The sequence below is a fragment of the Camellia sinensis genome, chromosome 9 (assembly GCF_055761805.1).
Source record: "Camellia sinensis isolate YWXY chromosome 9, ASM5576180v1, whole genome shotgun sequence".
In the NCBI taxonomy this organism is placed as follows: Eukaryota; Viridiplantae; Streptophyta; class Magnoliopsida; order Ericales; family Theaceae; genus Camellia; species Camellia sinensis.
The window spans coordinates 10,203,418-10,275,506 of NC_138969.1; the positions used below are offsets into that span (position 1 = coordinate 10,203,418).

Consider the following 72,089-nt stretch of genomic DNA (forward strand, 5'->3'; position numbering starts at 1 on the left):
ATTATATAATATTTCAAAACTATTGAATAATTACCTAATTTTATAGGTATATAGAAAATTAAGCATCTATGTTGGTGTAGTATTTTTTGTGCTATTTTAACACATCAAAATTTTGTATATATTTGCTACAAGTTGCTCCATTAATATGTAATATTTACTGTGTTAAAAGAGGACAGGTGCTCTAATAATGTAATATTTTTCTGTGGTATTTTTTTTTCCCCACTACAACCACCGTTCGCTAACTATTAACTTAAGTCAAAGCTAGAAAATAAATGAAAATTGTATTAAATTGTATTAATTTAATGTTATAAAGAGTAAGTTCAATTTTCTTTTCTTTGTGCTTCTTTTTATTCATCTCTTCTCCTACCGTTACTTTTCTTTCTTCCAGTCTAGCATTTCTATTTTGAGTATATCTTTTCTTGTTAAAATCCTCTATTAAATCACAAAAACAAAAGCTCGAATCATGTTCTATCTTGCTTTTTTTATACGATTTTTTTTCAACCTTTCTTCCATTAGGCATTATAATTGTTGCAGAATCAACACCAACTTCAACTAATCTGATTAGAGAGAGTCCAAAGAAATAATAAAAGTGTCGAAATGAGAGAGAGGATTGGGAGTTTTTGGAATCCCACCTGATATTGTTATTAATACGAAAAAAAAATTTGGTAAGAATTTCAATTATTATTAATAATTATTGAGGGTAGTTGAGGATTTAAATTTATCTATTGTTGGATTAATAATGACATAATAAATTAATGATTTTTTTTTTTTTGCCTAGAAATTAATATAAATAATTTTATTAAAAAAATCAATTGCTTAAAGATGTAGTATAAAATAGAACTGTATTACATCTTGTGTCCAATTTAATACAAAATTTACTACATTGTTAAAGTGATTATTATATATGTATATATATATATATATATATTTTTATAATTAATTGTTTGAACCAGTTTATACACACATATTGCAACCGTTGATTGGTTTGCATCTCATGCGCGCGGCACATATTATTTTATCCGTATGGTATAAATTTCATATTTAAGCCTATATCAATCAACAATTGAGATGCCATCAAACAAAGAAAGAAAAAGAAAAGGGAGCTTTTTTGATAAATCTATTTTTTAAGAGTTTTATTTCATCCAATTCATATTCTTTTTGACTATTCCATTAGGTCCTATTTGAGATAAGAAGACCAAAATACCCTTTTCATCTACTTATGTTTCATTTAGTTCACATTATTTTTTTATGTTTCAATAAGTCATATGGGTGACATAATTACCAAAATACCCTTAATGTGAATGTTCACACCGTCAATATAAACGTTTATATCGTCAATGTGTAGGGGCCCGGCTCATGTCGATCCTCGTGGGTGCCCGGAAAAATTCGAGTCGGGCCGGGCCGGTCCATAAGCAAAAAAATAGACCCGACCCGGCCCGTTGATAATATGAATATTCACATTGACAAGTTAACATTCACATTGATAAGTGTGTAAAATTGGCCTGCGGCCCGTGGGCGGCCCGAAACCAGCCCGTCGCCCGGAGCGAGCTCGGGCTGGCCCGTTCACAATATGAATATTCACATTGACATATTAACATTAACATTAACATTGACAAGAGTGTAAAATTGGCCCATGACCCGTGGGCAGCCCGAAGCCCGGGCCCGGGCCTGGGTCGCCCGTTGACAATGTGAATATTCACATTGACATGTTAACATTCACATTGATAGGAGTGTAAAATTAGCCCGCGGCCTGTGGCCGGCCCGAAACCCGCCTGCGGTTCGTGGGCTGCCCTGGGCAGGCCCGGCCCAACCCGTTGATAATGCAAATATTCACATTGACATGTTAACATTCACATTGATAAGAGTATAAAATTAGCCCGCGCCCCGTGGCTGCCCGAAACTAGCCCACGACCCGTGGGCGGCCCGAAGCGGGCCCGACCCAACCTGTTGACAATGTGAATATTCACATTGACATATTAACATTCACATTGATAAGAGTGTAAAATTGACTCGCGTCCCATGGGCGGGCCGGGGCGAGCCCGGTCCGGCCCGTTGACAATGTGAATATTCACATTGACATATTAACATTCACATTGATAGGAGTGTAAAATTGGCCCGTGGGCGGCCCGAAGCCCGCCCGCTACCCAGGGCGGGCCCGGCCTGGCTCGTTGATAATGTGAATATTCACATTGACATATTAACATTAACATTGATAAGAGTGTAAAATTAGCCCGTGACCCGTGGGCAGCCCGAAGCCCGGCCCCAGGCTGACGCGGGCCCGGTCCGTTGACAACGTGAATATTCACATTGACATGTTAACATTCACATTGATAAGAGTGTAACATTAGCCCGTGCCCCGTGGCTGCCCGAAACACGCCCACGGCCCGTGAGTGGCCCGAGACGGGCCCGGCCCGGCCTGTTGACAATGTGAATATTCACATTGACATGTTAACATTCACATTGATAAGAGTGTAAAATTGACTCGCATCCCATGGGCGGCCTGAAGCCCGTGGCGCGGCCCGGGGTGGCCCGGGCTTGGGTCCGGGCCTACCTCGGGCTGCGGGCGAGCTTCGGACAGCGGACAAGTTTTACACTCCTATCAATGTTAATGTTAACATGTCAATGTGAATATTCACATTGTCACGGGTCGGGCCAAGCCCGCCTCGGGCTGCGATCGGACTTCGGGCCGTCCACGGGCTGCGGGCCAATTTTACACTCCTATCAATGTGAATGTTAACATGTCAATGTGAATATTCACATTGCCAACGGGCCGGGCCCGCCCTGGCCCGAGGTCGGGCTTCAGGCTGCCTACGGGTCACGGGCCAATTGTACACTCTTATCAATGTGAATGTTAACATGTCAATATGAATATTCACATTGTCAACAGGCTGAGCTGGGCTCGCCCCGGGCCGCCAACAGGCTGTGGACGGGTTTCGGGCAGCCACGGGGCGGGGGCTAATTTTACACTCCTATCAATGTGCATGTTAACATGTCAATGTGAATATTCACATTGTCACGGGTCGGGCCAAGCTCGCCTCGGGCTGCGGTGGGGCTTCGGGCCGCCCACGAGCCAATTTACATTCCTACAAATGTGAATTTTAAAATATGAATGTTCACATCATTAAATTGCTAATCGTTGAAAAAATATTTATAAGGGTATCAAAATTAAATATAAGGGCATAAGTGTCCAAGAAAATAGTGTAAATTAAGAAAATGGACTTTATGGAATAAAACTATACATACATGAGACTAAATGAGTTAAAAAATTCCTTCATGGACTTCTTGGGTTAAAACACTTCTAAATTGGACTTATCAATAAAAATCCCTTTATAATTTCATAACAAATTACTCCTTTTATTAATAAATCATAAAATCAATTAGTCACAATTTTTAATGATGTCAAAAATTTATTTCAATTAATAATTTAAATAATTTTATTATTGCGTAAGAGAACAGTTAGAAATTTTATTTTTTTAATTAATACTCTTGAAAAAAAAATTCTAAGAAGAAACATTTATAATTTTTCAAATAACAGGGCACAAGCCTGAAGAAGTGTATTTGAGGCCAAAAATTAATTTTTTTCAGAACCGACTTTTGAAAAAAAAAAAAAAAAAAATCATCTATAGGAAACAAAAAATGCTCCATATATCTAAAAATCTCATAGGGTAGCCCAGCGATTAAGGGAACAAATTATAAATTTGAATTCATGCTTCAACTCTCATTACTGCCTTTCGAGTTTAATCGATACTTGTGCTTCTTCAACCATTACAAATATTCAGATTTTACTCGTAAACATGTTTTTCGTCATTAAAAAAAAGAAAAGAAAAGACACTAACCAAAAGTTTCCACTATCTTAATGGGACGGAATGCGGACATTTTGTGTTACATCTGTGTATTTTGTGTCGAGTACGGTCTTGGGGGTCGCGACGAACCTCGACGAGAAGGCGTAGAACTGGTAGTAATCTTGGTCATGATCATCCGAGGAGGCTCCGCAACCGGTGGTGTCGAAGTTGAGAGAGTAGCTCAAGGGATCGTACCGGCATTGGAACGAGGATTGCCGACTAGGCGGTGTTCGTAGCATTAATCGGCTGTGCTTCTTCAGCTTTTTCACTAGCTTCGATAGGCTGCAACAATGTGGTGGTGATGGTGGTGATGAACCATGGTTGATGGTGGTGGTGGTGGTGGTGGTGGTGGTGGTGGAGCCGTCGCAAGTGGTGGTGGTGGGAGTGGTTTTGGGCCACCTGAGAATACCCATTTGTGTCATGTTTATGAATAAAGATTGGAATGTGAGTTTGAAAGGGAAGTTTTGAGTGAAATGAAGTTTTTTCTTGATAGAGTGAGAGTGGTGGTGGTGGTGTATATGTGGGGGTGGCTACATCTCCCAAGCTTCTTGTTGATTATATATATAGGCCGGTGATGAGAGAGAAACTATGGGTCAAATTAAATATTGAGTATACCCCAAGCATAATGTGATATTGTTTATACAGAAAAGATGCACACAGAAAGTTTGTCATCAAATTTATTTAGATGTACGGTAGAAGTTGAACTTGATCGATTGTGGGTCATATTGACCAATAATTTTTGTATGCGGATAGGGTATATGTTATGTGATATATTTTATTATTGTGATTTACTTTTTACAGTAGGACCTATTACATTTATGTTGGATGTTTGGAGAATAATAAGAACATATATATTTATGATTGGTGGAAGATAGTGCCACATGATACTTTATTGACATATAAAAATTTCTCCGTATTAACCATGAATCTGATCCACAAAATTCCATGATAAATTTTTGGATTTTTTTTTTTTTTTTTTTTTGAAGTTTATAATATTGTTGTTGTTTATATAGTGTTCCAAAGAAATCAAGCAAAGAAATTTTTTTCAAGTGTGATATACTGAGTCGTCTTTGTTTGATGAATAATTATTTAATGGTTTTGTAGTATCACATTCCTTCTACTTAATATTGAGAAGATTTTACTTATGGCATTGTTTGATAAAATTAAAATATACAAATTAAGTATTGAAAACTAAAATTTTAATGTGACATATTTTTATGTCCAAGTATATGCATCACCACTACTATTCAGTTAGTCAAGTATTCAAAAATAATTTAAAATTTATATTCATTCTAAATATGAATTGTATCATATAAAAATTAAATTTAAGTATACATTGAATAAGGGTTAACAATGTAAATATACATATATATATATATACAAAAAAGACTTAGACCCCTTTTTGGAAATAACCCCCACGACCCCCTTTGCCTTTCATTGGTCAAAAAAAATTTTTTTTTTTTTTTTTTTTTCTTCTCCCCCACTCACCAACCCCCACATGTGTGTGGGGGTGGGAATCTGAGGGAGTCTATATCACCACTGATATATATATATATATATATATATATATATATATAGAGAGAGAGAGAGAGAGAGGTGTATAAAATACTATAAAGAAAAAAAAAGGCATGCATGTGCAATGTGGTATCATCTCAATAAAAATAAAAATAAAAATTTACATTAATTATTTAATGAACATATATACTCTATTTTATTTTTTTTTACCAAGTTTGGGAGACAAAAATCCGGAATTAATGGTGACAAATCGAATTTAAAAATAAAATTACTAATTTTGTAAACAATCAAATATGAATGAAAGCTTAAAAAAAAGGCTGAGAAATGCCTCTAAGAGCAACTCCAATCACACTCTCTACTTTTCACTAGTTAAAATACAAAAAAAGTATACTCTTTATTTTACCTAATTACTTTAGCTATTGTATTCTCCAACCACGCTCTTTATTTTAGCTAATTATTTAAACTAACTTAATTAATTTATAAATAAAAAAATACTAATTGTTGATATTTTTCTAATATAAATTTGCAATAATAATAAATTTGCCCATACAAACATACAAAACCTGTAGAATGAGGAGAAAAAAAAAATACAAAATACAAAATAAGTTATTCCGTAATTCATCAAACAGAATTGAAAGAATATATAAAAATTGCTACATGCCATTCAAAAAAAATATAAAATTGCTACATACACACATACACACACACATATATATAATATATAAAATCCCAAATCCAAGACATAAATATACAAAAATCTAAAATATATACATATATAATTGTTTGGAGAGCCTCTAGGGCTCTTCAATTGTAGCCACCAAAAAAATAGGATGGTAAAATAGCTAGCTCAATAGCTAGCCCATTGGATCTCAAAATTAGACTTACATTAGCTAAAATACCTAACAAGCCTTGTTTAACTATTCCCTTGGAGATGCTCTAAAATCTCAATCTCTCAAGTCCCCATGAATATTTTGGAGCTCACTAAATATTTAGCTTTAATTCTTTTATTAAAAATCAAAAGCAAAAAGTTGCATCCAAATGCAGTGTACACATGTTGCCAAACAAACTTTTAAGCCATATATAGTTTAGCCCGAAAATATGTTGCCAAACATGTGGGACTTATTTGGGCTTTTAAGGTCGAAAAATTACTTTTAATCCATTGTTGAACTACTTAATTCAAGGATCATTATGTTGATAATAATTATACAGAGACAAAACTAAACACAAAATCGACAACATAAAACAAAGCAACATTTGATTGTGTGACTACCAAAGAAAATTCTGAGTGAAGATTGTGACCTAATACAAGGGTAAAATTCACTATGTAGTAAGCAATGAGTAGTGATTAGAATTTATGTTTTTCTTCCCTGGGAGAGAGAAAAGGGGCAAACAAAACTGTTGATTCTGATGCATATTAATCAATTGGGAGCGATTTGACTTAAAAATAAGACTTGTCATTATTGTCAGCAACGGCACGAATTCGAAGTTAGGCTTGTCGTTAATGTTAGCAACAACACGAATTTGAGTCACATAAATAGCATATTTAAAAATTGAGATATGATTGCGTTGTGTATATCTTGTTCTCCCCAATTCTTGCTGCCCAATTCTTGCTCCCACTTTGGCAGGAGCTTCACATATGATTGCGTTGTGTACATCTTATTCTCCCCAACCAAACACAGCGTAAGTCCTTTTGTTTTTTGAGCCAACGGAAAAGAACAACATTGATTCAATACCAAAATAAATACAAGAAAGAGTTCAGAGCTTAGAACAGCTAAAGCAAAAACGACCCAAAAGAAGCAAAATAATAAAACAAGAAACATCTAAAGCAAAAACTACCCAAAAGAAGGGGAGAAAGAAAAAAAAAACAGAATAAACAAAGTCTAAGCTAAACAAAACAGAAAATAGAGGCAACCAAAACAACTTAAGTTGAAACATTAGAAAATCCAAAATCAAAGAGAATCAAAAACGTCAGAAACTTTTATTCCAGCTGAGTGAAGACAGGAATAGGCTGCAAAACCTGCAAGCGCAAAGGCTTTGGAGAGAGAATTCCAACTGCATAACGAAACTTCTACAGAAGTGAAACAATTGAGAAATTTAACATCAACATCAAACATCCTGAGGCTAACCATGCTTAAAACAATCTGCTTTATGCCTGAGATAGCTCTAAATTTCACATCATAACGCTAAAAACACTTCCATAGGTTAAGGAATGGCTCTGTGTAATCAATTACAGTAAACAACCTTATCAGTTGGGCATTTGTGTGCGTGTTAGAGAGAAGCAATGGTAATTTATATGTGCATATGCTCACATGTGCACGTTCATGCATACATGCACATTTTGTGTATAAGCGCACACGTGTGTATATATATATACACAGAGAGAGAGAGAGTGTGGGAGTAGCAGTGTCCACTCTTGGACCCTATATATTGTTTTCCTCCTCTTTGGGGCAAAAATCAAGAACTTCATTAAAATGGAGTACAACCTTCCTCTAAAAAGAGTACCGGTACAGCATAGCAAGTATCAGTACATATAATAACAAATCTCTAGCAACAAGAGCCAACTATACATTTCAAACATACTACCGAATTTTTTTCTTAGCATTTTCACTAGTTTCAGATAGAATTTATTCTCAAAAAGAGCTAGCTAACTAAACTAACATGAAAAACCAAAGGATAGGTATGTCTTTTGTCACATTTACATCTCTCCAAAAAGGCCAAGGAGCTGCACCACCCTTTCACTAGGGCTGGAACCTGCACTTTGTTAATGCACTTGATAAGCAAACCTTATTCTGCAAAAAAACCAGTTCATCACTATGTGGGAAAAAACAAAAAAAAAAGTTCACGGTTCTGGCCGAGATAACACAGTTAGCAGCAACGAATAGGTAATTTACAAAACATTCCTATATGTTCTAGTGTAAACACTCGCCTACAAAATTTCGAGCGCATTGGTAAAGGGGCCTGAAAGTTGAGTAGCTCGGGGGAAGAGCCATGTTGTACTTATCAATCCCATATTGAGTCTACTGCTCATGATCGCTCGCATGATGATCCGACACAGTTCCCTCCGATGATATTTCCTCTATGTCTGGTCGTTCAGGGCGAGCAGGATCGGATTGAGTTTTGCTAGAATCACCGCTTTCACTCTCAAGTGGAACCCATGGACCAACAAGTGAACTTGTCATACCAGATTTAGGAGATTTAGGAGGAGGAACCTTGCTTTCAAGGAAGCTTGAACTTGTTGGAGCTGGGGCAACACATGATGCTACCAATTGAAGCACATCGGGAGAGGGGGACAATCCAGCGCCTGTTTTCTTCGGGAGGTTTGGAAACACCGACGATGATGATGCATTCATCATATTCAGATTGAGAGGAGATACATTGAGGTTGGGTTTTTCAATCCAAGGAAGTCCGGACGGTCCCGCTGCCGATTGCGGGACAGGAAGAAAGGGTGGGGCCATCAGAATAGACGATGAAAGATCATTGTGCATATGTGACCTCTGCTTTTTCTTCTTCTTCTTCTTCTTCTTCAGACTCCTCCGTGGATCCCTAGGTTGGGAAGGAAGTGGGCCTGGGACTACAAATGGAGGAATTGTGGGGTTTTCTTCCCCGTAAAGCAAGCGAACTGATTGTGCTATTGCTGAGACCGTTGGTGGTAGGTCAGGATCTGGTGGTCTTGCAGGAGCACCTACAGCCTCCCGAAGCCAATGAGGCAGCTTGTTATTTGAGGAACTACTTCCTGTTACCACACCTTTTCCCTTCAAATCGGAGACATTTGGTTCTTTATTAAAATCAGGCAGCAAAGCAGAACTGGTAAATTCATCACCTCCCATGTTAGTTCGGGAATCGTGCAAAAAAATTAGGGATCTATCAAGATGACTTGGCAACTTCCCAAACTTACTTGCCCCATGCACGTCCTCCTTTTGCTGTAAATCAAAGCCGCTTGAGCAATTCAAACCAAGAGAACTGAAGCTACTGGTTCCAAATGAGTTGAGGAGAAATGGTTGCTCAATCTGCACATTTGAAGAAGTCCCAGGTCTATCAGAGGGTCCCGCAGACGAGCCTCCAGGGAAACTCTGAAACTTGTCAGGATTCCAAATTGGAATAGGCGCAAAATTTTCATTGCGTAAACTAAGTCGATCAGATGGTTCAAAATGTGTTGAGCCGGATGCCAGATCACCAAAACCCAACTTCATGTCTGTCAGGTGGGATTGAAATTTCATGGGACCACCAAATCTATTTCCGTGCAAAGCCCGTGCCATCATTTCATCAGAGAGTGAAGGAAATAGAGATGGTTTTGTAGATTTTGTAGGCTTAATTGGTTTTGGCATAGGAAAAGCTGGCCCATCCATGATCTTGAGTTGTTCCTCATCCCATCTTGCTGACAAATCGTCCACGGCTTTAAATTTCGAGAATTTTAACCTTGGGTCACGAAGCATAGCATCCCAATTGCCCCGCCCGTGTCTACGAACACCAATCCAGAGGGAATCAAGTTCATCTTCAGACCAGAAATCTAATTTTGATTTCTTTTTCAGAAGGCTGGTCGACCCAGATCCAGTTCTCATCATTATATTCTCAAGAACCTTCTGGTGGTTTTCGGGAAATGGCAAATATGTGTGCGGTGTTGGACCCAAACCCAACATGGGACCCACCTCTCTCTCTTGCTGACTATGTTTCGTTGCATCTTGTGGGAACTTCAAATTTGGAAACAACGGCATTGTGGGAAGGTCTTGAATCGATTCATTTGAATCTCCAACTCTTGTTCCCAATGATAGGCTTGGCATCAAGTCAGTGTGGGAATGGGACATGTTTCTCGATGAAAATGGAAATCTAGGCAGCAACTTCTCATCAAATGGTAATTTCGGCAAGGCCATCTTTTCTTGAAAATCAGAGAAAGTAGATCCTGGATTTTCCAAATGATCAGGAACTCTTCCTTGGGGGATACCCGGAGGATACTGCAAACAAAACAAGAATTATAATGAATAGCCTGTGGAGCTAATTATTTCAAAACCAACCACCATGCACATATATGTGCACACGTGCACGTTTCGTGCATATGCACACAGTGAGAATGCACATGTGTAGAGAGAGAGAGAGAGAGAGAGAGAGTACCAAGTTAAACGGGAGATAACTATCGCGGTTTCCATTTTTCAGCCGCTGCGGGAAAGCTTCTGCCGATGCATCTGGTAGTTCAAATTTGTCAGAGGTAGTCTTGTGACTTTTAACGTCCATCTCATTTGAAGTCCCAGAGCAAGGAGCTATTCGGAATGGGAACTCCGGTCTGACTACTTGCTTGCCTTGCCTGCTATATGACCTTGAAATATTCCTTTGGGATGACTCCATTTGATTAGCATTTGGAGCACACAATCCCAGAACCGGTAACAAGTTGCTGCTGGGCACAGAGTTCGTACAGCTGGGACCCGCTAAATGGTCACTTGGCAGAAAGATGTCAGGAGAAAGATGAGCAAGAGATTTAACTGGGATTTCTGAATGACCGCTTGGTCTATGCTTCGATGTCTTGCCCAGTCTTAAGGAAGACTCGGTTTTGCTCTTCAGTCCCTCCAATGTCTGCCCACATTTGTTATCATCCAAGTCGATTGTTGGACCCTTCTCTTCAACTGGTTGAACTAATTTAGCCACTTGGTCCCCATCTTTAGAGCTCGATGAAGGGAGTTGGGGGAGTGACCCAGGTCCAGAAACTCCAGCAGTGGGTGCAGACAGTTCTTTTAGGTTTCTCCGAGCCAGGCGTTCCTTTTGTCTAGTCCGAAGTTTAGCACTGTTAAACAAAAACAAAAAAGTAAATTGCAACATCCATAAACATGTTATGAATCCAAAATAATTCAATAAATTATTCATGGATAAAACAATGCCGATTGATATATTTGATTTTCATAATAATGCAAAATACTATTTCGCAATAGTATTTTGAAATCAAGTTTACTAGTGTTATCTAAGGGCGAGAGCTGGGCTTTCAAATTTCTAGGTGAGTCGTTGAGTAGATTTGATCACTTCCAGACTTGCTAGAAGTGGTTGTGGATGGAAATTTCATCCACGATTTAAGTAGTTTGCCAGGAGATATGATGTTAAGGCATATTCATGTAATTAGTGTTTAAGGATGTTTTAATACCTTTAGCTCAAACTTTTAAAACCCAAGTTTTGTTTCCCTTCCTAGGAACATGCGCTGTGCACAGGTTCTGAGCATCCATGTATATATGCATGCATGTGTATTTACTGAAATTGTTTACGGAATTTAAAGTTAGTAGGCATGCTCTTTATAACATATAAAGGGTAATAGTTAATATTTCACAAGGAAAGTTGTGGGATGACAGGCTTCCTAGCAAAAAAGAAAGAAAGAAAGACAAATGGATCAATTAGTTACCAGAGTTTTTCTTTAATGATCTAATGTACATATTCCATGTCTTTCTTTTTTTAAAATCAAACTCATATCCTTGGCCGAAGAAGTTTTTGTTAGTTAAGACTTGGAATTTTCTGACAGCATTTCCTTGTTTGATATGGTAAGGGTTAGGAAAGCAGCTACATCATCATCCTTTTAGTCCATGGAGCACCTTGATTGATATGTCATGTAAGAATTCATTTTTTATATTTAGATTTTTTTTTTTTTTTAGATGTAACGGGCTCAAATGAAGAGATATTGTTGAGTATTCTAGAAATGAGAAGAATGTAAAAGTCACGTTGCAGCGCTTAAGCTAGCTTGGACACCCGGTTATCAAAAAAATAAAAATAAAAGACACGTTGCATTAATTGTATCAAATGTGATGCTCCCTTCATTCTCTTACCCTACATATTCGTAATTTTTTTCTTCTCTCTGTCTCTCTCAACACATCGAAATCTCAAAAATCACTTCTTTTTTCTCTCTCATTTGTGTGGTGCCTATATACTAAATTTGGCGATTGTAATTCAATCATGGATGAAAATCAGTTGACTCCTGAGAAAAACAAGGTGCTTTAATTAACTAGCCTTTTCAATTTGAAGTCTCAATAATCCTCTTTTTTTTCTCCCCCATTTTTATTTTTTATTTTTATGCTTGATATGGTGCCCATATACTTACGCATAATCTTTTTAAAAAAAAAAAAACTTGAAAGAAAGATGAATAAAATATTAGTACATTAGTTTGAATCTGAATAGATTTGCAAATGGACTCAATTAGAGAAATTAATGGCTTCCACAACTCAAAATAAAACGAACACCCGGTTATCAAGAAAAATAAAATAAAAGACACGTTGCATTAATTGTATCAAATGTGATGCTCCCTTTATTCTATTACACTACATATTCGTACTTTCTTCTCTCTTTCTCTCTCAACACATCGAAATCTCAAAAATCACTTCTTTTTTCTCTCTCATTTGCGTGGTGTCAATATACTAAATTTGGTGATTGTACTTCAATCATGGATGAAAATCAATTGACTCCAGAGAAAAATAAAGTGATTTAATTAACTAGCATTTTCAATTTATAGTCTTAATAATCCTCTTTTTTTTCTCCTCCATTTTCATTTTTATTTTTATGCTTGATATGGTGCCCATATATTTTTACGCATAACCTAAAAACAAAACAAAAAAACTTAAAAGAAAGATGACTAAAATACTAGTACATTAGTTTGAATAAATGTACCCTTTATAAAAGAATTAAATGATGTATGTTTCATTTCATAAAGTTATGCACTGCTTTGAATGGATTTGCAAATGGACTCAATTAAAGAAATTAATGGCTTCCACAACTCAAAATAAAAATTTTGCCGAAATTATCACTAGAATCCGACTTGTTTCGTAAGTTCGGCCTTTGGTAGTCCATGAATACTGGCCGGTCACTACATTGTCCTATTTGGGACGGGATGGGGTCGTGACATGCACTACCCTTTCCCTCAAAATAGTTCTAAATTTTTACGCAGCTTACTAATGATATTTGTGACAATTATTTTGAATTACTTCTAAGTTCTCTGCAAAGCATGGACACAAAAACAGGACTAAGGACACATGAGAGTTTCTAAAATATTTGGCCACAAACACGTTAGGGAGAAAACCTAAGAAGCATGGACATGGACATGCAACACGGCACAAACATGCTGACATGGAAATTTTCAAAAAATGTAGGACATGACGTGTTGCACACATGCAACATATATATTTTTATATGTCATACTTATGAATATTTAAGTAAAGAAAATAATTTTTTCAAGTCTAAAGGAGAGGAATAAGTATAAATTTATATTATTTTTGTCTTATCATTGAGTTTCAAGTTATTTTATTCAAACTTGTAATGTGTTTCATATGCGTCCAAATGTTGGGAAGTGTCCGATGAGTGTCGTGTCGTGTTGGTGTCCAACACAGTTTCAGACACAACACAATACCTTCTTAGAAGTGTCCGTGCTTCTTAGGACACAACAAAAGATACATATATTAAAATAACAAGTTACTCATTTTTGTAAGTGAGAAATAAATATATATGTAGTTCATGAAAATAATAACAAACAATTCAAGATCCCATGCTAAAGAATAGTATACTTCATGAAAATAATAACTCATTTTTGTGTCAGCAGGTTTGTATCACGTCATGTCCGTGCCTATGCTAAAGAATAGAATCTTCAGGTCAAACCACTGTAAGAGGAGCCGTGCATCCTATTACTTCCCATATCCCAAATCACTACCAGCAATAAATTGATTAAGAATCTCAAATTTCTCAATTGGTGGCCATCTTAACCATAAACAAGAAGTTTGTTAGGAAATTGGAACTCACTATTTTGCTTTTAGAGCTCTTCCTGCTGGTGTGTATTCCCGCTCTGGCTCTGGTTCAGGCTCCGGCTCCTCTTCAGGACCACTCTGCTTTGACACAAACAAGAACAGCTACAAAGGTCAGGTGCAGTTTGCAACAGATACATTAAATTCAGTTACTAAAAACTTCAAAAGTGAATAAATTAACAAGCTAAATTTGGAAGCATTATGAACAACAATAAGAAATAATGGAAGTTGCTATATCCTCCAGGACTACAACAAATATTTGACACAAAATATCATATTCAAGAAACAACCTCAAGATATATGGTTACTTCAACAATCCAATTTGTGAGCAAAAACTAATTATGACATCCCAACCACATACTACATCTGTTTTCTCACAATTGTCAATTTAAACCCCATACTTTCAATTGCATTTCAATGTAGTTCCTCTGGGACAAAAAAAATGACACGTGCGAAACTAAACAGCAAAATCACTTCCTTAAGAATTATTGTATCAGATGCACCAAAATCTTTTTTGTTTTCATATATACGATTGTTTAACATCCTTTTTCATAGTTTATGCCAAATTTTACATTCTTGATTTAATTTGATTCACGATTAATAAAATTAAATTCTGATTCACGATACGATTCTCAATTTGACAACTATGGCTCAGGGCTTATGAACAATAAATTTGGTGTGGTTTTACCTTTTTTGCACCCAGGGTTGAATTTTGATGGCCAGAAGGATTGGGCTTCTTAACGTAGAATTAGTCAAAATTGAGGGAATGACTATTCTAGTCTTCATGCAGTTTATTACGACACAAAAGGGAATTGAGAGAAGAAGAAATACCTCCTATAATACCTTAGGCATCACACCTCGCTCGCATAAATAATTGAATTGCACAATCCAAATGAGGTTTAGAAATTTGACTAAACTAATCTCTATTTAATTTGGAGTACAAAGGTGTATGTATAGGCTTTAGGACAAGTCCTCCTACTTCAACTAGGACTATGGCGTCAGATAGTTATGACTTGAACTAAAAAAAAAAATCCATCTAAAGGTCTCGTGTCACCCCAACTAAGAGCACAGACCACAACTACATCTCATGAATAGTAAGTCTAAGAATTACCAAATTACCTTCAACTCCTACAAAAAAAAAAAAAAATTAAAGAGAGAGAGAGAGAGAGAGAGAGAGAGAGAGAGGTATTGCAACCAAAACAAAAACAAAATAAAATTCAACTAGCTTGAGAAGTCAAGAATGCAAGGTTCTAACTTGCAAGAAAAGCAAATGACAGTACCTCATTCAATGTTTCACCATGGTGTGGAGCATATGCCTCCCTGTAAGAAACAGCTTTTCTCTGGCGTTTTCCTCTACCAAGAGCTGCTTCCTCCTCATTCTGATATTTCTCCCACCTACAGGATCCAATAAAAAAACACAAGACAATGTAAGAGAAATTTTAACACATCACTTCACCAGTTACAGAATTCAAGTTTCCCTCCTATGAAGTATGCTTTGTGAATCCATGAGTGTCTGAAATTAATTATGTTTCCCAAGTAGCTGCCTTCGGTAAGTAATCAAGGGTATTCTTCCCACTCATTTATTGTACCATATAACCTTCAAAGGAAGATTGGATAGCCAAATTCTACCATTGTTGCTTTATGTATTCTTGCAGTTCCCATTCTTGAGAACAACTTTCTGAGATTCTTTCAGTATTTCTCATATAACGAAATAGAAGAGAAAATCCCTTGTACAAGCATGCAATACATCCACTTTAACAAGCCCAAGCTGCGTTAAAGATTATATCTTATTAAATGTAATGCTTGTCTCTCTAAATTCAATATAGAATATGGCTACCCAAGCAAATGCTGCAAAAGCTAAAACCAATGAAACGCAGTTAATGTTTAAAGTAGTTTTTCTGCTGCCATCAAGTTACCCACTAGCACACTCACAATAATCAATGCATCACAGTAATTCGCGGTATTATTTTTTTATGTTCCTCTAAAATGTCCAAAGGAGACTCTCCATTGGAAAATATAAGCACCACCTAATCTAGCATTCCTTTTGCACAGACTATCAGAAATCACAGGATTCTCATTCAGAAAAATGTCCCTTGATATGTTACAATTTATAAGCAATGACTTGCATAAACTGTCTTAAACTTTGTGGAAACCTCAAGCATTTGTCTTGAGCCAAACCACTTGAGGTTTCTTGAGGCAATTTTTGAACCCTCAATTTGAAGAAAGCTTCAATTAACATACCTCAATTATATATAATGAATTTTATACACGAAGTGAGACTTCCACTTCTTTATGCATTTGAATGAGAATTAGTTGTATTCAATATAATAAGCTATGCTAACATCGAAGACAGCAGAATCCCCAGACCAAGCCCCTTTTTCCTTTCCAAGATCCTTTCTGGGTATAGCTCAATAACGTCAGATTCTGAAGTAATACAACAGGTCATATAATGTATTCTAGAGCTATAAATTATAATACACAATGAGTCAATGAAACTATGAAGAAGTTAGTCCTTACCTCACTCGCAGAAGTTTGTCCCATTCATTTTCTTCAGTACCACCAACCAGATTATCCTCTTTCTTTTCGAAATTTTGTGCACACGAATCATCAGCAACAACGGGAGGTGATTCAGCTACCCCTTGTTCTTCTGTTGGTTCATCATTCCATTCCACAGCCTGGTTGGAAAGGATAATGTAGGAACATTGAAAGCAAGAAACAACAATTAACAAGTTACTATAGTTTTGTAATGCTCCTTGAGTTTAAACACTAGTGATGTAGTTCAGCCACAAATACAAACAAGATACAGCAGGGCTGATATGCAAGAGTCCATCTAGCAAAACAAAACATAATGTGGCATATGGAGAATTAACAGTTTTCCACATAAATATGAGAAACGATTATAATGAAAAACAGGGTGTCACCAGAGAGAGAGAGAGAGGCTGATATAATAAGCAGTCTAAAGTAATTTAATTTGAGAGAAAAAGGTATCCACATTGAGAATCCTCTAAAGTTTTAAAAAACAAACTAGAAGATCGAATCCTTCAATTGTAAGAGGGGGGGGAGCACATCAAGGAAGTGCTATGCAATGTGCAAGCAAGTATGCCAATTGGAGACCTACAAATTGACTAATTGGACCCACTATTCTACTGGGAATCAAAAAGATGATGGGACAGAATTCAAAAAAGGAGTCAAAATTTGCACACTGTCTCAGCTAAGTAATTCTCTAAAAAAGCATGCCTAAGCATCTGTCCAATTCACTTGATTCTACTTAGAAAAGTTTTAATGCTTCAATTAATTGGAAAATCTAAGAAAAATAATGATGCACTATGTCATCCAATTTCAGCAAAAAATGGTTTCAACGAATGCATCAAATCTCAGTTTTCTCAGTTACTAGGATTTCAGTAGCTATTGACAAAAAATTAATTTGATAGTGATGTGATTCACCTTTACTGAGCCAAGCATATCATTCTCAAAATCTCCTTCGCCATTATCAGGCGAACCAGACTGGAGATTTGAACGGTCAAGCAATTTCAGGATTGCATTTTCATCCCACATGATCTTGCCGCTGCCATCTGTACATTTATCTTTGTACACATCTCCCAGACCACCAGTTCTCCTCCTGTGTTTATGTTCTATATCTGCAACTGCTTCATCCTTGTTGCTGTGATTTTCACCATTATCTTTCCCACCGACACTAGAAGAATCATTAAAAAGTTCTTCAGTTCCCCACCGTAAGATATCTTCCACCTCCTTTTGTGATCCAGACTTGTTCACAAAAAGCTGATCAAGCATCAATTTCTTCTTTGCAAGCTGCAAGATGCGTTCTTCAACACTAGCACGAACTACGAGTCTGTACACCAAAAGTCTTTTTGATTGTCCAATTCGATGTGCCCGATTCATTGCCTGGATATCTGCATGTGGGTTGAAGTCAGAATCATAGATAATGACTGTGTCAGCAGTGGCCAAATTGATTCCCAGCCCACATGAGCGTGTTGATAACAGGAAGACAAACTTGCTTTTGTCTTGGTTAAAACGTGCAATTGCAGTTTGACGATCAGCCACAGAAACAGAACCATCCACTCTCTCAAACGTTTTGGGACCAAATTCAAAGTTCAAATAATCCTCAAGAATATCAAGAAGCTTTGTCATCTGTGAAAATATAAGGACTCTATGGCCTTCCTTATGTAGAAGCTTAAGCATCGAATGCAGCAGAGTCAGCTTAGCAGAAGCTTTTATCCGCATCTCATGAAGGAATTCTACTGACCCAGATTCAGGCTCGGTACCTGGTATGAGATAAGGATGATTGCAAACCTTCCTTAATTGCATCACAATGTTCAGCATTGACTGCTGTGCAACCCCTTTGCCTATGTTCCGTAAAATCTGATAGTTCTTAGTTAGCATTGCACGATAGTACTCTGCTTGGATGGATGACAAGTCAACAGGAACCATTCGTTCAGTTTTAGGGGGTATATTCTGCATAGCATCTTTTTTAAGCCTCCGAAGCATGTGTGGAGCAACAAGTTTCTTCAGTTCCTCCACTTTTTCCGCAGTGGTGAGATCATTAAATTTCTCCTCAAATGATGATAGAGAAGGGAATGAAGCAGGTTGCAAGAAATTTAGCAAATTATACATTTCGCCGATGTTGTTTTGAAGAGGAGTACCAGTCAACAATACACGATGTTGGAAAGAAAATGCATTGAGCATGCTGAAAAGTTTGCTACTTGAGTTCTTCAGGCGATGCCCCTCGTCAACCACAAGAACTTCCCAAGGAACAGCACGTAGATGACAGGAATCGGCGAGAACCATTTCATAAGTAGTTAAAAGAACATTGAATTTATAAGAAGTAGTTTTCTTATTCAACCCACTTGGATCACTGGCATGCCATTCATACTGGCGAATCATAGCTCTTGCTTTTGCACAGCCATGATACTCCACGACGTTGAGCTTAGGAGCCCATAATGCAAACTCCGCCATCCAGTTTGGCATTGTAGAAAGAGGGACCAAAACTAAACAAGGCAACGTGGCTTTGAACTCAAAATATAACGATGATATAAAAGCAGCAGCCGATATTGTCTTCCCAAGACCCATCTCATCAGCAAGTATTACGTTTTTGGATCTGTGCCAGCATTTCCGCAACCAATTCAGAGCTTCTAGCTGATGCGGAAACAATGCGCCTCCTTCAAGCTCCTTAGGTTGCTCAGTAAGAGTAACTATCTCACTTTGTTGACAATCACCCTTTCCCCTTTGTGTATCATCCTTCTTAGCATCATTTTCCAATGTCTTCTGTTCAAACCAATTGAACAAATCAATCAGATGGGACAATTTCGCAATCACAGGTTCATCTATTCTTTCCCAAGTGCATTCATCATAAGGAAGACCAGTCCATTTTATAAAAGCTTCGGATAAACCTTCTTTGGAGGTACGAAGAGCAATCACCCGCTGAGGCAGCTTCCACCGTTCCTCACAGATATTTATCACTGTTGTCCCATACTTTGCCTTGTAATTATCTAGTTTTCTCTTCGCCAGAAATTTCAGCTTAGATTCAGAAACCCAACTGTTGTGAATATGAGATTTCCCGACCCACTTGACCAAAAACTCGTATGAGATTGCTGCACTATGCGAGGATGCCGGTTCAGCCAAGATGGACACTTGAGTTATATTGTCAGGATGGTTATTTGTCCTCACTTCTATTTTTGACTCCTTTGTGTCCCTGATTACATGACAAACAGGCATTTGCAAATTTTTTGAAAGCTCGCTATCATCATGACTTCTTGAACAAACAGCATTTGAAATCTTCTCGGTTGTTTTCTCCAAGCCATCGCCACTGACAGCCGAGTCATCTTGACTTTTACTGTTTATGGCTGTAGAAGTAGAACCATTAGTGTCTCTCCTGGTTGAATCGGCAGACTTCCCTTCTCTAAATTCTTTACTCGATGATCTTCTATACACACGTATCGTTTCCACTCTTGTATCGTTTTTAATGTTTTTTCCCCCATCATGACTGATGACAATCTGAGAGGCCTCAGCAAAATTTTCAGCAGTTCCCCCATCCAAAATTGTATCACCATTGGTATTTTCCTCCGATGGTATATTTTGGCTGACGGGAAGTGATAGATCCTCTGAAGGCAAGTCACTTGCAACTGCCATAGATATTGGACATGAGTTCTTGTAATCACCTTGCACTCGGCAACCCAAGACCCGATCAACCTGTAATGCACATTAATATGAAGGCAAATAAAATAAGGATAAATTATATAAAAATATGGTTCGATTAAATCTACAAACCCTACTCCAAAAATTCATATTCTACCTGTTGAACTTCATCAGGAGCATGATCTAAAAATGTCACTGTTCCATCTAGAATTTTTTCTGCTTCATGCGACGGATCACCTGCTTCCTCAGCAACCTGCTGCGTTAAAGAAAAGACAATGTAAGCTAAAGCAAACAATAAAATTAATATAATTACTGTAACAGCTATAAAGATAATAACAGAACAATGAAAAAGAAATCTGTGACCACCAAATACCCAAAGAGAAACTAGTAACAGACTGACACACGAATTCAGGTTAAGCATGGAAGCAAACTCAGATGTAAATGCATTTATTGCATTGATTCAAAAAGGTATGACAAAACAAGTGTGTTGATTCTCGGATTTGGCAGGGGCGTCCTGGAGTGATTTGCAAATTGGATATTGAGAAGGCCTATGATAATATAAATTGGGAGTTTCTTCTTTATGCTATGGGTTAGCTAGGTTTTGGGTTGAAGTGATATCAATGGATGAAGCTTTGTGTATCTACTGTGCGGATGTTTGTCTTGGTGAATGCACACCGGTGCGGTTTTTTCCAACTTATCGGGGTCTTTGTCAGGGAGATCCTTTCTCGCCGTTGTTGTTTATTTTGGTTGTGGAGGCCTTTATCCGATTGCTAGCTAGGGCAGTGTGTGAGGGTTCGTCGGAGGGATTTTCTGTGGGCCCTTTGTCTAGAGCTACTATTAGGGTGTCTCATTCACTGTATGCGGATGATGCTTTGGTCTTTTGTGATGCAACAGTGGAGCAATTGGGATATCTACGCTGTGTATAGCTTTGCTTTGAGGCAGTGTTTAGGTTTACAAATCAATTTGAGTAAGTCGGAGTTAATTCCGATGGGGGAGGTTGGTAGGTTGCCGATGTTAGCAGTGGCCAGTGGCTCTAGGATGCAAGGTGGCCGATTTGCCGATGTCTTACCTGGGTTTGCCGATGGGTGCTACTTTCAAGGCGAAAGGGGTGTGGGAAGCGCTCATGGAATGGGTGCAGTAGCGTTTGGCAGGGTGGAAAAAGCAGTATTTGTCGAAGGGGGAAAGGTTGATACTGATTATGAGTGTATTAAGCAGCATTCCGACCTACTTTATGTCATTGCTTGTTATTCATGTTTCAGTGGCGTAATGTTAGGAGAAGCTTAAGACGGATTTCTTGTGGGGGAAGTGGAGGGGAAGAGTTTAGGTATCATCTGGTAGATTGGAGATGGATTTGTCGTTCTAAAGAGGGGCATGGGTTGGGGTGCAAAGTTTACTGACTTTTAATAGGGCAATGTTGGGTAAGTGATTTTAACAGTTTGCTTAGGAGCGAGATCGTTTGTGGCGTAGGGTGGTTGCTATCAAGTACGGGGTGGGAAGGTGTGATTGGCAATCAAGGGATGTGAATGGGTCTCATGGTTAGGGTTTGTAGAAAGGGATTTGGTTGGGGTGGGGGGAGTTTTGGGATAAGGTGAAGTTTTAGGTGGAGTCAGGAAAGAAGATATGTTTTTGGAGGCATCAGTGGTGTGGGGTGGATGTGATGGCGGTGCATTTCCCTTTGATTTTTAATCTTTATATGGATCGGGAGGCCACAGTTGCATCTTGTTTGGAGGTTGGAGGTGCGGTAGTTTAGGATATTTAGTTGCATCGCCAAATTTAGGATTGGAAGGTGACCTAGCTGGGGGAGTTGTTCAGTTTTTTGCATAGATTGGGGGTTACGGGTAAGGCGGAAGATGTGTTGTTTTGGGATGTTTCGGGGCTCCAAATGACAGTTTTCTGTCTCGTCATTTTATTTGAGTATGGCGGGGATTTTCCCTTGGAAGAGTATTTGGGTACTGAGAGTTCCTTCTAAGGTGGTTTTCCTTTTATAGATGGCTGCCTTGGGACAAAATCTTACTATTGATAATCTTGTTCGTCATGGTCATGTGTTGGTGAATCAGTGTTGTGCAGATGCGGAGTCAGTGAATTATTTGTTTCTCCATTGTTCAGTGGTTTCGCGGTTGTGGGGCCTTGTTTGTTCTATCTTTAATATTGCTTGGGTACAGTTGAGGGTGGTTTTGGAGGAGTTGCGAAGTTGGCAAGGGGTTCAGGTTGGGTGCCATCGGCGACAATTTTGATTGTTGGTGCCATTTTGTGTGATGTGGCTAGTTTGGTTAGAACGGAATCGGTGTACTTTTCTAGAGATACATCATTGTTTGTCGTAGCTTGAAAACCGTTTATTAGTTACTTTGTACAATTGGTTGGAGAGAAAGGTAGATCTGGATTTGTTTGTGTTCTTAGACTTTTAGATGATATTATTGGTTAGGAGTTGTTAGTGTCTTCCCAATTTTGGGTCTTCTTGTATTCTTTTGCATCATCTTGATACTTTCTCAATAAAGTTTCATTATTTATCCCAAAAAAAAACAAAAACAAACAGACAACAACTAACATGGTAAAAACTCTGGCAATATTGTCATATGTTACACAGGGTTGTAAACTAAGTCACTTAATCCATCGCGTACTTGCCACGGATTGGCAGATTAGGTACAAAAATGCATCAAATCCGTGGATCGCTGCAGTCAAACTAGTGTGTTACGGACGAATTCAACATTAACCAACATATAATTGCCACATGCATCCTTGTATAGAGTTGAGGCAAAATGAATCAAAGCCTCAACAAATGGAATGAGACACTCTAGTCACACAAAAGGCGTAACAAAGGCTTGAACCACAGACCAACAGGCTACAAGTGCCACACAATACCACCAGTCCACCGGTGTCCCTTGTGCAATATTAAGTCAAGTATTAATATATATAGAAATAATCTATATTTTTGTTTGGCAGCAACATCATTATTATTTTTACAATGTACTAGTCTGTACAAAGTAAAAAAATTATTTTAAAATAAATACATATACATCAAAATACACATATATACGCTCTAAAGGCAAGCCCCTCAAAACATGAAGCTCATTAAACATTGAAAAACAATCATAGATCTGGTATATGAAAGCTTCCAAATTTTCGTTTGAAAATCAAGCACCACATGAACAAAACAAAGAAGAAAATGATACCTCATTTTTTAGTTGAATATCCAAATTCTTGGTATGAAAATCTTCCTTTGACCCAGATGCAGAAGCCCCATGGTCAGCACTATTATGTTTTTTTCGGTGTGATTTAGTAGTTCTTGGACCTGCAGAATTTGCTTTGGAACCACGTTTATGAGATTTATCCATGGTGCCTTTACCTTCATCAGTCCTAGGCTTCTTTTGACTGTCACTGATACGAATCTTACGCTTTCTTTTACGGTCTTTTTGAGTTGCTGAGCCTGAAACAGAAACAACTTTTTTTCCTGGAGATTCATTGTCATCAAACAAGACAGGTTTCCCGTCGTCAAGCAAGACAGATTTCTTCTCAGGAGCTGAACCCGAAACAGAAACAACTTTGTTTCCTGAAGATCCATCATCATCAAACAATACAGATTTCCTCTCAGGAGATTTATCATTGGGCTTTGAATCCATAGCCCTCGATAAAGAACTGTCACCAATACGAGTCTTACGCTTTCTTTTCCTGTCTTTTTTAGTGCCTGTGCCCGAAACAGGAACAACTTTTTTTCCTGAAGATTCATCATCGTCAAGCAAGACAGGCTTCCTCTCAGGAGCTGCGCCCAAAACAGGAACAGCTTCTTGTTTTGGAGATCCATTGTCGTCAACCAATATAGGTTTACTCTCAGGAGCTTCATCATTTGGCTTCAAATCCATAGTCCTTGATATAGACAAAACTTCCACTGCAGGAGATATTGACTTCTTTTCTCCTTGTTCATCTATTGGAGATGACTCGGGTTTTCTATCATTATCAATACTCACAAATGGTAAGTTATTCTCAGTGGATAGATGACTAGGCTCAGCAGATGCATTGATACGCTTCTCAAAAGACTGTACTCCTTGAGATAAGGAAGATTTTCTTTTGCTCTTTGATCTTTTCTTTCCAAGAATGGAGCTTCCAAAAATCGGGGATACCTTGTCAGTACCAGTTTCCTTGTCAGTGGCAGACAGTTTCATTGTAGTTTTAGATTTTCCAATGATATTTTTTGTTGCTGTCCGCTTAGAGATAGCATCCAGATCGTTCATGGGCCCATTTGAATCACTTTTCTGACAGCAGGTTGGGCATTGCCACTTTCCAGTTGGAATACGCTTGGGTCATGAATTAAAAGATATTAATAATAAAAAAAACAATAATTAGCATTAAATATGACACATTAACCAAAAGCAGAAACAAATCAGCTGTTATGTTACAAATAAACATACCTTAAGAGGAGGATTAAGGCACTGAAGGTGATAGGTTCTTGGACAGCTATCACAACAAAGCAAGTTTCCACCAAGATCACAAATCACACATTCATAATAGTACTGGACAACAAAACAAAAGAGCAGACGAGGAATCATAAGCAGTTTGTAAATGCTTACAACTTTGTCAATACTCAAAATAGGCTAAAATATGATCAAACTGTCGCATGCACCTGCCATCCTAGGTTAGAATAACTTTACAACTAAGATTGCTCAGAAGATGAGAAAGAACGGTCCTAAATTAATAAATATACAAACCAAAAAAGCAACCACAGCAATAAGGCTATGTTTGGTACGTAGGAACGGAGTGAAGTGTGAATGGAATGAGAGTGAAAATGAAAAGGTTGAATTGAATGGAATGGAAGGTTGCCAACATAGAATGATATAGGAATGGAATGACAATATGGCAGCACTAGTGGGGGTTGTAGTGTGGTGTGGTGTGGCGGTAATAGGCGGTGGTGGTGGTGCCATTGGTGGTGGTCGTAGAGTGGTGTGGTGGTGGTGGTGGTGGTAACAGTGGTAGTAAGATGGCAATAATGGTAGTAGTGATAGTGGTAGTGACAATGGTTGTGGTAGGGTGGTTGTGGCAATGGTAGAGGATGGTGGTGGTAGTGGTAGGGTGGTGACCGTGGCGCTGGTAAAGGTGGAAGTAGGATGGTGGGGGCGGTAGTGGTAGTAAGGTGGCAGTGCTTGTAGGCAGTGCTAGTATTTGGGGGGGAGGGGGTTGATCGGGGGTATGGTGGCAACGGTTGTGGTGGTAGGCGGCGATGGTGGTTGTGGTTGGGGTTGTGGTTATGGTTGTGACAGTGATAGGCAGCAGCGGTGGCAGTGGTAACAGTGCTAGTAGGGTCGTGGAAGGCGGGTGTTTGAAGGGAATGGTGGTGGTAGTCAACGGAGGGAAAACCAACTGACACTGTTTCCATGATGGAAAGGAATGTCTATTCCTTAGGTTGGAAGGCAGAATAGGTATTCCCACTTACATAATGCGTACCAAGCAACGGAAAAGGAATACAAAGTTGGAATGTGCATTCCATTCCAGCCCATTCCCTCTTACCAAACGTGCTCTAATGACCAAAATAGTTGGTAAAAAAAGGGAACTATTTCAACGATTACCATGGCGGTACAACCATTGGTTTAATGGTTAAGACTTGGCCTAATAACCTTGAGGTTATGGGTTCAAGTCTTTGGACCACCACTTTACGCTTTATGCTAAAGGTTAGGTGTGTACTGAATCTTTTCCCTCCCAAACACACATTAATGTGTATTTATTGGGCGTTGTTTTTTTTTACCATGGCGGTACGACATGCCTTTGCAATTTCCTTAGTTGAATCTATTTTTAGTTATTCCTTTCAAGGAGACCTCTCACTTCTGTACGTCTCCTTTCTTGTTGATAATATAGCATTTCTCATGTAAGAGAAAAATAAGAAAATGAAAGAATAACACAAAGAAAGAAAAGAAAATAATTTACCCCATCATTTCCTTTCTTCTTGCTGGAAGAATGACCAGAACTAGTTTCATTCCTCAACCTGAGTTTAGATGAACTAGTACTTGTGGCAGATTCCGAGGCTACAGAATTGCCTTCCTTAGCATTGGATATATCTGCACCACATGGAAGCTTTCTCCGTTTGCGCTTCGAGACCCAGTTTCGGTTAATCATTTTACTTGTTGTTGAACTGTTTTGCTTCATCTTTCGATCTGGATCTTAGATTTACTATTAACCCTGACAGGAGGAATGTCACAAGTCAATGGAAAAGTTCAGGCATCAAATCCTCCACATTCTATTCTTACACTTCACAATTTACAGAGGACATAAATAACTCGGACAGAATAGAAATACTAGCCTCAAAACACAACAATGCCAATTAACAGCACATTAAAATCTGATGTGATCATGACATATATTTGCTAAAGAAATTTAAGAAAAGAATAATAAAAAGAAAATGGTGCACCAAACCCTTCCTCATTTAATTCCAGATGTGTGTTTGTGCATCAAGATCATACAGCAAACAGGTTGCATACGGTTAGCCAATACAAGATTTGAAAGTAATAAACAGTATTACATAAGGTGAAAGAAGTACCAAGGTGCTACGGTCTCTTGGGGCCAAGGCACGAGGTGCGATGTGAAGTGAGGTGCACATTGTCAATAAAAAACACATAATCTACCATAGGCAAATAATTCAACGCAAAATAAAGTTTAAACAAGCATCTAACAAGAAACCAATATTTTAAGTTTAAACATTTTACAACTGCAAAGGAAAATTAAAGCAACTAAACATCTAATGATTCTAGTCTATGCTTCCATTAAGAAGCTTCAACTCATAAAAGCATAGCAAATAAGACCATAGTTGCACATAAAAACCAAAAAAGAACAAAAAAATGGGAGAACACATCAATATCCAACATTGAAACAAAAGCACTAGACTTTATAGTAAAGCCAGGTGCCAACAAAGTAAAAGTAGGAACAATATTAATGCAAGTTTTCCACAAACGGCAATAAACGAGGTTTGGGAGATGCATGAGAAAACAACTGACTAATAGTACACATTTTGTAATAAAAATAAGGGAGGGAGGCATTTATAGAACAACTTTCACACTTTTTATTCATTTATTCTCAATGTGGAATTACACAAGTTTTTATAAAACCCTACAAAACCTCATGTGAATTCCTCCTCTACACTAAACTAACAAAATTGAACCGTAGCATGCAATTTGTTTCAATTCCTTAACCAACAAAACCGAAATGTCAGTTTGGTGCAAAACTTTTCCTCAACCCTGACCAAACCAAACTTCTTACATCCCTAGTAAGCTTAGTGGCCGAAGTAAGTAAATGCAATATAAGCTAACAGAGTAAATTGCTCTATTGGTCCATCATGTATCAAAGTTACATTCACCGCCTTTGCATTAAAAGATATACCTGATCCTCCGAAGCAAATATATGCTCCTGATGTCGGAAGACTCAAAACATACCAACCAATAGTTTGCTTTCTCAAAACAAGTAAGTTCATAGCATGAGTGAGGTTACTGATAACCATCATTAAAAACCTCTAAGTTAATGAAGTGTAATACACAAGATCCCCAACCTAATAAAAGCTAAACATAAGGGAATTATCTAAAACAATAAGATGACACCTCTCATGGATCGCGAAAATCATCCAGTTTATTATTGCACGGAGTAAGACTCATTTATGTTTCCATGCAAGGAAAATTCAAAGCTTCGCACAAGAAATGTGGCTCAAAGATTAACTCATATTGTAGGATACCATGAAAAAATGACACAAGTTCATTATAGACACAAGAAGGAGACCATCCACAAACTGAACCATAAAGTATTTCCACAAGATGGAACAGTAAGATTGCCACGAAGTAGGTAGCACACACAATAGTAATCTGACAAAAGTATTTGCAAAACCATTCAACTTTTTGTATCAGTTTCATTTTTGACATTATCGACAATGAAAAGTTTGGAAACAACCATCATTTTCATATTGCTATCATTTTTGTACGAAAACAGTTTTTGAAAGTTCAGAAAATAACTAAGGCCTCGTTTGGCAAGAGGCTATTTTAGCCAATTAGCCAAAAAGTTACTAAATTAGCCAAAAAGCCAACAACCCATACCAAAAAGTCAAAGATTCTCTTTTCTCTCTACTTTTTGCACATCTTTTCGTAATTAGCCAAAAAGTCATCCCAAACATACAAGTTTTTTTCACCTACCTTTTTAGCCAAATAGTCAAAAAGTTACTAAATTAGCCTGTTCCCAAACGAGGCCTAAGTGTTCCCTTCAGGAAAAAAAATATTCTGAGAATGGTTTTCGAAAACAGAAAACAAAAAATGAAAACAATACCAGACAACTCGAACTCAAAAGGAGGGCCACACGCAAATTAGAAGTCTATTGAAGCACATAAGGCATTGCTTCTACAGAAAGAAGGCATTCATGAAAGTAGGGATAATCAGGTTGTTATGGGAACTAGAAACATTTTGTTGACAGCCAGCTAGAAATTTAACCGAAACAATATAATCATTGAAGCATAGGAAACATATCAAGAAATTGGATGAAAATTCACTAAACGAAATGTTTAAAAAAATGCCAATCACCAAAAACAAGAACATGCAGTTCATTTTAGCTTTCTACACTGTCTGTTCAACCTACAACAGGCTATCCAAACCTTGCCACACATTCGAAAAGCATAATTTGCAGTTTAAACAATGTTTCATTCCATAGTTTACTTGCTTCAAGCAGAACATAATTTGTAGCAACCACATCTATAACTACCTCCATGCAATCAGTCAAACCCACAAAGTTTCCAAATCAATGACCAACACCCAAGGTAAATTTGAAGGAGTCTGATATCACATTGGCAGTCATTTACAAAATTCCTAAATTCCCAGTTCAAATTTACAATTGAAAGCAAATTTGAAACATGCAAAGGCCAAAGACTAACTAACAAGCCAAAACATCATCACAGGAATCAAAAAATCATGAAGCCCTTTTAGTTTTTACAAATCAATCAGTCAATGAACGTCCAGAAACATCATCAAACAAAATTCATCAATCCAATCAACAAAACTAGAGCAACCTAGCACATTCAACTCCCACTGAACCCAAAACCCCATTTCAACAACATCTCATCACAAAACAAGCTCCAAAACCCAATTCCCACACTAGCCCAAGAAAATAAAAGATCAAATTTTTACAAAAATTCAAACTGATAGCACAACATTCACAGCAATCAAGCAACAGTTGCATCAAAAACAAAACCAAAGCAAACAATAAACAGCTGGAATTGCATGGAAAACTGAAAACCCACCAAGAATCCACCAACAGATGAGTTAAAAGAAAATAAAAAACAGTACCCAGATGAAGATTGAAGCATACCAATCAGTTTATGGGATCAAAACACAAGAAGTGAATAGAACGATTCAATACACACCCCCAATCAGATTGAGGGAAAGAGTGTAGAGAAAAGGGTATAGATAGATTAGGGCATAGAAAGCACATAGATGAGAGAGATTACGAGAAGAGAGAGAGAGCGAAAGGAGAGGAGACAAAAAATGAAATAAATAGAGGGGGAGAGAGAGAGATGTAGAGAGAGAAAGTTTTAGAGAGAGGGTATACAAATACGGATTCGCCGGGGTCATAGGACGGGGTTAACACTGACACGGCAGCAGGAGTTGTGTTGTTGTGGGAGCCCCGGAGCGAAAAGCACACAGCCAGTTGCGTCTCGCCACGTGGCGCCTCCAGGACGCTTGTCCCCATCCTCCTCTCTCTCCTCTCTGTCTCTCTCTCTCCCTCCAAACCCCACTTTCCCAAAATTTTTCTTTTCTTTTCTTTTCTTTTCTCTTCTCTCGAACTTCTCATCATCATCTTACCACTTCCACAATCAATTGCATACTGGGTTTTGATGAGAGTGTCTTTTCTCTTTCGAAATTTGCAGCCTTTCTGCTTTTCTTTATTTTCTTTTTTTCTCTTTTCATTTTACCTATTGCTATTTATATCATTATTGTTGTGCAAATATATTTGCTATTTATATCATTATTGTTGTGCAAATATATAGGTAATTCATTCATTTATATAGTAATCTAATCTCAAACCAATTTGAATCTTTTGCTTTTTATGTGTTGATTCATGCTACAGTAGCTATTTTGGTAAAAGATTTAATACAAATAGACTATTGCTGAGAGAAATCTTTTAGTTATTTGTGTTTGGTTTGAAAACGATACTAGTGATTCAGGTGTTTGAATAAAATTAATAAAATTATTGTAATTATAAATTTAATTTTTATTTTGTGAAGTTTATTGTATTTATAGATTGCGGGAAAAAAATACAAAATTGTTTTTGAAAACTAATCTAAATTTTTAATTCATTGCTTGAAACTAAAGAAGTAGATTTCATATATAGCAACAATGTAGTATTTATTTCATATAATACTATACTTCATGTTGTTTTGTCTGTGCCTGGATAAAATTTGGATTGTTCCCTAGCTTGATTATTTATTTTCCTACCATTCCGGGATACTATGAAGGCTTTGCAACCTTTAGAGAGTCAGTTGATCCAACGACCACATGTGAAAAATGCAAGCAAAGTTACAACTTTTGTATTGTTTTATTTCATCAAGACAAAATAACCACACTAATCCCTTCCCATTTTGCAGGATCGAATGGAAAAGCTTAGATTTTCCAAATAAACTTAGTCTAGTTAAATTGATTATCTCTTTACCTTCTCGTAGAAATGTCATCTTTCACTGTTAAAAAAATGATTCATCTTACTTAATCAAAAACTAATTGCTTTAAAAATAAATCGACTTTTAATTTTGTCCAAATATATTGTGAGAATAAATAATAGTTGATTTAAAACAACGAGATACTAATTTTTTTTTTTTACTAGTTTAGAAATACTAGCACATTAACGTACCTTATTTGTAAGTAATCAGAGTCATTTTAATTAGGATAGATTGCATGTAGCACCTTGTGCATGATGCATGTTTTATTCATTATGAACATCATCAACATATAATTATAATAGTCAATATTCAATATATTACACAAACCTTTTAAAAGGATTAGTGTTTGCAAATTATAATAGTCAGAACACATAATTACATCTTTCTTGTATAACTTTATATTCATTTGGCTTTTACTCTTTTGTTGTAATTTTCATTCCTTGTATTTTTATTTCCCAAATTTTGAAATTAATTATATGATTTTGCATAAAATAATACAAAATTTTAAAATTGCTATTATATATATATATATACACATGTATATAATATTTGAATTTAAAAAAGAATTATCCATGATATAAACAAAATTTTATATTTGAAAAAAAAAAATTGAATTGGCTAATTTAACTTATGTTTTTTGTGATATGAATGCAAGTAAATGGAACTTTACATTTTACTTGGGTTATTAGTATGATTGAGATGTTAACATTAAACTAACTATAGAAGGCAATGTCGAAAAACTCGTATGTAAATTTCCATTTCTCTTTTCTTCTAAACTTAAAATTATGAATTTACAAATTATGTAATCAATATTGTCTTTTAAATTTTGAATATATGTCGTACCCATAATTGTTTAGGTAAAAGGTTTTATGCTACAAATTTGATGGATACACTATGAAGTTTAAACTTTGAATGTTTAACCAAATTATAGTACCAATAAGTTGGGCTAGCCTAACACTCCGACAAGAGTTAATGCAACTAATATAGAAACACTGTATAGGAATGAACTCAATCAAATAGGATCATCATAGATAAAGAAAATTCATTCAAAATTTTGTTTTATTTGTTTTTATTTTTTGTTCTTTAAAAACCAAAATAATATTTTTTTTTTAAATCCATAATTTTTTTATACTGTCTTATTTATTTATTTTTTAATGTGAAATATGTTTACGAAAAAAAAAAATCAATGTTTCCTAAACTATAGGTTTTTCTAAGAAAAAAATTGTTGAAAAATTAATTTCGAAAAAAAAAACCACTAAAAAATTTCCTACGTCGTATAAAAAAAAAATAATAAAAAAAAAGAGATAATTGTTAAAAAGTCCAAAGTAAAAATGGTCTAAAGTATTAAGTCCAGTGAATATTTTTTTGTTGAAGTCCACCATTTATGAAAATAGTTTGGTGAGAAGTCATTTTGTTGTTTTGAAAGAGCATTTTATTTTCAATTTTATCCCCTTAATTTATCTGTTGACTTTTTTTTATCTGTTTGAGTTTTCGTTGATTATCTGTTCAAATTTATATTTATCTGTTTAATTTTTTTTCTCTATATGTTAAAATTTTTTGTCTATCTATTCAAATATTTTTTTATCTGTTAAATTTGTATAACCTATTTTTTCTTTCTGTTCAAATTCATATCATTTTCAAACTTTTCTCTTTTTATCTGTTCCTCTCTCCATTTTTTTTTTTCTCACTATTTGTTAAATTTTCACACCTTTCGATCTAGCCAAACCAACACCTATATGTTGCAATTAAGATTCTGAAAATCGGTTGTGGTCACTGTAACGGTGGCAGTGGTGTGGTTGCTGTTGCAGGATGTAAAGACTGTAGCATAACCATTGTAGTAACCGGAACCGTAAATTTTTATTTTTCGCACAATTTGAAAAAAAAAACTTACCAATACGCATATTATTATTATTTTTCATAATCATATTTATTGGTTTTAAAATAAATACTGATCAATTTTTAAGTAGGATCCAATATATTTCATATTTTTAAATTACTATAAACTGAGTTTTTTATATTTTATTTTAATAATTAATGACTTTATATGTCATAAATCCATATTACGCTTGTGGAAAAAATATATATATTGGACTTAGATGTATAAAATTATTTTTTTAATTATTATACTTGTGGAAGTATACGCAAATTTTAACTTGAATAGTTTTAAAAATTAAATTATACATGCTAATGTAATTGTACAAAAATTTAAAAATAAATTATATATGTATATATTTTTTTTTAGATTTGGATCATTTGAATATTCATTTTCTTTTTGGATAACCTGTAAATAAAAGTAAAATAAACTAATAAAAAAAATATTAACATGTATAAAATATGTATTAATGTATAATTATAGGTGTTATATTTTCTAGATATTTTACAAAAAAATCAATCACTAACTATTATATATAAGATAAACAATAACAAAAGTAAGAGAATAAATAAAAGCCTAGATAACAAAAGTAATATTTTAACCAAGCTAAATAGATAATGACCACACTTATTATTATTATTATTTTCAAACAATATATAGATAGACACACACAAACAAAACGGTTGAGTGATAGCAGCTGAATACGATAGCATAGGTTTTACAATTTCAACAAATGAATAACATGTTCTTCATCTTCCCTCTTATTTCTCTCTATCTCTTACTCCTCCATCTTTTCTTTTCTCCTCTATCCATCTTCCCCCATTTTCAGTTTTTTTTTCCTTCTTCTTCTTTTGGAAAGAAGCAGTTCAGGACTACTACGTAACGGTGCGTAACAGACCGTTATGGCACCGTTACGACCGCCATGACAACTGCTACGGCCGATACACCTGTGAATTTTAATCACACCGCAAAAGCAGGGGTAACATGCGGTGCCTACCGCTGCAACCGTTATGTAACGCCATATTTTGAAATATTGGGTGTAACGACGTTTAACGAACTATTACGGCTATTACAGTATCGCTACGGCCGTTATATAACATTAAAATGGCCGTTATACATGTGAATTTCCGTCACACCGTTATAGCGGCCATAACAGGTGGCAATAACCACCACAACCGTTACATAACGGTTGCGATTACTTTTTAAAACTTTGGTTGCAATCCAAACCAAACCCCATATGTTCCAATTTTTTTTTGTTTCTCTATTCAAATCTTTATTCTCTATCGTTCTTACTTGCTTAACAAAAACATAAACATAAACATAAATCTCAACCAAAAATAAAAAATAAAAAACTACGGTATCATCATACAATTAATCATTATCATCGTCATTATCTTCACACATAGAGAGAGTTAGAGATCGAAGCTACGGTGGTGTCAGATCAGCTAGGGTTTCTTTGATCTAACACCACAAAAAAAGGGGGTCAAGAGAGAGCGAAAGAGTTATGAGAGATCTCTCCCACCTCATTCTCCGCCAGTGGCAACTTGTTCACATCAAACCCCTTGGGTGCGGCTTGCTTGCCTATCCTCCATGAATTGATGACATGAAGTACAAAAGCCGTCGAAGCGTGTATTCTTACAACCTCACGCGCCACTGCCTCGGTGTACTTCATTTCTCTCAATAATCAGTGGAGATCGGTGTGTTTAATTCTGACGACCAGATCACCATTGTCTCATGGCGAACCTTAGCAAGAACCTCTGGATGAGTATCGAGGAATGCCATTGCCTACAGCAGCGATAGGATCTCAGTTAGGTGGTCGGCGAGAAAAATAGTGATGAAAAGATAGAGGGTGAGTGGTGGTGGAGCGACGACGAGGGAGAGAGATTGAGAGAGACAGGCACTAGTTTTGAAAGACTAGGGCTTTGATTTTTAAACAACATTTATATATGTATGAGTATTTTTGGTCATTGCGCAAAAACATGTCCTTATAGACAAATTTAGACTATAGAAATCCAAAATTGGATTCATTGCTGAAGCACCCAAACAAAAATGATACTAAAACATTCCATCCAAGAGTCATATTTTTGAAAAATAAAAAAAAGGAGTTCTATTTTTGTATGGTAGCAAACCTAAAACCTGATTGACGAAAAAATTAAACAATCAAATAATATGCCCATATCCACAACAGGCAGGCCTACGGCCCAAACCTGGGTTCACACCCTCAACCCACCGGGCCAAGGCCCATTGATGCACCAGATCTTTCCCTCACGGTCCAATCACACAATATCCGTAGGACCACATTGCCACGTGTATCCTGATGATTGGTTGCTTTATATAGTCAAAATCAAATATGAGTGTGTTAAACATTTCCATTCAATGAGAATGAGAGAGAGAGAGAGAATGTTGAGTGGAAAGTTGATCCCTTTTAGCTTGTAGAGACAGAAACGAGAGTTTTTAGAGAGAGAAAGAGAGAGAGAGAGAGAGAGTCTTGGGATTTTAGGGATTGTTTCAGGTACTAATCCAATCTTTCAATTTTACTTTCATCAATTATTGATCAATACTGTTGAATTTTCACTTTGTTGTGTTGATCAGCTGTTGAATTTCACTAAAGTTCTTAATTTTGATCGGAATCGCAAGTTTTTTTGGGTGAATTCGATCTGTTTGATTGTATACATGGGTAAAATAACTCTCTGGAAGCTCTGAGGACTTTGTTTATTTGATGAGCTGATCATTTCTGTGTTTGCAATTTAGGGTTTTAGTAGTTAGAGGCTAAAGTTTAATTGATTCTGATGATGGGTGTTATTGTTTCGGTCTTTTCTTGGTTCACATGTAAGGTGCGTGCTTAGATTTGTGTTAATAAATATATTATAGTCGATTTCGATTCTCATGCATATGTATTTACTAGGTTATTTTTGTGCCTGTTGTGTGCTAAGTCTCTCTCTATATAAAGTATATATGTATACATATTTTACATATGAAGAGTATACTTTCCACTATATCTTGGTAGTCGATCTTCGAAAACTCAATTTATTAGGATGGCAAACATTTTCAATGCATTCACATTCAATTATAAAAGCCCTGTTTGTATGCCGTGATGGGATTAGGGGGGATGAAGGGGCCCATTACTAAGACTCTTTCAAGTATTGCACTGCTCACCTTTTGGAGTTTTGCGTTACTATCCCGGGAAAAAAAAAAATTTTGTTTGGAGTTTTGCATATGGAAGGTTTCAACTTCCATGCACTTTCATTTTATCTTGTGTGCTAAGTCACCCTTGGATTTTTTAATGCATTCACATTCAACTATATGGGTCCTGTTTGTATGCCGGGTTGGGATTAAGGGGGATGAAGTTCAGGGGATAAGTAATACACGGGGCCCATTACTAATACTTTCAAGCATTCCACTGCTCACCTTTTGGAGTTTTGCATTGCTTACCCAAAAATAAAAAATTCGTTTGGAGTTTTGCATATGGAAGGTTTCATCTTCCATACACTTTTATTTTCCCTTGAGAGATATTGAGTCACCCTTGGATTTTATAATCCCTTACAATGGTAAAGGGCATGGGGATTACTGTGTTTCCCATCTTGAACTTGATATCCTCCTGTTAAGTACTCCATTCTTGGAAAATATTTTTCTAATATCATAACCTTGAGGCACCAAGCTATGCATGCTAAATGGTGCTTGTATAATATCATTGACGTTTCACTGGGACTAATTTTGGTGGAGAAATTCACCCTGAGAAGAGCTACCAATTGCACATCCAGTGGTAACTGAATTGTTGCTTTCTTCTGCATACTCCTGCAGCATCCTTTAGTCAGTTTCTGTGAAACATTCTAAAGTCTGATATTTCGTTGTGTGGTGATTTATTGTTTTCTCTGTCCTGGTTTCTTGTGCTTTGCAGTTTCCTATCTTCTTCGGGGAAGATAATTGATTGCCTAAAAGTTAAGCTAGAGGAGTTCCCTGCAGGCTAACCGACTTAAGAAATAAGCAAAAGGTCATTTCTTATTTCAGAATCCCTGGTTGAGAATTATAATTCTGTATTTTGGGAAAGATTTATCTTTGCTAACGAAGTTTGTGATCGGCGATGTACTGGAACGAGCACAGAGTTTTTGATGATAATGCATCGCTATGACATTTATGGTATTTCTTTTAGGGTGTTTGTACAGTGCAGTTGGGCTAAATGGAGAGAAATACAGGAAGAGGTATGATGGAGCAGCATAAAACCTATGAGCAAGTTCGATACGGTTCTGTGGAACCTAGAAATGAGGGACTTGGTTCTACAAATCAAAGATTTTTTCAGGATCCATCTAGTTCCATTAATACTAATATGAGACCTCCAGAGTTCAATATACCAGTTGGTGCTAGACCTGTGCTCAATTATTCTATTCAGACTGGTGAGGAGTTTGAATTCATGCGTGAAAGGGTGAATTCAAGGCAACACTTAATTCCAAATCCTTCTGGTGATTCTAACAGTGCAACTAGTTATACAGATCTGAAGGGAGCGTTGGGAATCAGTCATGCAGGTTCTGAAAACAGATCAGATATCTCTATGATCTCCTCAATGGATAAAAGCCGTGCCCATGAATATGAAAGGAGGGGCTCTTCTGCACATGAAGACAAAGGGTACTGTGAGTCCACACAATCAGTACCTCGGACCTCATCAAGAAATGACAGTAGTCGGGGAGCTCATGCTTATACCTCGTCAGAAGTTTCTGATAACTCATCAACAAAGGTCAAGTTTCTCTGCAGTTTTGGTGGTAAAATTTTGCCCCGTCCGAGTGATGGAAAGCTTAGATACGTTGGAGGTGAAACACGTATCATTCGGGTAAGCAAGGGCATTTCCTGGCAGGAGCTGATGCAGAAAACGTTGACAATTTGCAGTCAAGCTCATACAATTAAATATCAGCTTCCTGGTGAGGATCTTGATGCATTGGTATCTGTGTCTTGTGATGAGGACCTTCAAAATATGATGGAGGAATGTAATGTGGTTGAAGATGGAGGATCAAAGAAACTCAGGATGTTTCTCTTTTCTAGCAGTGATTTGGATGATTCTCAGCTGGGTCTGGGTAGTATGGAGGGTGATTCTGAAATTCAATATGTAGTTGCAGTGAATGGCATGGACCTAGGATCAAGAAAGAACTCAATTGGGTTGGGAAGCACTTTAGAAAACAATTTGGATGAGCTATTGAAATTAAATGTTGAAAGGGAGACAGGGCGAGTTGCAGATGAATTAGGTGTGGCTATACCTGCACCTTTGGCAGCTGGAATGCCTGTATCAACAAATCGATCTTCTAAGCCAGTGGCACCAAGTTCTGCTAATGCTTATGAATCCATCCCACAGGCTTACCAGGGTCAGATGGTGGATCATGGAGGAGAAGTGCCAATGGTGCCTACTCTTCCTCCTAGAGAGAACCTTCGTCATGTAGATAGCAAAACTACTGTTCCATCATCTGGTCCATTGCAATATGATTATGTTTCTCATTGCTCTTCATATGCACCGGTTGTTGAAAACACAGTTCCGATACCTTTGCACGGGCATATAACTAGACAGGAAGGATCAGCTCAGCAGCAGACATACAGTGGCTCTCATATTCAGGACCCAGAAGTGTCAAAAAAGGACGAGAAAACGAAAAGAGAGAGCATAGTTCAGACAATGAGGGAACTTGGAAAAAATCGCTCTCTAGAGAAGGAAGTTCTTGTAAAGGAGGCAAAAATGAAGAGAGATAGCTCAGTCCAGAAAATGAGTGAACTGGGAAAAAATGTAAATCTAGAAAAGGAATGCATTGTTTCTTCACATCCAACTGAAAGCTCTGTTCCCAGTTATGTTCCTAGGGAAGCTTCAGATGTCAAATTTGTAGCCGACACAGGAGCATCTTTGTTGCCTACAGAAAAGCATAAGAAGCATGAGGAACCTGTACATGATGCAATTCCCCCTGGAGCTTTAAATGAAAAGAACTCGGATAAATTTAATGAAAACGACCACTTCAATGCGTCTGTCACACCATTTGCTCCCAGATATGATGAATTCAAGGTTGATTCTGCTGAATTTACCTATCTTGAACCACCAGTGGTTCCTCAGCGGGTTTTTCATTCTGAGCGAATTCCCAGGGAGCAAGCAGAACTGAATCGTTTATCAAAATCTGATGATTCTTTTGATCCTCAGTTTCTTATAAGTCATGTGCATTCTGATCGGTCACATCAAATGGTAGAATCAGTTGATATGATGCATGATCGGAATGTGGCTTTCCAGACAGAGCAGTCTGTCTCATCTGTAAAACCATTGTATATGAATCCTCAAGTTGTGGAAGATGGACCAGCACAATCTCACAAGTATAATGAGGCAGCTGGTTATGTCGACAAAATGAATTCCAAGATTTCTGAGGAGGCTTTTGAGTCAAAGTTTCAGAATTCCGTGTTAAAGCCTGTAGCGCTTGCACCTGTGGATGGCCATGAAATGGCCCGGGTTGTGAATAATCACAGAGATCACTCAGACATTGACAAAGAAACATCTGCAATGAATCATCCAGCACTAAGCCGAGGACCTTCTGGTAAGCGACAGGAGGATTCTGCTTCTAAGGTCACAGAGTCTCATCGGGCTGAAGTAACTGTTAAAAAGAACAATGGGAATAATACCGAGGGGCATGCACAATCACTTGCTAAGGTTGAGAACCCAGTTATAGCTCCTTCTCAAGGGGAGTCTACTCGTGGTGGCACTCCTGAGCAGGGGGACATACTTATCGATATTAATGATCGTTTCCCTCCTGATTTCTTAACTGATATTTTCTCCGAGGCTGGAAATTTTGAGGACCTGACTAGAATTGGTCCGTTGCATGGTGATGGATCTGGCTTGAGCTTGAACATGGAGAACCACGAGCCTAAGCGTTGGTCATTCTTCCAGAAGCTGGTCCAAGGTGATTTTGTTAGAAAAGACATTTCTCTTATGGATCAAGATCACCTTGGTTTCTCAAACCCGCTTACCAATACCAAAGGAGCACCAATAGATTATAGTTTTCCGCCCTTGAAAACTGAAGGAGTTGCCATGAGTTATATGGATTCACATATCGATTATGAGTCTAGTTTCCAGCCACAGTCATCTGGTGCAGTTGGACCTAACACTATGGATCTGCATCCAGAGAACAGTCAGATTAATGGCAATGAAAGCACGCAGTTTGATGGTTTGGTGAACCCAAGAATACTAGAATCTGATATTGAGGTACTTATATATTAATAATACATACCGTTAACTGAATTGGTGCGCTTGATGACTGTCCTATTTCTAATGAAATTTTCTCATTCGAAGGATGGGAAGTTAGAAGCTCAGAATGCTGGGGCTCCCTTTGTGGATCCTTCTGTGGAAGAGTTGGATTTTAGCACCTTGCAGGTATGTACTCGTTATAAAAAATAAAAAAAACAATAAAAGAGTATCTTGCTGGTATTGATAGCATTTACTATGGCAATTATGTGCTGTGGGTTTTCCTTTTGGGGCTGATCCTGGAAGAAAAAAAAGATGTAAACCTGTTATTTTAAAACTATCTTTTATACTTCATATTCCTACAAATAATATTAAAGTGCTGTGCGGATAGCGTTATGGAGTATATTGTTTTGCTCTAGGAAGGGGAAAAACAAGAAAAGTTTGGATAAAAAATGTCGTGTTTGGTTTGAACATCGAAAGCTCTTTCGTGTAAGCAAAGTAGCATAAAAAAAAGGAAGAAAAAGAAAGAATTTTGTTGTACCTTAAATTCACTGCTTAGGAAACCATTGCCTTTTACCAACCAACATGCAACCACCATCTCTATTGCTGAAAAATACCACCTTCACCATTGATGGCAGTTTGACGCTGCCACCAGCAGAGTCTTCATCTACGGTGTCATTACCACTGCTAACACAGAAAATGTTACCAATGCTTTGCACCTAAATCACAAGTTGAATTGCCCGAGTAGCACATTCGCCTCCACTATTGCTTACTGGTGCATCTTTTCTGCTACTTGTGCTTCCTCCACATCAATGCCTGTGTGTAAAATAACTGTAGACTCCTTGGTTGTTGAACAGATTATGTTGTGTTTTCTAACAAACTATTAGTGTGCCCTTGGTTGGTTAGTTCATTAGGCAAGTATTTTTCTCCCCTCTCTTTCTGATTAGCTCTTCTTGATGAGTACTTCTATCTGGAATTTTCCAAGGTTGGTAGAAAAGCCACTTGTTCACTCAAGCCTTTGGCTTTTTATTATCTGCCTTCACAAATGAGGAAACCTGAATACAATTTAGATTATTTTTTCTGGTGACAGTTTTAATGTTCCTCTCCTCATCATGCTGTTCCTAAAATACAAAGAGAAAGAAACATTCTTCACGGTAACACGTTCTTCACCGTAACATGCCATGTTTTGTTTGTTGCAAATGGGAGATTCATCAACGTGTTGGTTGGTTGGCAGAAGAAATATTAGGCATAATGAAAAATATTTTAAAACGATAATTAATTTTATTTGTTTTTGTGACTGCTCAATTAATTTGAGTCACTAGCGGTTGATTGTCAAATATGGTTGCTGAAGCAGATCATCAAGAACGAAGATCTTGAAGAGTTGAAGGAATTGGGTTCTGGAACTTTCGGGACTGTTTATCATGGAAAATGGAGGGGAACAGATGTTGCCATTAAACGAATAAAGAAAAGCTGTTTCACAGGGCGGTCATCCGAACAAGAGAGACTGGTGAGCTTCTATGCATTTATCTTATCAAATATTTTTTGTCCTGTTTGCTTGATGGATGAAACAGAGAGTTACATAAACCAAAAAAAAGTTTCAGGTGTGCTACTCAAGCCTAAGGTAACCATTTGCATTTTTATTGCAAGATGAATCTGACTACAAACTGGAAGGACCCGTATAGTTGAGATCAGGCATTTTGAATAGTTCATTGCAAGTTCTTATTTTCTAGAACCTTGTCTCACTGAGGAGGATTGAGATTTTCTATTTAAGTTCTTCTGATTCTGCATTAGATAACTAGCAATCATTCTTGCAGACGGTGGAGTTCTGGCGCGAAGCTGATATTCTTTCAAAGCTTCACCATCCCAATGTGGTGGCATTTTATGGTGTGGTGCAGGATGGACCAGGAGGAACACTTGCCACTGTGACAGAATACATGGTGAATGGTTCTCTTAGACATGTTTTACTTTGCAAGGATAGGTAATATCTTAATTCTTAAAAACCTTACACTTACTGTACTTTGCACTCTTTTTTTTTATCCTCTTTGTCCTTAATGTATTAAATATTCAGGCAGCTTGATCGTCGCAAGCGGCTCATAATTGCAATGGATGCGGCATTTGGAATGGAGTATCTACATTCAAAGAATATTGTGCATTTCGATTTAAAATGTGATAACCTGCTGGTGAACTTAAAAGATCCTTTACGGCCCATTTGCAAGGTAACAACGTAGTGGTATTGCAATTCATTTTTGTTTTTACTGTAGCAGGAACAAGATTCTTTCAAATGGTTTGGAACATATGATTAATGTTGGTGGCATAATAGGGCCAAGATGTTTTCGTGGTTTCTGGCTCCAAACCAAGCCAACCTCTAATATATTCTTTGTCCAGGTGGGTGATTTTGGTTTGTCAAAAATTAAAAGGAATACATTGGTTACTGGTGGTGTTAGGGGAACCCTTCCATGGATGGCTCCAGAGCTTTTAAATGGTAGCAGCAGTAAGGTTTCTGAAAAGGTGAGTTCTTACCCAGTCGTATCTTATTTATACTAGTGTAAAAGGAAGGTCTAAAAGTAGTTTCTACTGATCTGTCTCAAAACATGGCAGAATAGGAATGCATGACTCTGGTCATTAGTTCAAAATTCTTATCGGTTCATACCAATGAATTTCTACCTTGAACAAAGCTTCAATCAAGAGAAGAATTTGATTGAGGATGGCTCTAAACGTTATAGTTTCCCAGTGCTAAATTTGTTAATGACTTCAAAGTTGGGTGCTCTAATGGTTCTCATTTCTCATTTTGTCATCCATAATTTTCCTTTAGTTAATTAATTAATAATTATGAAGAAAGAAGGAATTGTATGAAAAGCTATGAAGCACAGGTACGGGTACGGGTACGGGTACGGGTACGGGTACGAGTACAGTACGGGTACGAGTGCGGGTATGTCGATACGTCAAAATTCAAAAAAGTATGATACGGGTACGGCTGCGGTACGCCAATAAATATATATATTTTTATTATATATGATAAAAATTATAATTTATAAAATTTATTATATATATTATATATGATCAATTATATTATATATTATACATGATCAATTACATTATATATAAAAATTTGTTATATTATTATATATTATATGTATCACCAATTATATTATATATCTTATATTATATATATTATATTATATATCTTATATTATTTATATATTATATATATTATATTATATATCTGAGAAGAGTCAAAGACGAAGAGGAGCAGAGGCGAGAGAGCAAAGGCAATCGAGAGACGAAGAGAGAGAACAAGAGAACAGAGGCGATCGAGAGACGGAGAGAGAGAGAAAGAGAAAGGAGAGAGACGAAGACGATCGATCAACAGTGAGTAGAAGATCGGTCAAAGAGAGAGACAATTGATCGATCGATCGAAGAGAAAACCCTAGAATCCTTCATTGCCCTAGCACATAGGCGACGCCTCTCTACACTATCAGGTTCGATCTCTTCCATCTCCTCTGTCTCTCTCTCGATTCCCTCTATAGATGTGTTTATGGTGTGTTTAAAGCACGAGGTTATCTCTCTCTCTCTCTCTATGTATGTATACATGTAGTTTTTGAGTATTTTTTGCCCGGAACGTACCCATGGCGTACCCCCTCCGCACCCATGCCGTACCCAAATGTACCAGACGTACCAGACCCCTTTTGGCCGTACCCGATATGCGTGCAGCCGTACCGGTACGCGTACCCGTACCAAGTACGTACCCGGTACTTGTACGGCAACATTTTAGGAGTACCGGTGCTTCATAGATGAAAAGAAAGATAAAGGATCAGAGTTCTTAAATGAAATCAAATAGGAAAAAAGGGCTAGAGATGCATGCTCCTTGGAAGTATTTGTGACCAACTTTTTGTTTATGGCAGGTTGATGTGTTCTCCTTTGGGATTGTCCTTTGGGAGATACTCACTGGTGAGGAGCCTTATGCAAATATGCATTATGGAGCTATCATAGGTTTGTTCATAACTTCCCTCCCCTTCTTTCTCTCCTTTTTGATAAGTCTACTTAATTAGAAGTGCATACATGCTTGAGTCCATGTTCAGTTGATTATATTTACTTGCCTAAACTTTTCAACATCTTTTAATGTATTTTTGTTTTACATACTGAAGATGAGGAGAATTGGTACCTTGTAATGATGAATATAGGGATTATAATGGCTGATTTTTTCTTAGGACAAAATAACTACTAAGCAGAAAACATTGTGACATGGGTTAACAAAAAGACCAATTAAAGTATAAAAGTGAATAGCCTGTGTTGCCAATCAACAAGTATCAGAGCAAGCTGTAAAAAAATTGAATTTTTATGAACCGAATATCAACCATAGGAAACAAAAAGCGAATTACTTGTCATTTGGTAAGACTATCTTCTAAAAAAAGAAAAACAACGCCTAATTAGTACACGTTAATGTGTGTTTGGGAGGGGAAAAATTGGGTATACACCTAACCTTTGGCATAATACACAAAGTGGTAAGACTATCTTCTATCATCCTTATAATTTACAGTACAAAAATAACTTGCGTTGATCTATGCTTTTCAATAAATAATGTACCTTGAATCCATTGGCGGATTGGATCTACTTAAGCCTGAGGAGGGGAGGAGGGGAACATTTGGAAAATTATATGTTTGTCTATAAGTTTAGAAAAGTTCTTCAATGTGCCCCTCTTGAAAATTTATATATGCTCCTTTATCTTTCATAGACCCTCCCTTTTCTTTTTCCATTTTTATAGGTTTTTTCCAACTAGAATCCCCTTCATTAATCCCATAAAATACTTTTTAAGATTATTGAATCTATGATTTGGGATTGTGTGATTATGTGAACTATATTGATTATGAGATTACTTAAACTGGTAACTATTATTATAGATAGGTTATACATAGAGAAAGACATTTTTTATTGCATTGATATTGATATTATCAAGCAAAGTTTTTAAAAGATAAATCTTGTCTAGATAAAATTTAAAAGTAGACATTTGAAACTTATTAATGAATTTTTACAATTTTATGTTTATTATCAGCTTGAGCATTTTATATCATTTTATTATGAATAAAACTATTCGCACCCATTGGTATACCAATTGGTCTACTAATAAATGATATGTCATAATTTTAGAGGTTTTAGGTCTTGTAGTTTGTATAATGGGCGGGGTCCATAATTTTGAAATGACAATGTCATAGCATATGTTGGTACATTAATTAGTATACCAATTAGTGCATGTAGCACCACTCTTTCATTATTGTTGATTACAATTTTTTTTCGCCAAAGTTATGATTAGTGGTTGCCCCTCCTGGATAAATTTTCTGGCTCTACCATTGTTGAATCACAGTGAAGTTTTTAGCCTGTAATCTCACATCACATTGGCAAAAATGCCAATCTTCTGCTTTTCCCGTAACGTTACTGTTGCAGTTTGACAACCTCTCTCCTTGGTTGCAGGAGGTATTGTCAATAACACACTGAGGCCAACTGTGCCAAGCTACTGTGACCCTGAATGGAAATTGTTAATGGAGCAGTGTTGGGCCCCTGATCCCATTGTACGCCCATCATTCACAGAAATTACCAGGCGCCTACGTGTGATGTATAAACCACCAGGTCATCACCAGGTAACCAAGTAGTGCCGTTGGATGTTTGAGCAATAATTACCAGTTGTTTGTTCCAATATATATATATATATGTGTGTGTGTGTATTTGTGAAAGGTATTGTGTAACATATGAGTTGGGTGAATGGGCTCCCCATTGAGAGTAAGTGTGAAGAATATAGGTTTGTTGGTTTCAGATTTGTCATTGGAGAAAAGTACATACTGTTTAGTGTAAAACCTGAACTTACCTGTATCTATGGAAAATACAAACTTGGGTCTTGGCTTTTTGTGTTCATGGCTTTTTTTTTTTTTTTTTTTTTGGCTCTATATATATGTATACATCAAAATGAATGGATCAACAACCATGAAGAATCGTAGAAATTGTTCAAAATTAGGATTCTGCTACAGTTAGTGAAATTTATCATCATACTTGTAGCAGTAGCAATGTGTTGGATCTCTTTTGCAAATTGGATAATGCCACTGTACTTTGAAATGTTTACACGCCCACACCTAAAGCTGTGTTTTGATCTTGAGTTTGTTAAGGGATTTGTGGAAGAAGAGAAAAGGGAGATGAAAAGTGAATGAAATTTATAAATAAATAAAAAATTGATCTTTTTCTTTTTTACCTTTCTTTTTTGTAAATAACCAAGACTGAAAGAAGGAAAAAACAACATGAAAAGTACAAATTATCTTCAAAATTTCATGATATTTTGTGCATTTGATTGATTTGTTAAGCAAAAGGAGGAGGAGAAGGAGAAAAAGAAGAAGAAGAAAATGTTGAATTTGTTTATGCAAAGAAGGGTGCTTTGGATGAGTCATTGCTGAAGGATTAAAGCATTTATAGAACAAAACCAGTTTAAGCAACATGGACCACAACCACAATGTACATAATATAATCACAATGCTTCGTACTAAATACCATAATATTTATGACATTTTTCATCATAAAGTATGGTTTGCATCACGTTTATATCATATCAACATTCATAACATAATCATAATGGTTTACGGATGCATATCATAAACTCATCCATTGGAAATTTTAAAACAAAATGGCATAACTAACATGTAACATTTCATATGAAGGGGTTCATATTTTATTTTCTTGCAAAGTAAGAGGTATTAATAAATAAAAAAATCAAAAGTTAAAAAACACACATTCCAACTTTTCAATAATCAATTTTTTCAACTTATTGAAGATATTTTTGTCTCATAAATAAATAAAAATTGCACCAAACACTTGACTATGAATGGCAATTTTGCTGAGTCATAGATATTAGAAGTTGTCTGTGAAACAGTTATTAGACTGTCTATTCAATATTCTGTCAAAAGAAGTTTTTGAATATTTTCCAATCGCTCCCTCTAGCGATCTTCATCTAAATTATCATCTGCAAATTCAAAATCTTCAATTTTTTTGAGATACCAAATTGTTATGGTTAGAAAAAATGTTCTCGTTGTTGCCAACCAATTGAGCTAGAGATCTAGAAAGTAAAATATTTACTCCATCGGAAGTCTTTTACTATCCATGAGAGCATTGTTTTTATGATCATTGGATATTCTATCCACTGGATTGGATCTAAAATTTGGAAAATAACTTGATTAGTTATATATGTATTCAAAAAATCGCATGTCATGGTTTGCCACCATAGTTATTTTGAGAATTCCATTTTTTAAATTTAATTTATCATAAGGTCGTTCTAAGATTTGTCTAATCTTATCACGATGATCCTCAACTCGATTTTTGATTAATAGAAAATTTTCTTTTGAAAGTAAAGTTCTTGCATTTTCAAAAAGATAAATTCTTTTTATTTGTTTAAAAATTGGATCAGAAAACTCATCTGATATGAGGTCTAATAGCTGAAGAAAATTGTTTATTTTTTCGAAATTAAAATCTTCATTCCAATTCATTTGTTTAAGGATATTGAAACAAAAATTTTGCAAATCTTTTAATTTAGCTATTTGCTCAGCTAATTTATTGGCTAGAACTCCCATGTGTTTTCGAAATTTCACTTTGTTGTCTATAATGTGAATTTTCCAAACTCTATTGAGTTCTGTATAAATTTCTTTTCATATACCAGGGTTGAAAAAATCTTTTATTTCAGATTCATTTGGTTTAGATATCTGAATATTAGTTGGAACTGGTTAGTTCTCATTTGACAAAAAATATTTTGATAAACAGGCATAGTTGGTGCACTGTAAAAAGCTTTTTTGGCTTTAGTCATGCTATCATAGGATTTAAAACTTGCTCTCGGAAATCCGCAAACTTGCTTATTGCACTCATTCCATTCTGTGTAAATTTCAGGTTGTCTTCCTGCAAACACAACATAAACTTTTTCTTGTCTAGGGATTGCCTTTTTAGCAATCGTCATCCCATCTCCTTGAGCGGGTTGTTTACCCTTGTCTATTTTTTTCTCTTAGTCTAGTGGTCTTCTGCAAAAATTAAAATTATTTGTTTTAGTAATTTAATTTTCTGAAACAATTCCAACTAAGAAAATTTGCGAGAAAATTGTTAGTACCTCTAAGATGTTCTACCTCAAAAGTATATTTTGAAATTTTATTATACCAGGTTAATTTTCTTCCTTACTCAATAAGTTTTTTATTGATTAATAAATCTCTTACTGCTTTATTATCAGTCTGTACAATAAAATTTTCTAGGGGCTAAATAAATATGAAAACTTTTTATTGCCAATTTTATTGCAAGTAATTCTTTTTCAAAAATAATATATTTCTTTTCATTTAGTTTAAATGTTCCAGAATTATATCCACAAATTAGTTCTTCTTTTTGTAATTTTATGGGTATTGAATTTTTTTCTCGGTTTAATCTCATTTTCTAATAAAGGTATCTCTTTATAAGTTACTTGGTATTGTTTTAAGAACACATCCCTAACATGTTTTTGAGGCATCTGTTTCTAAAATTAATTTATCACCTGCTTTAGGAAGATAAACATCTGGTAAAGTTTTAACATTTTCTTTAATTTTTTTAATTAAAGCAACTTCCTCTGTTGTCCATTTGAAAAATAACATTTTTTCTTAATTTGGTTAACCAAGGAATTTCTATTTTTGAAAAATTTTTGATAAAATTTCGTCCATAATTTAAAATACCTAATAAATTCTGTAATTGTGTTATATTTTCAAGAGTATCCGAAAAATCTCGTAATTTGGACAAAATATGCTCTTGTAATTTTAAACCTTTCTGATTTAAAATTATTTTCAAAAATTCAATTGATTCTTTTTCTGGTTCAATCTTTTTTGGTGATAAAATAATTCCATGTTTTTGGAAATTTTCACAAAGTAATTTTAAATGTTTCTTATGTTCCTCCCTGGTTTTAGAGAGGATAAGTATATCATCAATATAAACTACACAACAATCCTTAAGATCTTTAAAAATTGTATCCATCTACCGTTGAAATACATGTGGTGCTATATTTAAACCAAAAGCCATAACATTCCAGTGGTAATGTTCTCTAGGTGTATTGAAAGCTGTCAATTTTGTTGACTCTTCAGTCAATTGAATTTGCCAAAATCTACTCTTACAATCAAATTTACTAAAGATTTTTGATCCTTTGGTTAAGTTAATGAAAACATCTTTTCTTGGAATAAAATATCCATCAAATTCTAAATTTTCATTTAGCCGTTTATAGTTGATGGTAATTCGGGTTTTTCTTCTTTTAATTTCAGTATGGTTTATTACCATAAAAGCTGGATTAGAGTGAGAATTTTTAGTTTCTTCGATTAACTTTTTGTCCAAAAGTTCCTAAAGTTGAATATCAAATTCATCTATATCTAGTATAGATCATTGGTCTTACTCTAATGATAACATTAAGGTCTTTTAATTTCAAACTACAATAACGTGGACTACGTTGCCATAGTTTCAATGGATTTTCACTAAAATTTTATTCCAGAATTTTATAAATCCAATGTGATTCATCTATAATTTTGATGATGGGAGTTAAATCACCTCGCGGAACGGACGCAAACTCTTTATCACAAATATATTTATATTGATAAGGGAATATGAATTAAGACATGACATTATTTATGCTTAATGAAATGGCTTTTTCCTCGATTTGCATTGGAAGGTATTTATATATAAAATTATTTTCAATAAAGAAATATCCATGCATACAAGGAAAACATAGAATTATTGGTATAATGAACTTGCTATCATTTAACCAAATAGCTATATTTTTAGCCTTGAATTGTATGAAAATATGGTTGCCATCAATTCCAGTAACCAAAATTGGATGTTTCATTAATATCCATTTTTCTTTTGGTATGGCATTCCATTTACATGAGCTGATTGTAATTCCTATATTTATGAGAATACTGAGACTATAGGGTTTATAACTTGCAAAATTAAATGTTCCCAACACATATGTGTATCTTATTTTTCCTTGGTTAGGAGAAAAAATAATATCATCATTTTTTGTTTGAAAATAATACATATATGCGGATTTAATATGTTCAGATTGTCTTCTTATTCCTAGAAAAATAGGAATCTGAACATTTGTTGAAGCAATAGATTCTTGATTAGAATTATTACTTGATTCACTAGTGCTTAATTTAGAAAATGATTTGTTAGGGAAATCTTTTTCAAATATAGAAGTTGATCTTTCAATTTTTGGAACTGTATTTTGAATATATAAATTTTTTCTTGACGTTTGTATTTGCATTTGTGAAGGATTTTTTGTTTAAAAAGATTTTTCTTGTTCCACTAGGCCATGGATTAACCATTGTCAAGGGACTTCTAAATCGCTCCAATTCATTAAACGGAGTTGGATTACCATGTCAAATGGTGATTCAAAGATTTCAATGATTTTATTATCGTTTGATCTTGTTTTTATTTCAGGAAATTTGGTCAATTCATGAATTGTTTTCCAACGAATAGCCAAATTATGAGAATTCGATTTCATTCATAATCCTCGTGTTTTAATTTTTATTCTAACCGCGTCCTCAAGATTAGGATCATTTATGGAAATAAAGAAATTTGGTCTAACATTAAACCAAACTACTCCATTAGCCAAATTAGATTGAATTCCTCTAATAATTGCTTTCATTGGGTTGGAAAATCTTTTATAAAAAATTATTGCCAAAATAGGAGTATTTATCCGTTAACGGAATAAGGCTGTTATGGTTACTTGTATTAATCCAATATGAATATATTGAATCTCAGGATATTTCTTTTTTCGTCTTGCAACATTTTTCTTATCAAAAAAAGAAATGTCAATATTCCTTATTCTGACCATTTTGTTTGAGTGTTACCACTGTATTGTTCAAACACTCTTGTTGAAAAGGAGTTAAATTTTGAAAGTTTGTAAATTTTTGACACTGCAACTTGCATTTTTTAAAATTTTGCTAATTCTTTTTTGGTAAAAGTTTTTTCTTCTCCGATTATATCTCCAAATCGAATGACTTGTAATTTTTCTAGAGACATACTATCTGCTTCTTGAGATATTTCTTGACTATCAATTTTAGTCATCATGAAGATTAATTCTCTATCCTTAAAAATTCCGTACAAGATTTTTTATTCATCAGAAATTTCTTCGCCATATATTATTTCAAAACAATTATAAACCACCATACAAACTGCACAAAACTCCAATTATACATGTTCAAGCAAAAAAAAATGAGAACCAGAGTATATTCTCTCATTCGATCATATTTCCAAAGAATTTTTCATACATAGAATATCTGCCCCACATTCAAGAGGCTTTCATGAGGAATATTGAAGATCACACTATTCTCCCTGCAAATCTTCCTAAGAAAAGCATATATATAATCAATAGCTATTTTCTTATGAATCTTTGAATCCCTCCTTGCTCTCACCACCGTGTTCCCAAGTATGTGGACAACCCCGGCGTCTCGACATCCGGTCAAGAACTCCACCTCGTCGACCTCCGTCCGATTGCTTGTCGACGACGTGACCGTCTGATTCACCTGCGTCGGCGATCTTACCTGCACGATCGAGTCCACCGATGAAATCGTGAGGTCCACCGATGAAACTGTGATGTTAGCATTATCTCTCAGCAGCAAGTCCCTTGACCGCTCGGTCAGCTGGGTGCCATACAAGCTATTCTCGTCTGAGTCAGAACAACCTTCCATCATCGACTCAAGCCGGACGAACACAAAGAGGTTATCGAACAGCTTTTTCTCAAACTCATCGTCTTTCTTGTGGAGGTCTTTGTAACCGTACCTTGCAACACATCGGAACATGTGAAAATTCTTTGGTCCAATCCGTTTTACAAGAAATCTCTCCTCCTCCGGGACTGTGTACACGGGAAGGTACTTCACGCACACGAAGACAACGACGGAGTGGATGGCAGGTAGGTTTGTGATGAAGTGGGAGAAAATGTGAGGCACACCGCTCGCTAGCTCAGTGTAGACGAGCCCGATCCCGGGGACACGGACCAGGCCTAAACTGGGTCCGAGCCCAAGAATCCATGCCATTGAGACCTTACTGTGCATTTCAAACTCGTATCGTTTCAACGAACCGTAATGCCAGACATACATGATGATGAGAAAGGCTGCTGCAATCACCAGTGGGACCCACCCGCCTTGATCGACCTTGAAAAGTACGGCGGAGAGGTAAGTGCACTCCACTAATAGGGATAAGGCAGTGAAGATGACAACCAGGATCCAATGGCAATGCCACACCAATAACATGATTAAAATCATGAGCAACGTTGTCACGAGCATAACTATCACGACCGCAGTCCCTGCGCCAAAAAAAAAAAAAAAACCAAGTAATATAATAGGAATTTTAGTGATTGCCAAGAATGATCCACATCTATCCAGCATGTTGACTGCTTCAATTATACACTGCTCTCGATTTCTATTTCAATAGAAAAAATGTGATACAAATAGGATTTAACGGGGAAAGGGGGCACTATGACATGAATGAAATATGTTTTTTTACATCAGAGTAAGGAAGTTGACCACTTACACATAACGTTTGAATAACAGAAGTGGAATTTGAGATCCTGTTTAACTATTTTGAGCATTTACAAAGAAAATAAAAATGTTTCTCCTCTTTATATACATGAATGAAAGAATCATACGACTACAACAAGAATATGGAAGAATATTCTGCTTATGTATCAATCCAACTAAATCGCAATAAATGAAGAACAAAGAATCTGGAATCAGTAGAGGCCAAAATGTCTACCAAGCTTCAACACATGGAATGCAAGACACAGAAGCTTCCTCAAATGCAGGAAAACAGTCTTTTTTATGGGAACGTACACACAATTTTCCTTAATAGTGAATCAGAATACTGACCATCTCATATGTTAGGAATCTGTAACACTTAACCAGGATAGTGAAACACGAAACACAGAAATGAAAAAACGTATAAGAAAGATAAATCACACGCACACAAAAAGAACGCAAGGTTTATGTGGTTTACCAAAAACTAGGGCTACATCTATAGCTATTGCGGTTTTCACTATGATAAGAAAGGTTACAACTTACAAGAGATTATGAGGATAGCTGACTTCCCTCAATGGTAAATGCATAGAAAATTAGGGCAACAGGTCATGAGTGCGGAAATACAACAAATACCCTTACTCCAAAAATGCCCTTACTCCTCCATGATCATGATTCCATCATTTGAAATTGAAATTAATGTATCGCACTAAGAATCATTTCATGCCAAAGGAAGATTATTAGTCTTATGCTGACACCAACTAAAGAACATATGGCTTCCCACCACATGCATATTCTCTTAAAAATGAAATAGACAGAATGAATTTACTGATAGAACTCAAACTAAATGAAACACAGGATGAACTCACCATAAGCATTCCCAATTTGGCTTTGATTTTGGAATCCGGCAGTCACAATAATGCAAAAAATCATAAGGATCCAGTTGATTTCTGGAATATATATCTGCCCAAGGAATTTCTTTGATGTGTGCACAACCTTGACTCTGGGGAAACATCCAAGTGCAACGGCCTGCTTGATTATTGAAAAGGTAGCAGATATGGTTGCTTGACTTGCAACAATAGCAGCTAACGTTGCAACAATAAAAACTGGCCAGTAAATGCTATCTACAAAATAAGAAATTATCACAATTAGTTGTACGACAACGATTCACCACATACTGTACATTGGCAGGGAGCAAAAAGGTGGGAGAAAGGGTAGAGGAATATATATTCTTTTTATTTAATTTCAAGGGGACCAATTTTGATAAAACTCAAACTTGTTAAAAAGTTCATGCACTATAAGCAACTTTTCTTTTTGGGCAGCTAACCTGATTTTTTGCCTATAAATATGGACTTTTTATAAACTATTTAAGAATATTACATATTATTTGTATCATTAAAAAGTTCTAACTAGCTCCTAGCTACATTTTGAAAAGACATGCTCTTCTCTGTCTTCCTCCCTCCTCTCTAAATGTGGTTACACTTTTCTAGCTTTCAAGCTCAATCTCATAGTTACTAAAGGCACACGGTGCACAAAGCAGCTGAGGTCTCCCAGAGTCCAAGCACAGGGCACAACATAAGGCACGAGACTGAGGCAACTAAGGCACATGAATGATAGAAATGTATATTAACAAACCAAACTTAGCCTTGTGTGCCACTTAAGTGGGATCGGCTACATGAATTCTTTAAATATATTTACAAAGAACATAATACAAACTAGTTTTAATCAAGAAGGTTGAATATTTCAACATGTTAACTAAGCGGGTTAGCTAAATGAAAAATACATGTCTATAAATTTGATTATGAATTTGATGAAAGCAAAGTTGAAGGGGTAAAAAAAAAAATAAAAAAATACAAAACAAAATGTGTTTTTCTTTTTTTATTTTATTTTTTTAGTTGATGTTTTAAAGAAACAAAAGTGAACAATTTTGGCATATCAAGTAGTAGGGTTAACTAAATCAATGTACATATATGAACCATGATTTGATAGAGGTTGATTAGTCAATGACAATGGAAAATAAAAAGGTCTTAATAAAGATAAAGATGCGATTTAATTACACTACAAACCTGGAATAGAATGATAGAATGCATTAATCACATGGTCCTTGTTTTTTATGAGGAAGGCAGCTTGACCAGAATAGGCTAAAAGAAGGCAAGGAAATACAACGACTGTGAAAGCAAGCTGTATACTTGAAACTGGAAAATGGGCTAGGTCAGCAAAAAGTGCCTCTGTCCCTGCAATAGTTAAAAATTAACCGTCAGAATCCAAAACCAATAGTCTCTCTGTGATTTACTGAATCATGGATGGGTTCTAAGGAAAATATATATATATAAGTGTTTACCTGTGATACTAAGCATGATGCCCCCAAGGGACAACCAACTTTCTTTCCCTCCCCTTCTAATATACCGATATATATACACTGGTGAAAAAGCTCTCAGAACACTTCTATCATATTTCAAAATGTTGAATATGCCAATACCTCCAATTAAGAGAAACCAAAGCAGCACAATTGGAGCGAAAAGCCACCCCACTTTATCAGTACCATAATGTTGCATGCTAAACAAACCTACCAAAATGACAACAGCAACCAGCACAACTACATCTGTTGCACCAAACAAAATATAATTTGAGACTAAAAGTATCAATTCAGAAGCAAGAAAATGAAAAAGAAATTGAAATCAAACACTATAGAAAGGTAGCAATTAGAGAAGCAAATACAAGAAGCAGTATAGTTTTAGGGAAGGAAAAATACCATTACTCATATTGGGGTGGTCTACCTTGATTCCACCAGCAGCTGAAAGGACTGTCAAATATAATTTAGTCAAGCATCTTATAGTGTGACCAAGAAAGAAGAAAAAAGTATCTCACAATTAAATTGGAAGTGAGAAAAAGATACCCACTATAAACAATAAATATCTCTTCCAAATTTTAAGTAAAAGGACATTAAACAGTGATGGTCCCTGTCAAACTCAAGTTTTTACATTTGGCAATCCCAAATCCTTGCCTCTCTATCTAAATATTATCCCAAACGGTATCCCTTTCTTCCATCCATACAAACTCCATATCCTTACCAACATTTAGCCACAAGAAACTGAATATAAAGCAACCGTTGAAAAAACTCGTCCACGCAACCCTATTTGATGAAGACTAGTAATGATATGGTATGCCTATGTGATGTGCTTATTCCAAGTTTTTTTTTTCACATTGCTTCGAAGTGTACTATGACCAATTCCATATTACAAGAGAAAATCAGGTCTACGTAAAAAAGGTATGCCTATGTGACATCCAATTCAGGGCCTTTTAAGTGAACATTTAATGCAAAAATTCTTTGCATGAAGGAACACTGCTATCATTGCTATTATAACCAAACCAAACCAAAACCAAGCCTTAAGTCCCATCAAATGGGGTCGGCTACATGAATTCTTCTTCTCCACGCGGCCCTATCAAAGGCCATTTCATTAGTTAAATTAAGTAGATTCATATCTCTATTTAAAACGCTAGTCAACGTTAATCTAGGCCTACCCCGTCTCCTAACACTTCTATCTACCGTTACAGCATCGCATCTTTTCACTACTGCCTCTGTTGGTCTCCATTGAATATGACCAAATCATCTCAAACGATTTTCTCTCAACTTATCTTCTATCGGTGCTACTCCTACCCATTCCCGAATACACTCATTCCTAATCCTGTCTTGTCTAGTCTTACCACACATCCATCTTAGCATCCTCATTTCAGCCACACTCATCTTATCTACATGTTGTTTCTTGGTTGCCCAACACTCCGTCCCATACAACATAGTTGGTCTAATAGCCGTTCTATAAAACTTACCTTTTAGTCTAGTGGGTATTCGTTTATCGCACAATACCCCAGACGCACTTCTCCACTTACACCATCTCGCCTTAATCCTATGGGCCACATCTGCATCAATCTCTCCCGCTGTTGTGATAATCGACCCTAGTTAACGAAAGTGTTCACTCTTAGGTAATTCTTGGTTCTCAATCTTCACTTCTCCTCTGCTTTCATTGTTACTGTTACTAAATTTACACTCCATGTATTCTGTCTTAGTTCTGCTTATCCGAAATCCTTTGGATTCAAGAGCTTTTCTCCAAATCTCTAACTTTGTGTTAACTCCTTCTCTAGTCTCGTCCACTAGCACAATATCGTCTGCAAAAAGCATGCACCATGGCATGTCATCCTGAATATTTATCGTCAACTCGTCCATAACTAAAACAAAAAGATAAGGACTTAAGGTAGATCCTTGGTGTAACCCTACAGTGATAAGAAATTCATTTGTCTCTCCAGCTGGCGATCTAATAGTGGTCACCACCACTTCATACATGTCCCTAATCACGTCAATATAACCTTTTGTCACCCATTTCTTCTCTAACACCCACCATATTATATCCCGGGGCACTCTGTCATATGCTTTCTCAAGGTCTATAAACACCATATGAATGTCTCTTTTCTTTTCTTTATACTTTGCTATTACTCTCCTCAAAAGATAGATCGCTTCCATTGTTGACCTACCAGGCATAAACCCAAATTGATTCTCTGACACCTCTGTTATATCTCGCAATCGGCGTTCCATCACCCTCTCCTACACTTTCATTATATGACACATTAGCTTGATTCCTCTATAGTTGTTACAATTCTGGACATCACCTTTATTCTTATAGATTGGCACTAAAATACTCTTCCTCCACTCATCTGGCATGTTCCTAGTCAACAAAATTTTACTAAACAACCTAGTCAACCAACCAACTCCCTTTTTACCCAAACACTCCCAAGCTTCAATAGGGCTATCATTGCTATTATATATAGCATTAATTTCTTCTCAAAGATTGGGTTTATCTCTTTAAAGTGATGTACCAAATTGCAAGGACTACTGAAGAGCATGTAAACAGCAAGCAGCTCTGAGTATGAACATACCGTAAAAATTTCTTTCCTCTGAAGAGTAGAAGGGGTTTAAATCTAAACTGGATTAGATAAAGTTCTCTTTAGATGATATGAGTGGAAGATTAGAAGGCCATTACCATCAAGAAAGTATATTTATCTCATGTAGATGTGTATGGCCTTATTAAGGAGAATAAACTGGAAGATGCCCCAGACAACAAATCAAGTAGATGAATGATCACCCACGAAAAAGAGAACAAAATTCTTTCTACATATTTTTGTCACAATACTCATGGCCCATCACAAAATCATGGTCTCATCAGTTGTATGTTTTGATACACATGCACAAATACATTATATTATAGTTGTCAAATCGGGATTCATATCGTGAATTGAAATGGCCTTGTACCGAATCGCGAATTGAATTGAATCGTGAATCGTGAATCGTAAAGATTCGGTCACTTTTTCTAAATTACTTAAAAACATATATCTACACATTTACATGTTAAATATATTTTATGAATATAAAATATTTAGATTTAAATCAATAAAAATGTTATTTTGAATGATAATCATGTAGTTTAATAGGTACGAAGTTAACAAAAGGTTTCTATGTAAGATCACCATCTTATCTTATTTTCTCCTTTCGATATTTCTTATCAACCATTCTTTTAATAAAGATAATAACCAAATAGACAAACTATCAATTTCTAAAGTAACAATAATTAACAACGATATTGATATTTGGACAATCAGCCTACATACTTTTCTAAGTAACAGTGAGCGAATAATAAGAAAGAATTATTTAAAATCTTTTATTTTAAAGCCTAAAACATTTTAAAAGATATAACTGACCTCACACATATAATATTCAATTTAATAAAATAGCAATAGATAATTCATAGTGTAACTTTAATCTTAAACATCTTTAGAAGATATATTACGATTTTTTAAAGAGAAAAAAAAATGAGAAGAAAGGTTAAAAATATGTTGGGTTTGACTGAATCTGATTGGATCCTATTAAAAATTCCATGGTCACTAAAATAATAACAAATCATGTATATATGTTGGTCATTTTGGTATTAAACGCTATTAGAAGTTGTATTATGACATTTTCACTAAAAAGACAGAGAAAAAAATAGTAAAAAATATGTCGGACACAATAATTTTAAAAATCGCATGAATTGTAAAGAGTGAATTGAATCATGAATTGATTGTGAATCGTGCGATTCACTAGAGATTTACTTCCAAAATAAATTCACCCATAGATTCGTATCGATTTTGCAAAAATTGCAAATCGAATCGTGAATCGAACTACGAATCGTAAGATTCTGATAACAGACATAATTGGAACATGTGTTTGCAAGTAAATCAATTAGTAGACGGGCAACTAGAAACGCTTCAAATGGTTCAAGCATGAAGGAGCATGTACTCACCATAAGAAATTAGAAAAAAGAAAAAAAGAAAGAAAGAAAGGAAGAATGAAAGAAAGAAGAAGAAGAACCAAGGAGGTTTACCAGATATCGCGGGAGTGAAAATTCCATCTCCAATCAGCATGCAAGTGCCAACAAGGACAAGTATAAGAAGAGCATTCTTTCTGTATGCATATTTCTCCAACCATCTCTTGGTTTTTGCAGCAAATGAATGCTCATGGAAAGTGCTACGACTATATGTTGTCAGCTCCTCATCAGTCCGGTGTTGGTTAGGGATTGTTTTAATTTTTGCATGTCGACAGAGCAATGAATAAAGAGCAAACGTTCCACCTGCACAATGGAAAAATAATTCTAGTGGTGCCTCATCAATATCTACACATTGCGCACCTAGAATTGTTTCACTGCTTTCTACCCATTTGCATTCTATCCCTCTCCCTTTCTTTTTTATTAACCGACTTCATTATTTAGTTCCATCTTGTGATAATAAATCTCCTTAAAAATTGAGGGAACTATGGTTAGTGTATATTCTATATTAGTTCAACTATGATTATACAATAGTAGAGTTGGGCCTTGGAAGAAGGATTAATGACTTTAAATATAGGAACTACCATGTTTGGTATCCCAAACCTAAGATATTTTTCTAAGATACAATAGCCTAATTTGCCTAGAGGAGGTCATGCTACCCATTCTAATTCACAATTTTTGGAATCTAGAGCAGATTCATTTTTACCTGTTTATTGTTCCAAGTTCACAGATTTGGAACAGCTTACCTTGACCGTTGTCGTTCGCCTTGCATACTATAAAAACATACTTGAGTAGTGGTATAAGAGTGAGGGAATATATAATCAACGAAAGAGCTCCAATTACATCCTCTGGATCATTGATTCCATGAGAAAATGTATTGTAGAACACATACAAAGGAGATGTTCCTAAGTCTCCATAGACCACGCCAAGACTCTGAAATGAAAGTCGCAGAAGCAATAATGCTGAGAATTTCTGCAGGATTTGAAAAAAAAAAAAAAAAAAATCAGGAAATAATAGAACAATATAGCTATAATATCCATTCATTTCCCACCTACTCTTAGGCGAAGCTGGTATTTAAACTACCATCATTAGTAATTTGTTGATATTTGAATCTACAATTTTACCAAATTGGAGGAAATATAGAAGAAAAAAGACCAATTATTTACATCTCAACATATGCAATCATTTCCATATAGCACATCAATATTTTAAATCATCAGTGATGCAACATAAACAACATTTATTAACTTCTCTCCATGGTTTCATCTTAATCATTTTCAGATCAAAATATTCTAAACAAACTTAACCAGTGGTGCAAGCTAAAAGACAATAATTTAATGGCATAATCCAATATTCAAATAATCAATTTTCAGTTTATTTAAGTTATTGCACCAAATATTTAAAAACACACACACACACACACACACACACACAGAGTAACACCACCAAATGGGGCAATCTCAGAAGATGTCAGAGACTTCTCATTTAGAAATTCAAGCTAGGTATAAAAATGTTTAGCCTTTAAATCACTTCACTCAGCTACCAATTTTGCAAAATCTATGAAATAATTATCTTGTACCTCAAAGAAGCATAACTCATTTATTTTTACTACAATAATTCTATTAAAACTAAACGTATTTTTGCTTGATAAAAAGGGTAGGAGGGGAATCGTAGCGATCCTCGTTAGGCGTGATCAAAGGAACCCTAACTACGGGAAGCTGTACAGGAGGGGCTAGATAGCCTCAGCAAAGTGGCAAAGTGGGGTACTGCACACTCAACATGGGCTTGAGCTGTAACCCGATTCCAGCCTCAACCAAGTCCTAGCTTATGTTACATGACATGGCTACAAGTGTCGGATGAGGATGCTTATCTAAAGGTCAGACTCATCAAACTTCGAATTTAAGGTACATGTCTCAGCACAAAAAAGCCGTATATCATATTTTTAAAATTATTGTATATGTAACAAAAAGTGCCAAAAAATAATTTTCCTCATCTTATAATAATTATGTAATATATGACAGCGTTAAATATAAATATAAATTGGATACATCTTCCACACCTTGTAAGGGTTCAGCGTACGACATGAATAGTTGATTTATTTTAAAGAGTACATGTAACATAAGTCTTGTTAATAGTTGATTTATTTCAAAGACTATATGTAACATAGGTCTAACAAGCAAAAGCCGGGAATAGTGGTGGATGGAAGCATGTCATCCAAAATACTAGAAACATAACACAACTTACTGACCAAACAAAGTCTAATGGAGTGAGCTCCTACCTTATTCTACCAACTTGGTGGTCTATTTAAAACCAAAGGTAAGAAAGAGAAAAGTTTACTAAACCACAGAGAGAGAGAGAGAGAGAGAGAGAAGCAGCTTACCTTTTCTCTATACATATGTCTGAGTCTTCCAGCCTCTTCATCCATGGGCTGGTCAAGCTTCTGTTCCAAATCCCACATGCTACCTTTGGTTTCAGTTTCATCTTCAATTTCCAGTCCACCAGCCATTTAAAGCTGACAATTGATTCCAACCCCTTTCACCACCACCCCTGTCCCTTCTTTCTCTATCTGATTCCAACCCACAAACCTAAACACAAAACAAATCCAAAAAACACAAAAACACTTTCAAGAAAACGACCCAAACCCAATTCTTCAAATTGAATTCCCTCTACAATTCCAACTAAAAATTGAAACCCACCGAGAAATAAAAACAAAAAACAAAAACAAAAAGCTTGTAATTAAAGGACCACGCAACTCTATGACACCATAAAAAACACAGACAAGATTGAGGATAGAACAGCTTAACAACACATCATGTATATCCGAAAAGGGCATAACCCAGATAAGGGATTTTGATAATCTCACTTTCTGTCGCCAAAAATTCGCAAGTGGGGTCAGCTTAAATTACCCAATCAATTTCAGCCACAGACACAGACCCTGAAAATTCCACCAAACCATGATGTAAAAACCAAATGGCTTTCATTTGATGATTCAGAGTCGATTGAATTGATACAAATAACCAAAACCCAAAACACCCAATTCGATGATAAGAGAGAGAGAGAGAGCCTTTTGTTTTTACCAATGAAGAGGTTTCAGGAACAGAGCTGTCTTTGAATTAACAGACAAAACTCTATCTCTCCCCGCCGCCCCCTCTCTCTATATCTACCTTTCTCTGCCATTCGAGAGAGACAGAGAGAGGTGGGTCGATGCTTCTACGCGGCTCGTTTGTTTTGAGTGGCAAACTCAGAGGAACCAACAACGTAGAACGGATTCGTTTGTACGTAGATTGACTTTTTAATTTTTTTTTAAATTTTTTTTTATAAAAAAATAAAATATTATGTATTTGATATCCTATTTTATTTTATTATTTACAATGATCTAAATAAGTGTATTTTTTATTTTTTTAAGAAGTATAGAAAAATAAAAAGGTACAGAAAAATAAAAAGGTAATGTGATAAAAAAAAATAAAAAGATAGATTATATAAGAAAACACCCCTTAATTAAAAATCATCCTAAACAAAGCCTACTAATTATTTTTTTGATAAAAACAAAGTAATAATTGATTTGGTAAGATAATAATTATTAAAAAAATTGAATTTGAGAATTAAATAAGAATAAAATTACACGTATCAATTGTTATATTAGTTAATATATTTATAAATGATATAATATAGTAATTTTATTTACTTTAAATTTTTATAATTTATATAATAAATAAGGTCTACAATTTTAAAGTTATAATATACAATATACACTAATAATTAAGATATATAACACCATTGATTAAATAATCATAAAAATAATTATTATTGACATCGTGATAGTGATAATTATTTACTTAATCATATATTTCAATAATGAAGTGTACCCCAACACTGATTGGAGTGTCTTATCTGGTACACCCACCATACGGTATGAGTCTTGTAATTATCTAGTACAGCCCACCCTACGCTATAAATCACCATACTTTTTATGTTTCTCAATTATTAAATATAAAATCATAAATTCTATATCCTCCACGGGTCACAATACACAAAGGCGTGTTTGATTGGGGGGATTGGAGGGGAGATTATCCACTATTTGGATTACAATCCAAATAGTGTTCCTTATCCGCCGTTTGATTTTTTTTTAGTCCGCCGGACATGGAGTCCGGCCGGACTCCATGTCCCCCATATGGGGGACTATTATGACCTGGGGGGTGGGATAGAATGTGGGGGACTATTCACTGTTGGGATTAGATGCGAAAATGACTATTTTGACCCTCTACTATTTAATTATGTATTATATTTAATAAAATTCAATAAAATTTAAATGTCTCAATTTAAAAATAAAATAATTTTATTTAACTTTTTATTGATGTTTTATTTATTTAATTTTTTAAAATAATTTTTTATAGATATTTTATTGATGTTTTATTTTAAAATTTTGTTTATAATTTATTTAATTTCATTATTTAAATTTTAATATGTGTTTTATTTAAAATTTATTTAAAATTTTAATTAAAAAATAATATAATTTTTTTATACAGGTTATACAGTATTTTATTAAATCAAATTTAGTGGTTATTTATTTATTTAATTGTGTAAAAAAATAAATTTATTTAATTGTGTAAATAAACAAACACAGTAAAGTTTTGCATGTAAAAAAAATAATGATTTGTTATACAGTAATGATTTAAAACAAATTTTATTGATATTTTATTTATTTATTTATTTAAAAAAGATGAATTTATTTAATTAAAAATAATTAAAATATTAAAAATATGTTTAATATTGCTATTACTTAGTAAACAATTGAAAAGGGTAAAATAGTCTTTTGTTCATTTATCCTATCCAGTCCGTCCAACCAAACGTTGGATTCATTGAAAATAGTCATATCCAGACATCTAATCCCATGAAAAAATAAACACAGGATACATATCCAATCCGACCAAATAGTCCGGGGGATTCACAGTCCCAAGACTCAAGTCCGATGGATTCTAATCCCCCATTTTCTAGTCCGTCCAATCAAACACACCCAAAATACCATATGAGGCTATCACTAGATCAACCAATAATTTCTCCACGTAGCGCCTCAATTTTGTTACAAGTGCATGTTCGTTTGGAATTACTTTATTTTTTGAATTTTATAAAAATACGTTAAATAATAAAGAGAATGAAATCACTTTTTATAATGAATTTTTAATTTATTGTACGGGAAAGAAATAAACCTTCTCGTATAATTCTGTTGACTAAGTCTGCGTTCCTCCGTACGACGTCGCCTTATCACCTGAAAACACAAACGTGAGTTAGCCGGCGGGTGTGTGCCGGAAACCTCTCCGATGCCTAAGTCAGCAAACTTGACAAATAGACAAAGCTCTGTGAATTCAGAAAGCAAAGTTGTGTGTTACCTCTCCAAAGGTGATGTTTGTGAGCTTTTATAGGCTTCGAGTGACACAATCCTAGTAGGACTTCTACTCCTCCACGCAGAGTCCTCCTAGGATTCATACTCTTGAAAGATAATGCTTATCTTTTAACACCCCCTCACTGCTTAAACCAAGTGAGATGGTTTTTACCATGGCCGAACCACAATATGACCGAAATAAAACTGGCTATGCTGAGCCACAGAGTAGGCCGGACTATCCTTAGTTCGGTTCTTCCTTTTACTCCACCTTATCTCGGTTCTCTCATTGTACAACACAAGGTCATGACCATTCTAACCGCAATACGTTATAACCGAACTAACTCTGAGACTGGCCTAACGACAAGTTGCTTCCGGACCGAAGTAACTTTACACTTTTTCTGGGCCGGAGTAATCTTTTACCTCTCTTGGGCCGGAGTAATCTTACAGTCTTTTTACCCAGCCCTTCGTGCTTTGGGTCATAATGTCCTTCTCATAGCTCGGCCCAATTTTCACCAAAATTACCCTCTCATTTATTATTATTGTTTTTTTTTCCCCCCTAAATACAAGTCACAATGAGCCGGTTTATTTTAAATTGTGCATGCAAATTTCAAAATTAGATAAAAAATAACATATTTATAATCATGTAATATACACATATTTTATCACACAAATCCAGATTTCAATATAATAGTATATTGTTTATATCATGTGGCAACTAACCTAGTATTTTTTGTCTAATTTTAAGCCAAAATTAATTTTAGGATCAAATTGAAAAAAAAAAACTTGAAATATGAAAAACTAAAATAAGAGAAAATAAAAAATAAAAAAACTTTGGTCAAAATAGAAAAATGATCGAACATAAGGAAATAAAATGTAATTTATATTTTTAAATATTTATTTTTATGTTCATTAAATTTATGACTTTCACTTATTCTTATTTTCACACATGAATTTTATAGTACGCGTTTTACTTTAAAATTTAAACAATTTCAAATTATGGTTTTCAGACTGATTTTAAATAAATTTTAATTAAATCAAGTTTGAATGATTTTTTTTTTAATCTTATCTGTTTTTAAGTTTTATAAATTTTTGTCTATTTACCAATTCATGATGAAAGAAGTTTACCATAACTGCCATACTCTATGAATGAAACATTTGTCATAGAGAACATCTCAAATTGAGGATTGAAAATATCCTAAAAGGGTGAAAATGTCCTAAAAGTCTGGTTTTTGAATTTTTTTTTTTTAGTCACATCACCTCTTTATTTTTTTGTATTTTTTTTTTAATTTTATAAAAAAGGTTTAAAAGCCGACTTTTAACCTATTTCTCAAATTCAAACATTTAAGTGTGTGTTTGATTGATTACATGTGTATTCAACACCTAAGGAGGTATTTGGACTAGGATTTTGTGTGATCGGGTTTTTTAAATTAGCTTCAAAGGATCATTATTGATGATGATCTAAGAATATATATATTTGATTAAAAGAAATTATTTTTTTACTATTTTGAAAAGAGAATTATTAACTTAACTGACGAAGTACATAAAAAAAATTGACTGTCTTTCTTTAATTTTCAATAAGCATATTTAAAAAGTAACAATCCTATGGTGATGGCCAAAGAAGCCAATGTCACATGTCCATCTCTTGTTAAGACTACATTCGTTTATTTATGATCTAAGGGTGTAATTGAGATCCATGAAGGAGATATGCTTAGCACTTAATCCAAAAAAAAAGAAAAAAGAAAAAAAGAAGAAAGAAGGAGATATGCTTAGCTAATGCCTTGATAGCCAAAGTTAGTGGAAAATCATTTCCCATTAGACTCTTACTTAAGCTTAGGCTTTGTGTGAATTAGTATTTTTATTAATTTTTTTGTTTTTTTTTTTTAATTTTGAAAACAAAAAACAAAAAAAAAATAAATTACAAAGCTCATAAAAAACAAAAAACTAATTTAAAAATTTTATTAAAATAACGATCGATATCAGCTATTAAAAATATATAATTTATAACTACAAAATGATGTATGTGATGCATCTTAAAATGTTAAAAAAATCTACAAGTACATCAATTGATTTATATTAATAATTTTTTAAAATAGACTTTAATAAGGGTTTGGATTGGTTTTAGTCCAAATCTGGATTGGAGGGTGCATTTCGAACCTGTAGAGTTTAGCATGAGTTTCGTTTCGATAATTTAAACCGTTTACTTTGTAAGCCCCTTTATGTATATTATTTACATGAAAAGTTAAGTTGATTCAATAATCGTAACATTTTCAATTTATTACGTTTGTCATTAAAAAAATAGATAGTTTATTTTAAAAAATGCACTTACTGTCTTTTTTTTTAAAACAAATATGATAAATTAAATAAGTTACGATTATCAAATCAATTTAATTTCTTATATGAATAATATAAACAAATTTATTTTATAAAATAAATAATTTAAATTATCAAAATATAACCTATGATGAGGCTTACAAGACCAGCCAATGCCCTCTTGTCCAGATCATTGACTGGACCGACCCTTAATATATATGCCACACATCCAAGTCACTTTATTTAAGTCATACCCCTAACCAATCGGATTTTGTACAAGTTTAATATTATATAAACTAGTAATAAATTTCACTAATTTTTGTTGGTCAATGCCACATACAATAATCAAATTTAGTAAATAAAAAAATTATAAATATTAGCAATATTTGTAGTGTGCAGCCTTGAATGTTGTTATCATTGTTTTTTTTTTTTTGCCAAAAAAAGAATATCCGAAAAGATAATCCACAATGGGTTGGGCTTTCCTCTAGCCGTGATCGGATTGGAGAGTATTGTTGGGCCAGTGAGAGTCCATCACAGGCCCTGTTTCGATAATCCGAACCGTGTAATGTATAAAACTTGTTGAGTACTATATGCGTATCAAAAATCATGTTGATTGGATATTAGTAGCTATCTCATCGGATTAAATTTCTGTCAACCGTTTATTTTCTCTCCGTCCACTTTTTTTAATAGAAAACTGATTTGATCACATAACAATCTATATCCGATTAACGTGATTTTTTACAGACATATAGTACTCGACGAGTTCTACATATTCAGCGGTTCAAATTATTGAAATGGGACCCGTGATGAACCTCCATAAACCCAGCAGTATTGATTGAACTGGAGGAAAGCCAGCTCCATCCATTATAACGAGAACGAGGTTGACAATTCTGATCGTGATTTTTGCTGTTCCATAGTCCTATGAGGACATTTTCACCACGCGAATTTCGTGTGAGAATAAGAAATTGATATTTAATTTATTTTTATTGTTTGATAGGAATTGAAATTTGATTTCAATGAGCCAAATTGTAATTTTTTATTAGTGTATTAAACGCATTTTTGATTTACTTTTCAAAACTTATTTATTTATTTTAATTAAAAACTATTTTGAGAAAAATAAACACAAAAATAGATATTTTTGAATTTTTAAAAATTAATTCTACCTCAAAAAAGAGAAAATCATATGAGAACAGTGAATATTTTTTTTAAATTTTTTTTACTAAACTAGTTTTTGAAATCATATTGTGAAAATTCATCCAAAGGGAACCCAAAGCCTTGAGGTTTGGCATGTGCATATGAGCATAGCCAATTCCTTATCATGCCAACTAATTTCAGACTCCATTTTTAATCCCTAACACTAAACAATATATATATATATATATATATCAACATTGATTCATCCCCCCTTTTCTCCTCACCCCTTTTGACCCCTTCTCTCTCTCATTGGTTACATTTTCTTTTTCTTTTTCTTTTTTTTCCTGCTCCTCCAATCACCACCCACCACGTGGCAAAGGGGGGTGAGGGGGTGACCCCCAAAAGGGGGTCCCAAGCATTATTCTATATATATATATATATAAAAGATAAAATAAAGTGTACAAAGTAAATATCATTACTATTTTATATAACTAATTTTGCAAGTGTTTTTAAACAACTTGGGTTTTATAGGTGGCTTTTCAAGTTGTTCTGAAAACATTTGGAAATAATAGATTTTTTTTTTATTATTTCTTTCTTTCTTTTTTGAAGGGGCTAGATTTTTGGTAACGTCATGTTTTACTACTGTATTGATAACATTATTAGTGATAGAACTCATTAAATTAATACAACAGTAACACATAAAATGATCATAAATAACATTTAATATATAAATATAATCAGCACAATATTATTAAACTACCAATTGCACCCATATGTTCAATGGTCATTAGCCCCCACTTCATTTATTTAAGTGTTTGGTTTTTGGATGATATCATTCTCTTCATGAATTGGGTTGAAACTTTTATTCAATTTCTAGAATAGAAAAATAAGGATAAACATCATTGACTAATTGGTAGTAAGATATAAATAAGACACCGTACTACATGAATCCAAATGAAACCTAACTTTGGTTATGAAAGTTGTGATAAAATTGACATCACCATCCAACTAGTGGGGTATATACTTTCAGACAACACAACTGAAACACAAAAATATTGACTAAAAAAACATCTCTCTCCTTCCTGCAATAGTTTAATAGATATTCTTTCTAATGTGAATTAACAAATTCGAAAATTCCAAAGAAGAGTGAGACTTAAAAAAATATCTGACTAAAGCAACCGAAATAAATACAGGTGGTGTTTAGGCACATGAATGAACACTATAAAATATACAATTTAATATAAAACAGATGATAATATCATTTTTAAAATGATGACATCATTATTTTGAGTTGTTTTAATTTTTTTGCAATTCTTTCTAAAATGTTTTTTTATTTTTTTATTTTTTTTCAAGCAGCAGCCATCATCAAGTGCAGAGGGAGAGCCAATTGGGTGAAATCATAATCCAGGCAAGCCCATACACGAAGGCCCACTGATTTGGCTATAGAATCCTGGTAGATTTCAGGCCCAACCAAATTCATGTTAAATTTAGGGCTTTTAAGAGGGATTTTAGCCTGGATTCTACGTATGAGATCCTTTAACCTACCTAGGTGTGAGGTTTAGCCAAGGCAGACAAGCCAGGGCCGAGCACATGCCCAGCAGCGCCACCAAGCCCAAGTCTAAGCCCAAGCCCAAGCCCAATATCCATGCATGCATGGCAATGCCCCAACCCGGCATACAGGCCTAACACATGCATCATTCGAGCAACTGGCGTGACTTCTACTAGCGTCCCTACGCCTATATTCGGTCAAAATGGGCAACCCAAGGGCACTTGGGCCTTGGAGGCGGTATCTAGGCATTCTCCAGGTGTGTTTAGGGACACCATGGGGATCAAAAGCCCCATAGAGGAAACCTAGGAAAAAAAGACCCGATGTTGCGTGGCTTTCCCTTATACACAACTTGAGACACAACCTCACTACGCCCCACATCGTAATGTGCCGTCGTTAGACTTGCGTGGGAAACAAACGAAGAGTCCAATTACATAAAAACGAAGTCAAGTACAAATGATGTAATGAGACGATGAAATTTCTGACTAACTAGTAAAGAAGAGCATGTAAAAGTTTACCATGTACAAATGATGTTCCAATATCTGTTTTAGGCATGTAAAACAATTAAAGAAGAGAATTAGAAAGTCTTTTGAAAACCTCTCCAACCATGGGAATCATATGTCTAAAAGGTGAAATAAAATCAGATGACGAAATTTCTATGATCAACATTCACCACAATACAAAAATAAAAAAGTGGAGGAAAAAAAAAGATAATTAAAAGAAGAGTTTATGTTAGGGATCATGAAAAAAATATCATGAAAATAATTCTGAAAGATTTTATATCCTTAGATTACAAATACAATTAAACACCACACACTAATTGAGAGGGAAAAATATGGTTTGGATTGGGCCATGGTAATACCAGGCAAATTGTGGGCCGAACACATTTGGGCCGTGGTATCCCGGGTCCACCCAGAAGTGATTTTTGCTCGGCAATGGCAAGGGCATGTGGAACCAAGCTACTTCACCTTGTCGGCACGGAGGCCGGTCAAGTAAGGGTTCCACGGTTTATGCGTTGCGCGGTTGGAAAGCACGCATCCATAGCTCGGCGTGAAGGCTCATGCCTGAAGCTCAGGAGGAAGGACTTTGGTTGACCGGTATGACTAATCTCAAGCTTGGCTTCGCCGGAATGCAGTCGAGCATGGCTGGAAAGGAGCTCGGTTGTTGGGGGCACCTGGGCATGAATCGCAGTATGGCCGTTGACAGCCGAGATGCTACAGCCCGGCTGCCGAGTTCCCAATACAGTGGGCTGGCAGTCGGGTTAGGTGATGTTCAGCAAGATTTGTGCTGACAGATGGGATAGCAGCACCACGTGTCGAGAGACGAATGTGAGTAGATTTGGGGCGCAGAAGGTATATAAGCAAGTCTGCGCCCCTCATGCTGTGATAGCTGAACATTTGGTAAGAGAAACACTTACACTCAACTCCCTCCACTCTTTCTCTATCCTCAGGTGTGTGCTAACTTGGTCGTCGGAGGGGTTTTCCGGCCACACACCGCCGGGTAGCTCATTGCTGTTGTGCATGCAAGTGATCGGACAGAAACGGAGCTTGGAAGAAAGGAATACGGGCTTGCCTGTATATTAGCTCCCCGTACAATTGGCGTCGTCTGTGGGAACTTAACAGACAAAACCTTGTCTTCCAGGCTCGTCTGATCGTCGTCCATGGCAAACAACGACGAGATTCCATTGTCTGCCATCGACGGAATTACCCCGGAGTCAGGCAGACGGAGAGAAGGGCATCCCACCATCGTTTCTCCGATGGCGGACTTGGAGACTTCTCCAGGAGGACATTCAAGAGATGCGCGGGATAAGCGCGGAAGAAGTTATGGTCATTCATGGAGTCCAGACGATCATCGGCGGCGGAGAGAATCACATGCCAGACGTCTGGAACACAAGTTAAGGGACCAGGACGCCGTCATTCGGCGAATGGCGGCGGAGATGGAGAAGCTGAAGCGGCATGTTAAAGGGAAGGGTGTAGCTGGAGTGGGAGACCACAGTGAGCGCACCCAACCCCGCCGTTCAGGCAGTCAGAGTTAGCGACACACTGCGTCCATTTCTATCACCAGAAGTTACAAGGTTGGAGATTCCGACCTGCACGAAGAGAAGTCCAGCGCGCAAGACAGCACCTATTGACCCTCACGTCCGGCGACGACGTCGAGGTATTCTTATTCCGCTCGTTCAGAGGATTTGCAGGCAGTCTTAAAGGAACGAGCTAGCCGGCGGGAGGCTCAGAGGGTGCCGGCGTTCCAGCGGCTATCCTATGGGGTTCACGCCAGCGAGGAGGTTGGAATGCCTCCACCCCGCTAAGCAGTGCCACTCCTTCTAGATACAGACTTGGCAAGGCTGAGCGCCACCCCTTTCTCCTTGGAGATAGAAACGACACCGCTTCCGGCAGGCTTCCACCAGCCTAAATTCACACTCTACGACGGGAAAACCGATCCCTACATGCATGTGAGTCACTTCCGACAGGTCATGACCGGGCATAGGCAGAATGACGCACATATGTGCCTCATCTTCCCGTCAAGTTTAGGCGAACTGGGCTTGAAATGGTTCGAGAGGTTACCGGAGGGGAGCATAGAAAGGTGGCATCAGTTGGCCGAGGCCTTTGTGACGCGCTTCAAAACCAACACGAAAACACCAAAGGAAGTTGACCACCTACTGAGTGTTAAAATGGAACCGAGCGACACATTGAAGGCATATAACTCCAGATATTGGAAGACTTTTAACGAGATTTTGGATTGCCCGGTCAACCTTGCAATCACACAATACAAGCGAGGTCTCTCGGTCGGACATAGACTGCGGGACTCGCTTACCATGCACCATCCGACATCCATGGGCCAGCTAATGCAACGCATC

At 35.9% G+C, this 72,089-nt stretch overlaps 3 protein-coding genes across 25 annotated transcripts; 1 reads left to right on the forward strand and 2 right to left on the reverse strand.

The window, feature by feature from the left end:
• Positions 1 to 7,798: 7,798 nt before the first annotated feature.
• On the reverse strand, positions 7,799 to 30,207 carry CHR4 (chromatin remodeling 4). 19 transcript variants are annotated; one of them, XM_082886101.1, is made up of 11 exons: positions 29,816 to 30,207; positions 26,171 to 26,422; positions 24,664 to 24,765; positions 23,431 to 24,549; positions 20,418 to 20,513; positions 17,552 to 20,314; positions 16,625 to 16,782; positions 15,388 to 15,502; positions 14,106 to 14,188; positions 10,464 to 11,127; positions 7,799 to 10,306 (listed from the first exon to the last, which is right to left on the reverse strand). In XM_082886101.1, the coding sequence occupies exons 2-11, from the start codon at positions 26,387 to 26,389 to the stop codon at positions 8,375 to 8,377; spliced, it is 7,251 nt and encodes a 2,416-aa protein (XP_082742227.1). In that variant the 5' UTR covers positions 26,390 to 26,422; positions 29,816 to 30,207; the 3' UTR covers positions 7,799 to 8,374. The 19 variants fall into 19 exon arrangements, with proteins under 19 accessions (XP_082742227.1, XP_028055468.2, XP_028055467.2 ...); XM_028199667.2 differs by having other exon boundaries at positions 14,106 to 14,191; XM_028199666.2 differs by having other exon boundaries at positions 20,418 to 20,516.
• A 4,944-nt stretch (positions 30,208 to 35,151) lies between these two features.
• LOC114259643 (kinase superfamily with octicosapeptide/Phox/Bem1p domain-containing protein) lies at positions 35,152 to 45,870 on the forward strand. 2 transcript variants are annotated; one of them, XM_028199668.2, is made up of 9 exons: positions 35,152 to 35,305; positions 36,692 to 40,003; positions 40,091 to 40,171; positions 41,337 to 41,489; positions 41,797 to 41,960; positions 42,051 to 42,198; positions 42,368 to 42,490; positions 43,885 to 43,972; positions 45,449 to 45,870. In XM_028199668.2, the coding sequence occupies exons 2-9, from the start codon at positions 36,971 to 36,973 to the stop codon at positions 45,625 to 45,627; spliced, it is 3,969 nt and encodes a 1,322-aa protein (XP_028055469.2). In that variant the 5' UTR covers positions 35,152 to 35,305; positions 36,692 to 36,970; the 3' UTR covers positions 45,628 to 45,870. The 2 variants fall into 2 exon arrangements, with proteins under 2 accessions (XP_028055469.2, XP_082742232.1); XM_082886106.1 differs by having other exon boundaries at positions 35,180 to 35,627.
• Positions 45,871 to 51,063: 5,193 nt separating this feature from the next.
• On the reverse strand, positions 51,064 to 62,152 carry KUP11 (K+ uptake permease 11). 4 transcript variants are annotated; one of them, XM_028199670.2, is made up of 10 exons: positions 61,943 to 62,152; positions 61,729 to 61,800; positions 61,246 to 61,450; positions 59,612 to 59,837; positions 58,926 to 59,171; positions 55,268 to 55,318; positions 54,857 to 55,117; positions 54,582 to 54,749; positions 53,385 to 53,639; positions 51,064 to 52,307 (listed from the first exon to the last, which is right to left on the reverse strand). In XM_028199670.2, exons 3-10 carry the CDS (start codon positions 61,369 to 61,371, stop codon positions 51,268 to 51,270), a joined length of 2,373 nt encoding a protein of 790 aa, XP_028055471.2. In that variant the 5' UTR covers positions 61,372 to 61,450; positions 61,729 to 61,800; positions 61,943 to 62,152; the 3' UTR covers positions 51,064 to 51,267. The 4 variants fall into 4 exon arrangements, with proteins under 4 accessions (XP_028055471.2, XP_028055472.2, XP_028055474.2 ...); XM_028199671.2 differs by having other exon boundaries at positions 61,772 to 61,800; positions 61,943 to 62,126; XM_028199673.2 differs by lacking the exon at positions 61,729 to 61,800 and having other exon boundaries at positions 61,943 to 62,141.
• Positions 62,153 to 72,089: the final 9,937 nt, after the last annotated feature.

What these genes read in the sequence shown, in the direction of transcription:
- CHR4 (XM_028199660.2), bottom strand. Translation starts at nt 26,389, where the DNA reads ATGAAGCAAAACAGTTCAACAACAAGTAAAATGATTAACCGAAACTGG. An exon ending in ATATGCTTGGCTCAGTAAAG is followed by an intron (nt 16,783 to 17,551) that starts GTGAATCACATC and finishes CTTTCCAACCAG; the next exon opens with GCTGTGGAATGGAATGATGA. An exon ending in ATGGTGAAACATTGAATGAG is followed by an intron (nt 14,192 to 15,387) that starts GTACTGTCATTT and finishes TTTGTGTCAAAG; the next exon opens with CAGAGTGGTCCTGAAGAGGA.
- LOC114259643 (XM_028199668.2), top strand. Translation starts at nt 36,971, where the DNA reads ATGGAGAGAAATACAGGAAGAGGTATGATGGAGCAGCATAAAACCTAT. An exon ending in TGGATTTTAGCACCTTGCAG is followed by an intron (nt 40,172 to 41,336) that starts GTATGTACTCGT and finishes TTGCTGAAGCAG; the next exon opens with ATCATCAAGAACGAAGATCT. An exon ending in GTTTTACTTTGCAAGGATAG is followed by an intron (nt 41,961 to 42,050) that starts GTAATATCTTAA and finishes TTAAATATTCAG; the next exon opens with GCAGCTTGATCGTCGCAAGC.
- KUP11 (XM_028199670.2), bottom strand. Translation starts at nt 61,371, where the DNA reads ATGGCTGGTGGACTGGAAATTGAAGATGAAACTGAAACCAAAGGTAGC. An exon ending in GGCGAACGACAACGGTCAAG is followed by an intron (nt 59,172 to 59,611) that starts GTAAGCTGTTCC and finishes TCCATTGTGCAG; the next exon opens with GTGGAACGTTTGCTCTTTAT. An exon ending in CATCATGCTTAGTATCACAG is followed by an intron (nt 54,750 to 54,856) that starts GTAAACACTTAT and finishes TAACTATTGCAG; the next exon opens with GGACAGAGGCACTTTTTGCT.